The sequence below is a fragment of the Balaenoptera physalus genome (assembly GCF_965194825.1).
Source record: "Balaenoptera physalus genome assembly, chromosome: 7".
Classification (NCBI taxonomy): Eukaryota; Metazoa; Chordata; class Mammalia; order Artiodactyla; family Balaenopteridae; genus Balaenoptera; species Balaenoptera physalus.
This window is the reverse complement of record NC_138886.1, coordinates 98,707,682-98,779,770: the sequence shown is the minus strand read 5'-3', so window position 1 is coordinate 98,779,770 and position 72,089 is coordinate 98,707,682. Positions and strand designations below refer to the sequence as shown.

At 44.9% G+C, this 72,089-nt stretch overlaps 2 protein-coding genes across 7 annotated transcripts; one reads left to right on the top strand and one right to left on the bottom strand.

Annotated features, from left to right (window-relative positions):
• Positions 1-12,420: 12,420 nt before the first annotated feature.
• LOC309665220 (NUT family member 2G-like) lies at positions 12,421-31,218 on the top strand (the record flags this gene model as incomplete). Its single annotated transcript, XM_082471415.1, has 7 exons — positions 12,421-12,466; positions 16,240-16,946; positions 22,566-22,661; positions 23,741-23,986; positions 24,386-24,655; positions 25,069-25,185; positions 30,339-31,218. The coding sequence occupies 7 exons, from the start codon at positions 12,421-12,423 to the stop codon at positions 31,131-31,133; spliced, it is 2,277 nt and encodes a 758-aa protein (XP_082327541.1). The 3' UTR covers positions 31,134-31,218.
• A 12,676-nt stretch (positions 31,219-43,894) lies between these two features.
• LOC309664265 (V-type proton ATPase subunit B-like) lies at positions 43,895-60,897 on the bottom strand. 6 transcript variants are annotated; one of them, XM_082469429.1, is made up of 13 exons: positions 60,168-60,897; positions 55,772-55,870; positions 54,577-54,670; positions 54,368-54,445; positions 53,758-53,897; positions 53,321-53,422; positions 52,845-52,942; positions 52,072-52,195; positions 50,320-50,470; positions 48,474-48,556; positions 47,094-47,198; positions 46,120-46,249; positions 43,895-44,177 (listed from the first exon to the last, which is right to left on the bottom strand). In XM_082469429.1, exons 3-11 carry the CDS (start codon positions 54,581-54,583, stop codon positions 47,157-47,159), a joined length of 825 nt encoding a protein of 274 aa, XP_082325555.1. In that variant the 5' UTR covers positions 54,584-54,670; positions 55,772-55,870; positions 60,168-60,897; the 3' UTR covers positions 43,895-44,177; positions 46,120-46,249; positions 47,094-47,156. The 6 variants fall into 6 exon arrangements, with proteins under 6 accessions (XP_082325555.1, XP_082325556.1, XP_082325558.1 ...); XM_082469430.1 differs by lacking the exon at positions 60,168-60,897 and adding an exon at positions 56,507-57,123; XM_082469432.1 differs by lacking the exon at positions 48,474-48,556.
• Positions 60,898-72,089: the final 11,192 nt, after the last annotated feature.

The window sequence follows — 72,089 nt, the reverse complement described above, 5'->3', positions numbered from 1 at the left end:
CTCCCAAATATTGGTCAAAATCCTGACCAAGAGGAGAGGATCTGAGAAATGGAATATTGCCTGACACATCAGTCATTAGCGATTGCAGCCCTCCAACGTGAGCCGGTGAGCCCTGACGAAACTCAGGATATGAAAATATAGGATACAGGCCCTGGGTAGCTGAGGTACATATCAAATGAATGATTTCAGTGAGCCCAGACTCTTGCATCTTCCCATACATAGAAAACTGCCAAATTCCTTAACTTGAGATGCTGCTTCCCAGGCTTGGAGCTCTCAAAATTCCCGTCAAATAGATCATAACTCTCAACTTTTAGGCTGAGAATATTTTTTTAAGGCTACAGGTGTAAAGGAGACACTTTCCAGAGAGGAACAACAACAACAAAAAAAACAACATTTGGAACACTGGCACCGATGGTGGACACTCCCGGAAAGTTCCATCTGACGAAGCAATTAGAAGGGCCGTCACCCCCTTTTTCCACAAGACTGTGGAATGGACATTGACAGTAGGGAATTGGAACAGGGAGGAGCCAAATCTGACTACACGTTGGATCTGTTTCTTTGACTTTAACCTTTGCCTTCCGCTGCTTTTGTTCACTGAAAGGATACTGTCTGTACGTAATGGCCTGCCTCGGGGAACCCTGTTCCTCTGCCTGAATGTTAAACCAAAGTGCCTTTGTTCAGGGAAACATATGGACTCTGTCCACCTGTGGATGGCTGCAATTAAGAAATTAACACATCCCCTCCCTGAGGCTGGCCATTCCAGGGGATATTCGCAAAACTTATGGCCCTTTTACTTTACCTCCTCATCTCCTCCCCATCTCTGTGCTATAAAACAAACTGGCATCCAAACCCCGATAAGATGGTTATTTTGAGACTTTAGTCCGCCATCTTCTCGGTTTGCTGGCTTTCCGAATAAAGTCATATTCCTTGCCTCAACACCTCATCTCCGATTTATTGGCCTGTCGTGCGGCAAGCACAGCAAGCTTGGACTTGGTAACATCTTTACTCAGGACACGGTGTCACAAAATGGGACATTGTTTTCTGTTTGCTTGTTTTGTTTTTGTGTTTGTTTTTGTTTTGGGCTGTGCCACGTGGCTTGTGGGATCTTAGTTCCTCGACCAGAGATCGAACCCGCGCTCCCTGCAGTGGAAGCTCGGAGTCCTAAGCAATGGCCTACCAGGGAATTCCCATGGGACACTGTTACCTTGCAGTCATGGTCCTCACCTTTGTGAGACAGAGGTAGTAGTGTAGCAGGATTGAGAACGTTGTAAAGTTTAAGATAAAGATTAGGTGGTGAAAGCAGGATTTCACAGGAAGTGAATCTAGTGATACTTGCAGTGAAATGTTGTCAATTCAGAGTTAAGAAGACTGTGGACAATGTGTGGAGTTTGCAAATAAACTTCATTTTCTAGAGTCAAATCTGCCAAGGCTTCCACTAAATTTGCAGTTGTGGCTATAACCTTAAGACAACTGAGATAGGCATAAGCAACTGACTCAAGTTGCATGCTATAATAGGCAAAAGGCCTATGTTTACTACCATGCTCACATAGTTCCGCGGGGCCTGATTATGCCATTCATGCACAAATAAAGTAAAAGGTTCTGAATAACCTAAAGTTAATCTGTTAGGTAGAGATCTGTTTGCTAACTTAAAAGGGCTAATATATTTTGCCTCCAGTGGAGATCTCACCTTAAAGTTTCTGGATCAACCTGAACCTGATCATTTGGGTAACCCTAAGGCAGGCAGCTCTTGCAGTGCTTGTTTTAGCTTTGTAAACGCCTGCTTATGTTTATCTTCCCAAGCAAAGGATTCAGGGACTAAATCTTTAATAAGTTCATAGAGTGGAAGAGGTAACAGAGAAAATTTGGAACCCAGAGCCTGCAATAACAAGCTAAACCTAGAAATCCACAATGCTAGCACTTAGTTGTGAGTCTAGGAAGTTCGTGTATCAGCCTAATTCTCTCTGGAGATAGCTGAATTCCTTCAGTGCTTAGATTATGTCCTAGGTAATGAACAGTGTCTAGAGATAATTGTAATTTTTCCTTTGTGTTCTTTCTCAGCTAACTGTTGCAGCAAATCAATGGAATCTTTTATGCATGCCTTATGGAATCTTTACAGTAGCTGAGTACAGCAGGAGGTTATCTCCATATGGTAAAAAGGTTGATTTCTCAGGGAACTAGAGGGTACTTAAATCTTGGTGAGGTACTTGGGAGAAAAAAGAAGGGGTCCCAGTGAACCCTTGAGGCATAAAAGTGCAGGTATATTGTTGATTGTTCCAAGTAAAGGCAGATAGATATCGGCTGTTGGGTCTCCGGGATGCTGAAGAAAGGTGAACAAAGGTCTCCAACAGTACACCATTCCAAGTCAGTTGAAACTTGTGACAGAAGGGTGGCTAGGTTTGGAACAACAGGAAAACAGGGAATAACTATTTTTATTAACAGCTCCCAAGTCCTGGACAAATCGCCATCCTGCCAGGTTTCCAACCAGGCAAGACTGGCATGCTGCAGGGACGAGTACAGGAATGACTACCTCCCGGGAAATTAAGTTTTCTACAATAGGTGTGAGACCTTGTATGACCGCAGGCTTTAATAGTTGTTGAGGAAACCTAGGGAGAGGTTTAGCTACATCTATCTGAATCTTTATAGGTTTGCATTTTTTTTATTCTTCTGATGTTAACACTGTCAGAAGTAGCCCCCAAATTTGCAGGCATCTCCACCAAATTAGAGAACTTTTGCTGAACTTCCTCTTTTGTGTCCAGGACAGATTGTAAGGAACATAAATAATCAGGTTCAGGTTGATCAGGAAATTTTAAGGTGAGATCTCCACTGGAGGCAAAATGTACTGGCCCTTTTAAGTTAGAAAAGAGATCTCTACCGAATAGATTAACTGGGCCTATATTGCATAGCAAAAAGGAATCTTGGTTGAGATAAAAATTCTCTCTGAACTTTATTAGGTACTCCCACTATGGAAACATCCTCTTGACTCAGAGGGACCTGTTGTTCTTTGAGGGTGGGATTTAGAGTAGAAAGCACAGCTCTGGTTAGGGCTAGGGGTAGGGTGTTAAAGGGTTAGGTAATTATGTTTACAGTTAGGGTTAGGGTTTAATGCAGATTTCAGAGTAAAATATGAGAGTGGGGTTTAAAGTAGAAAGCATAGCTCCAGTATCAACTGAAATTTGGCAGTTTTTCATCAGTTTTCATTCTATTTTCCTCTGGGCTGTTTCAGGTAATTGCTGGTAATAGTTTACCAGAGAACCTCTGGAGTTCTGCCAACTAGGGGAGAGGGTCATGGGGGGGCCCTCCCTTTGAGACAGATACGAGAGCATTTGTGAAGAGTTTGCATAGGACCTTTGAGGACACCTTTTTTTCTAGTGTCCTCACTGATTACAAATGAAACATCAACTTTGGGTCATCGAATTGATCATGGACCCCTAGGAGGTTGTAATGAGGGGAGGCCTAGGTGTTATTTTGTGTCTCTTGCCTTAGAGCTGTTGTAACTGTAAGGCTATGAGCTTGGTGGATTTCCGTTTGTGATCTTGCTCCAAGGTCCTTTCAAAATGCTCAGCTACAGTCAGGAGTTCAGTCAGGCCTACAGCCTCCCAGCCTATTTTCTGCCCTTTTATCAATCCACTAATCTCAGAAGATAATCCATTTACAAAGAGGGCAGTTAAAGTAGGCTGAGTGGCCTTTTTATTGCTTGCAACCCCAAATGCTGTAAAAAGAGAGCCTACAAACTGGCTCTAAAGTCTTCCACAGATTCACCCCTCTTTTGTTTGTATGAGTGAATAACAGGCCAATCATTATTAGGCCAATTAATAATAGACCAAGTGTGAGCAGGGAAGATTTTAGGAATAGCTTATAAAAGGTTAGTTGTTATTCTGCAAGCCTTTTTAGGTTGAGGATCTTGAATATCATCCTAGGGATTATGTCATTTTGCTTCCCGCGTCCATTCTGGGGCTTCCCCCAGTCCTACCAACATGTGTACAAGCGGATAAAGATCTAGCAGTTTGGGGACATAGGCCGTGACAGTGACTCTAAATTCTTCAAAAAATGTTGGGAGTTCCTCCCTAGGTTTAGAGAATTCTTTGACTATAGCTCTCAGTTCAGTCTTTGACCAAGGGGTAAAGGACACCTGAGGGGGCTCACCTGCAACCTCAGCTAGTTTGACTTTAAATGGCAATTGTTAAATATTCTCTTGGGAATAGAAAAGTAATTCAGACAGAAAATGAGTAAAACAAGAGTACTCAGGTGAAAAAGGAAAGGGGGGGGGACAGTAGGAGTTAAATCTGCAGTCACATCCGTCCTATGGTCTTTTGTTTCAGGTACCTTTTGTCTCTGTAATTTTTCATTAGCTTTCTGTTCTAACTCTCTAAACGAAGCTATGTTGGAATCTTGAAACCTTCTGTAAACTTTTACATACCAATTAAAGCAGGCATCTCATTCTCCCTGTCCAATTTGGGAACCCTTGCTCTCCAGTGTTTTCCTCAAATGAACAATCTTGTCTAACTGGAACATTCCCCACAATGACCATTGAAATTCTAGATCAGTATTAGTATAATTTTGCCATCTTTCTAAATATCTACAGCCTCCAGGACCATAGTTCTCAAATATAAAATAAGCAGGTGTGCCAGAAGCTGGCATTCTCAACTCTTTGGTGATAAAGGATCTCATTTCCTTAGCTAGCCTTTGTCAACCCAAAAGAACACACAAAAGAACTGCGCCTTAATATATCAGCAGTAACAAAGAGATGTTACTATGTCCTGGCCAAAAGAAGGCCTGGTATGCACCACCACCAATTCCCAGGGATCCCTGGACTGAGGAAAAAGATCCAACCAGCAAATCCCAAGGAATGGGGACTGCAAACTGATGCCAAACAAAATGGAGAACTATAGCCGCCACCAACAGTTCCAAGCATGGAAACTGAGGGCTGATGCCAAACAGATGGAGAAGTGCAGACTACACTGCCAGCAGTGCCCAATGTGGAATCCAGGGAACAAAATTAGGGGCTAGGGTTTACCACTCAAAAATATACTGGCAATAACCAAGAGATGTTACTGTGTCCTGGGAATTTCCATCTGAAAGGCTAGGGGTTTGGCCTCAGGGAGAATCCTCTACCAGCCAAACTGACCTGCCCTGTAAAGGAAAGCCAATTAGATTGCGAGCACAAACTCAATCAAAGAGAATGGAGCTCAAACCAAGAGGAACTTACCAACAACCTTCAGGAATGGCAAGAAAGACAGTGAACTCAAAGGAGTTGTGGGCACCACACCTGTTTCTCCTTGCCCCAAATGTTATCAGAAATTTGCTTCAGATCCCATCACTGCCACCAATATATTTATGTTTTTCTTTTTAAAAAGATAAGCATTTAATCATAAAATCATCCTGTTAGCAAGAGGAATCATGAGAGTGGATCTTAGAAAAGTGCATATACATATTTTTATACAGAACATTTCTGGAAGGATACATATTCAACTGTTAGTGGCCACCTCTGAATGCCACCAATGTATTAAAAAACAAAATTTAACTGAGTAAATTTGAAGATTTACTTTGAAGTTTGAATAAATTGGCTTTATTAAACGATTCATGAATCAGGCAGCATCTCATCTGATAGAAAGGGAGATACTCCAACGGGTTACACAACATGGAAGGCTTTTTGTTTTTTGGCCATGCCACATGGCATGTGGAAATCTTAGTTCCCCGACCAGGGATCAAACCCATGCCCCATGCATTGGAAGAGCAGAGTCTTAGCCCCTGGACCACCAGGAAAGTCCCAGAAGGCTTTTAAAGTAAAGCGGGTGGGACAAGGAAAGAAAGTCATCATCAAGGGAAAAAATGAAAGTTCACTGGAGGAAAGTGAAACTTCAGGTGACAGTGGCTTCTCATTGGCTAAACTGCGGAATATTCTATTAGCTATTTCTATTTTCTATTTCTTGTTGCTGGCCAGGAAGGAAGTCTTCCCTCCTCCAGCTGGGGTAGTAAAGTGGTTGCACTTCCTGTTTGGGGTCAGTAAATGACCTCTTCCTCTTGGGGTAATTGATGATGAGTGACACGGCATGAGAGCTCCCTCTACGGGCCTTCCAGACTCCAATTCTAGTTGGGGTTTCCTTTTGTTAACATTCACAGCATGTTTTATTGGCAGGAGGATTCACAATGAGGGAGAAAAGGCCACAAGACTCACCATAAAGAAGGCTCAGAAATTCCTGGGTGGGTCCAAGGGAGGCACAAGGTGGCTGTGGGGTCAGCTGGTGGCCACAATGATCACGTGGTTCCATCTGATGGGTTTGCAGCTCGATGTGGAATAGTGAATAAAAGGATCAGTTCATCCTATCAGAGAAACATGAAACTGAGATAAGCTTCCCACTGCTAGAAGCATCTTGAGCCTTCAGAAAAGAACAGAGAACATGTCTAAAGGGTTTGGGAACATCAGAGCCATATCTCCTCAGAGTGGGACTCCCCAGGCTCTCCAGGTCTCAGTCCCCAACTCTCCCTCGGGGACAAAGCCTCCTCACCTCTGTCCTTGTCAGCTCACTGATCCCTAGAGGTCCTGCCTATCCCTGAGGACTTAGGTTTCCATGGAGACAGGTTGGTTGAGACCTAGTGATACAGTTGACCAGCCTGATACGCAACAGTTCCCACCACCCTGGGGCAGTTGGGCTCAGGGAAACGTGGCTCTGGACCCCATGTGGAGGGTGTCCTTGCACGTCAGCTGTGCCCCAGAAGAGCCAGTAACGCCTGTAGCTGTCCAACTGATTCTCAGGGTATTTTCCTGGGAGAGCCTTTGGTCATCTGACCTCGTATCCAGGAAGCCCCGTGACTTTCTGACTGCTGCCTGTCACGCCAACAACACACCTGTGAAGGTTCTGCTCTGCATGGCCATCTGTCCACCAGGCCCCCCCTTCTAGGGACCCAGATGCTAGGACCACACAAATGCTGAAGGAGTGTCCACCTGCCTAAGGTACAGACACCCCTGTATCCATCTGCATGATTTCTACTGGGAATCAACAACATTTATGGGGATTCTTTGGCCCTAAAGAACAGACCAACCTGATAGGAGCAATGCAATGATTCACAATTACCAGGGTCAATGCACATATACAGGGGCCCATAGCCCCAGATGCCCCACTCACAATTCACATGAGTGTCCCATACGTACCCACCGATGCCCAAATATTCTTGCTTCATACATACATACATCCAAACACGCACATCAGTGGTGTGCTGGTAAGTGCTAAAAAAGTCTCCGAGAAAGGTGGGAAAGACTTCACCTCTGCTATCTACGTGGTACAAATATTCCCAGCATGACCAATTTCAAGCTACCCACCTGACATCACTGAACACAGAGCTGGGAAGAGATATGCACCATTGACTATCCCAGGATAGTATGAACCAGTTCCAGCACATCCCGTACCTTTTCCTATGAATTTGTGCACACAATCCACTTACACCCCAAGTAGAACCCTCAACTCCCATCACAGATATATAACCAAAAGGATACCACATACACATATGTGTTTGTACATATACATATATATATATATATATATATATATCCTGAACACACACGTACATTTCTACCCTCACCCTGAATAAATACACAAACGACTACCTCTTACTACCTAAATTTTTACAGACAAAACCTTACTCACCCTGAATATTCACATTCCACTCTCACAACTATATATACACACACAACATGGGCCTGAAAACAAACACGTGCAACCAATATGCCATCCAGATGTACACACTGAGTACCTAAACACACAAGGTCACCAAGTACACAACTGTCTCATGGGCAACCCAAAAAAGACCCATATGCAATCCCACAGACCTAAAATACATATACTCCAGGATTCCTGCACACACACATAACCTACACCGTCTACTGGTTTCCAAACACACAAACTAAACTCTCACATCCCCCAGAATACATACCCCAGAAGCCCCAGGAACACAAAAACACACACAGCCACAAATAACCTATTCTTATCAAATACAGCTGACCCTTGAACAACTTGGGGGTTAGGGCGCCAACCCTCCATGCAGTGGTTCTGCATCCATGGATCGTGTAGTAGTCCTGTAGTATTTACTGGAAAAAAAATCCACTATAAATGGACCCGTGTGGTTCAAACGTGTGGTGTTCAAGGGTCATATATAAGGACTTACATATAAGTCCACCTCACTAATACTGAGAACACACATACAAGCAACACCACTAAATTCTTCAGGCATTACATTTTGAAATAGACACATAGAGGACTCTAAGCCTCCTGATATACTCACAAATCACAAATACACACACCCACCAACTACTCATGAGTATACACCCCAAATGCTCAGACACACTCAAAACAGAAAAACAACAACAACCTCTGCAGTCTTACTAATATACATACACAATTCTCACACACCTATGGACACACACATGCAAATATTCCCAAGCCCTGAACATACAGATCCCCTCCCAAACACTATACATTATGCTACCTCTCCAGAATACAAGCTCCCCACCACTACCCCAACATATAAACTGTATATGTGTGGGGGGTGTTTATATATATATATATATTTCTACCCTCACCCTGAATATATAGACAGACCACCTCTTACTCCTACCAAACACATGTATAAACACCCTAGCATTCTCGAAAGAAATACATTTTGAATACTCCTAACAACTCCATACCTTATGAACAAACTTTGATAATGCATGAACCTGATGATGGACACACACACAGATTAGAATACACAAGTAAGATACATGCAAGTGTCTCCAGCAAACCATTTATGAAACAACTTCCATATATCAAATTATCCCTAGCTATTAGGAGCCAGCTCACACATATGCAAGTACTAACAAATACCCATATCACATATTTCTAATACATAGAAATGCAATTGTCCAACTTCCCTGTAGAAACATAGAGCCCCCACCTCTTTATCAGATACACATATACTCACTTCCCAAAATACATAAGCTTCAGAGGCTCCTACTGAAAATTACAAATGCACAGCCTCAGCAAATATTCCTCCAAGTGGCCATGCCCCTTGAATACACACACAAACTCATTTAACACATAACTCTCCACAAGTCCCAAATAGAACCACAATTACCCAGAACACTACAAATATGCAATAACATCATCCTATATGCCCTTTGTTCCAAATACACATACAGTACCACACTACTGGCATATACATAACCCCACATTCCCAACCTCTCACACAGAATTAACTCTGCCATCTTGCAGAATACAGAATCATACAAACACGACATACCTACATATACAACATCCACCAGTCCCAGAAAATAGTCACAGACTTGCCCTCTACACATCCAAATATACATAGACAGCTCCTGAAAATGCACACACACAAACACCCCATAACCATACAACATGCCCTGAATACACAAATGATCATCCTACATTCCCCAAATATACAAAATAAACAGACTGGACACCCAAAGTAATATACACCACTACTTTTCCTGACATTGCCCTTATGCATATGCAGATAATCCTTCCAAATCCACCATTAGACACACATAAATCCCCAAATTCATGGGTGAAAAAAACACATGTAAACATATTCCCCAAACACCTAATTACAAACACCTAACCACCAACTCCTTGAGTATGCCTGCGTCACATCTCAACACCCTCCAAATACAACACTCACTCTTACACACTCTCACAAAAACACAGGCATGACCTCCCTTCAGACACAAACATCCACAGACAAAACCAACCCACACATTTGACTACATATCAGATTCCCACCAACCAATTAAATATGTACAGACCCCATCTATGCTTGCAAATCAATCATGATTTGACATCAGATTACAAATACATGTTTACTACCACATTCAGCAAAGTTGCTCCCATCACTGACAAAAGAATGCAGTTTGGACATAAGTGTTGATTGATGTTTTTATGACAAGAAGGAAGACACTAGTGAAACCATGAGTGTGTTCCTTCAATCTTCATTCATTTTCCAATCACCTGAGCTACACCTTTGGAACCAGATGAGGGTTTTCAACTCGCAAGAACGTCCCTCTAGCTTTTGTACTCTTCAGAACGCGCAGCCTAGAACGGCACCTGTTTAATAGCTCACACACACTACTTACCCCCCACTGTACGCCCCGCAGTCACTGAACCCTTCATGCAGCCGGCTCCCCAGTGGTGCCAATAACCCTGGGGTAAACCCCTCAAGGGAATCGAGCTCTATGGGGGCGTGAATCCACATTCTGGGGAGTCTCCTTACACGGACAAGGGCACAAATAACCCACAGGGTGAACAACAGCACAGAGCGGTGACACCTGAGGGGTGAAAAGTCCCCGTACCCCTTACCTCAGGGTTCCTGGAATTGACTCCAGAGGCGGCCATGACAAGCCCCGCCCCCGCCGGACGGCCGTTGGGGCCCCAACCTCCGCGCTCGAGCACACGCTCCTGTCTTCTGGAGCCGAGCCAACTGCCCCAACAGACGCCAGGAGCTGTTGGAGGACGGCGGTCCGCGTGCCCGAGAGCCCCCCCCAGTGGGCGTGCGCAGGCGTGCAGGCGCGGGGCACGCGGGGATCTGTTCCAGGAGGTCTCTGCAGGAGAGGAGAGAAATGCAGGGTCAGGCACGCTAGGGAGCATCTCTGGCGACGCTCCTCGCTGGGAACCTTCGTGACAGTCTCTTCTTAAAACCAGCTCTTGTGAGATGTGCACTCCTGATTTTTATATTGCACACGTGAAACCCATGCACTTAGCTACAAAGAGTTCTGGAGAGCTCCGCTCTAAGCACAGTAGCCTCAAATTGGGGCAAGTGCTTTCATGCCCTTTGGACTGCAGTTCCTTGGTTCTTCTTTATGCCTTTCAAAAAACAGTAGGTCCTTTTTCCTAGCAAGCCTGAAGTTTCCTTTAAAGAACAATTCTAGCAAAGAATTCAGACCTGGGAAACACTCTTAAGATACTGTCTCCTGACTCCGTTCCTAGAGTTTTTCCAAACGCATTTACTCTACTAGAATATTTTTTCTCAGTGTATTTAATACATGGAGGTTTTTCAATAAATGTTGATTCACAGGTGTTTCCTTTGTACGTTTTTTTTTTTTTTTAATAACTTTGAGAGAGAGCGGACAATCTGGGTCAATTTCAACACAGCAGGTAGTATGGGAACAATTTCACTTTCCCTCCCTCCTTTTTTGTAATATCTTGCAGACTTTCAGTTGGCATTAAAAACAACAACAACAACAAAAATAGTAGCGGGATCAACTTACTGACCTGACTTTGTAATACTTCCCAAAGAAACTTCAATCATCAGATCCTCTTTCTGGTCAATTGCAAGATTAGAGCATTTCTCACTCAACAGGATGCCTCTGAAGACCCCTCACGTCTAACAGCACTAAGCGCCTCCAAGTGCACAGACTTGAAAACTCCACAAGACACAAACATTGTATCTCTTTGTTTCTTTAACGTTTCCTGATTGAGTGGAAGATGAACTGTCTTCTGAGGCTTGTGATGCATGTCCAGAGTTGTTTTTTCTCAGTAGTCAATGCCTGCCCGCAGCCTCTGTGCAGGAATAGTCAGAGACCATGATCCAAAGGACTTTTAGATACTCCCTTCTGTGACTGCTCTTCCCAAATTACATTTGGGCTAATTTGATTCTCTCTGTCTCTCGGGTGTAGGATTTTGAAGTATTACAAAAGTGATTGCAGAATTGGGACTGGCTAATTTTTGCACAGTGCAATTTTTGTATCAGTGGCCTTGAGAAGAGTCCTTCAAATACTGTATCAGAATTATGAGTGAGAATCTTGTAAATAATTGGTTGAATGACTGAACAAAGGGAGGAAGCAACAAGGAAGCCTGCCTTTCTCGAGTGCCTGGGTACAATATTTTGCCTCACCATCCCTCTAGTATGAAGTTATTGGTTGAAAATCATATGAGTTTTCCTTCATTGTAAAAGCTCCAGTACTGAGCGATATTCCCAAACTGTTTATTTTTTTCAGTCCCCGACAGGAGTTTCTTTAGATATAAAGTTCACCATGATGTTGCTTGAAATATTCTCACCTTATCTTCTCATCTTCTTCTGAGTCAATTTTTCCTGACAAGGGGCAAGGAACTTCTTAAGCACCAACAGGAGTCTTTTTCACACTGTGGAACAGTCCTTCTAAACCTCTGTTTCCTTCCCCAACACCCCACAATCAGTTGGAGTTCTACTGCAGCTACAGCAGTGAGAGAATCTCATCTCGCAAGAGATTTGGTTGCCATCCTCTGAGGTTTTCAGCCTTCATCTCCCTTGACAAGTATCCTAACAGTCCTCTCTTCTCACAACACAAAACACGAATACTCTTTCATATCATTTTGATAGTGGTAAACTGACTGACATGGATTCTCAATATGAAAATAATAATCAAACAAGTTTTGTAAAAGGAATGCTACCATGATTCCCATGCAGATGGGGCCATATGCAGCGATGAGCCTAGATGGTAAAGAGCAAGTGTATGTAATGCAGACAGGAAATTAACAAACTTGTAAGCAGGGCTTGCAGGCTAGGATTTAGATGGAAGTGGGCTTGTCTGAATGGGGATTGGACACTGGTGGATAAACTCTTGGCATTGTGTCAAGGTGCACATTCATCTCATGGGTAGTGGACTTTTAACACCTAGAAAAACCAGGGCTCTAGGATGTTTAGTCCCTTTAACATAAGGAAAGAGAAGATTTTCTGCCTTCTTGTTCCTTACTTCTGTCCTTACCCCTACTAAGCCAAGATGTTCAGTGCTATATGATGGCTCTTCCAAATCCATTTCCTCCAAAGAGCCTGCAGATTTTGTGTATGTTTACAGTTGTGTTTTCTGTTGGGGTCAAGGTGCACACTTGAGTCTCATCACTCCAAGTTCTCTTTCTCATAAGGATGAGTAACTGATAATAGCTTAGTATGTTCTGATTTTTTGGTAGTGTTGCCAGATAAAATACAGATTTCGAGTTAAATGTAAATTTCAGATAAACAGGGAAAGAATTTGCAGTAAAACTATGTCCAAAATGTTGCATGGGACAAAGTTGTACTAAAAATGAATTCATTGTTTATGTGAAATTCAAAAGTCAAATTCAGTTAGGCATTTGTGACTTTTCTTTACTAGATCGAGCCACCCTATTCTTTCAGGTGCTTTGAAATTTAAGAGACTAGAAATTCTTGTTCTAGGAATCTAGTGCAGAAACAGAGGAGCCACGATACCCGTACAAAGACAATCATTGGAAATATCCTCAGATATATTGGAACATATATGAATTTTCAACTAGAAAAAAAATGAAGGCATTTTAAAAACTGAAAACAGATTGCCTTCGTTTTTAGTTGCATGACGTATCTCTGGGAAGATTTTAGTGAAAGAGATAACACTGGTTTCCTCCGGGAAAGAGGATTGGGTTGACAGGGGAAAGAGGTGGGAGGAGGACTCGCCACTGCATATTCCATTTTGCACAATTTAATTTTGAACCATGAGAAGGTGTTGCTCGCTTAAAATATTATACTAAAATCATTTAAAAGGTAAAAAACTAAATGTTTTACAACCATGGAATACTATGAGAAAGACATTTAGTGAATTCTGGTCTTGGACATGGGGGCTGCATGACGGTTTTTTGATGGACGGGGGCTTTCCAGCACAAAGGCTCATTAGTAAGGCTGGTCCTGCTGGATGTTGGTTGGAGCACAAGGACCACTCCCTTAGGAGTGATGTACATACAGCAGTCAAAGACACTGGATCTGCTGAGACAATCCTAATTTCAAATACTCAGTTCCATGTGGCCATAAATACCCAAGTGTTTATCAGACTAACAGTTCTGAATTTTGTTCAGAAAGTCTAGTCTCTGTTGAAGTAAGTCAAGAGCCAGGTAGGAAGCAGAGTGTGTTGAGGGACACAAAACTAGGTTGATGGAAAAAGAAATGAAAGGAAGGGACCGTCAAGTCCAACCTCGGTGCCGTGAATCAAGAAAACAGTCTATAAACTGCGTAAAGAGGCACACGCCAATTGTGTTGCCACTGTGTGAGGTGGAAGGAACTTCCGGTTCTTGCCTACCTGCCAGAGCCCTCGTGGAATGTCTCCCCACCCCCACCCTACCCAGACCCACGTGCCCTCTGCCCCTCCCCCACTGCAGAATGTTTCAGCCACATTCTACTGTTATGACTCAAACCTGCCCCTCCTTCAGTTGGATCCTGAGCGTCGTTGAAGCAGGTCACTCTCTGGGTCCTGGTCTTGACTTTTCTCATTGAGGCTACCAGGCAGCAGTAGTCCGTGCCCAAGCATGCAGGATGGCTTCAGAAGGAGGTAAGCCTATAGGCTGGGGGTGTGTTCTCAGAGACCCTGCCATCCCTCACATATTTCGGGTTCACACGTGATACTTCACAGTGGGCACACAGTTGGACTGAAGTAGAGGGAGAAGAGAGCACTGGACACATGAGGACATTTCACCTGGGGAAACTGGGGAGCCTGAAGAAACCTGAGACTGCACTGGGGAGGAGGGGTCATTGGAGGCGGATCAAGAGGAATTGCCCTGGCTATGGAGAAAGGATGGCAGCAGGCAGGTTAATTCTTTCTAGAAGGGAGACAAGCCACTTGAAACGTGTGTGTAAGGATGTGTGTGATGTCCTGGTGGTGACACAGGGAGGGTCATGAGGAAAGCCTAGACCTGTCTTGTGTTCCTGAGGCACCTGAAGCTTGCCTCACCATATCTTTCTAAGGGATTTGAACAGGAGCACACTGTATCTAAGGGGGCCGTGGGGAGAGATGGTCTTGGTGAGAAAACTATTCAGTGGGGCTGTGTGTGGCCACACCTGCAGTGAAGTGTCCTCTCCGAGAGCTAGGCAGGAGGTTACTCTAACTGCCGCAGCCCACACCTCGTCCACTCCTCCCAGCCCAAAGCTCACTTCTCAGTTCAGACAACTGTTGCTTGGGATTCAACAGGGGATGGGCAACCGTGTAACTTCAGCCAAGAGAGGGCTCAGGTTCCTGAGTTGTTCTGAATTGTTCTTCCTTTTGTGGAATCGCAGTTCTTCAGACTTACTTCATCTCATCCAGTATCTCATGGTGGACCCTCAGGCTGCCTTGAGAGGAAGAGTTTGTTCATATTTCCTGTCACTCCTTCATGGACAGGGGACAGATGTGGAGTGGGGTTGTTTCGGGTGGAATGTGTGTGAAGGCTGCTTCCTCTTTTAAAGGGGGAAGGGGCAGAAAGAAGATCTTCTGTGTTATTATTACACGTCCTATGACACCTGTTCTGATTAATTAGGTGCACCGTTTTGTGTACCTTGTTCTCCTGAACAGGGATGTGTTCCAGACAATTTGATCGCCATGGCAACTGGCTTATGCCTGCTTCTCAGATTTTCTTTCCGTTATTGGGAGCTGGAAGGGGAAGGACCACAGGCGGTCTGTACTCCCATGACCAATGTAACATGACAATTCCCTGGCCCTTGTTTAATCCTCTGCAGCCATCACTGGCTGTGAAATGACAGAATCTAAGGGACACGTGCCTACCTCTCACACACCACCCCCCCCACCCCCGCCTCCTAGGAACAGAACTCCTGAGTGATGACAGTGACTCTGGGCACTGGGGAGGGGGTGGCAGGACGTGGCCCATGTTACGTGTCTGCTGTGGGTTGTTCTGAGATGCAGGTGCATTCTGGGCCAATGTTATGGGTTTGTATCGGGATTCCATTAGAGAGATATTTTCCAGCATTTTGTTTTGTTTTGTGAGGCTAGGAAAGAAAGAGGGGATTTATACTGAGCATCAGGAAAAGGAGGACTGAGGAGGAGGTGGGGCCCTAATATTTTACACAATACCTGTCCACAAAGGGCCTTTGGGTGCCTAGAACTTACCTTGGAGAAGGTCCCTACCTGCTAGTACGCCGGCTGAGGGGCATTTCTCACAGAGCGGATGTCCACCCAGTTCCAGGTCTTAGGAGACAGCCTGTGAGGCTTAGGTGCCAGGGGGTGCCTTAGGGAGGCTCTCCAAGTCAGTGCTTGCTGAGGCGATTTCTTCTCGGCAGACAGGGGTCAGGGACCTTGGTGGATGGGCGTGGGGTCACCAGTGGAATAATTCTCAACTGGAGGTCAGGGCATGAAAATCACTTGAAGACAATTGCACGCTGCACAGTTTCCCTTGCCAAGTGTCCCTCACCTGTGGAGATTTACACTCTGATGCCACAGAAAGCCTCAGTCCCACTTGCCCATTCTCCTCCTCCATTCACTCCTTTCCTTTGCCTCAACAGGATGTCCAGTGCTGGGAAAGGATGTGACCATGAACCCCGGTGCCTCCTTGTCTGCTTTCACGGCAGTGCCCTTCCCTCCACCCATTCCTGGCGCCCAGCACCGGCCACCCTGGCAGCAGCACCTGCCACGTCCCATCACCCCAGCATTCCCTCCTGGCAGCAGCCTGCTGCTGCCAGCTTTCCCCAGGACGCCTATGGTGGCTAATGGTGGCCGTGGCCCCAGTGCCCCTGGGGCTTGCAACCTCACTGTCCAAGTCAGGTCAAAAGGGAGGACAGTGGAGGCCCCCCAGACTCAGACCTTTGTCGTTACTCAGGCCCCCCTCAACTGGAGCGTTCCAGGGGCCCTTAGCAGGAGTGCTGAATGTCCTGCACCCGTATTCATAGCAACCCCTGTGATGGGGACCGTTGTGACTGCTCCAGCTGTTGGAGGAAGTCAGGCTGGCAAGGGAGGCTGGACCCCAGGCTTTCCTCCTCAAGCTCCACCACCAGCTGCCCAGCTGGCCCCTATCATTCGCCCAGTGAACTCTGGGCCATGGCCACATGGCACTTCCAGGGAGGGCCGCCTGGCCACCAACCAGTCCAACGCCTCGCAGGATGGCTCCTCTAACACCCAGAGCGAGTACAGTAACTTCCTACGTAGGCAGCACATCAAGCCCCTGGCCCGGAGACACCTTCGCCTGAGTCCTGATGCAGAAGCTTTTTCCTGCTTTCTCATGTGAGTGAACGCTCAGGGGGTCCTGAGCTTATGGGAGCTTTTAGATAAAGAGGAACTGGGGATGGACTCGCACGTTAGGTTTCTAGGGATACTGGAAGGAAGGTGTGAGGGCGATGTCCATGCTATGAGAGGGCACATTGTCGGTCACATGGGTGGGCCTGCCAGTCCGTGACATCAGGACTGAAATGTGCCACATCTCAACTGGCCCCACCACCCTGTGAGTCTGGCCAGCTTGCTCTTCCATGATTCTCATGGTAATATGGACTGAAGACTTGCAGTCAGAGAGGGTCGTGGTGTAAGGTGAGGAGCCAAGGAGTGGATGCCGCACTCTCCTGTGGTGCCGTGTCCTTCATACAGGACTTGAGTGTACATGGCCAGGGGAGGTCACTTCAGAGGAGGGGGAGGAGCGCGGGGCCCAGGAGAGCGCTTTATGCATGCCTCCACTTCGTTGTGGAGAAGTCCACTAGGAACAGGGTGATGGTAGAGCTCTCCTAAGGGCGTGGGCTCTCTCCCACTAGAGTTGTGAGCCTGGCAGGCATTTCCATCCTAAACCTCCGGTCCCTGGTAAACAGGGGACAATTACACTTCACTCAGAGGACTGTGCCGAAGAGTCCTTGGGCTAATCTATGAAGTGTGAGCAGATTGCTTGGCACATGCCATGCCTCATTGATGATGATGATTTTTTTTATGAAAATGCAGCCTTGAGGAGGAAAAGAGCTCCCCAAGGCACAATGTCCCAGCTCTAGCCTGGGAGTGGATGGTCGTCCTTGAGTGAGTGTGAGGCGGTGACAGCAGTGGCCGGGAAGGCTTGTCTTTGCCCTCCCAGACGCCCGCCTCTCACCCTCCTGTTGCTCAGTCATTCTGGGTTGAGTGATGTGTGGTCCACATGGGCGGGTGGGGTCAGGCAGGTGGGGGCTGGGCTGGGCCGGGAGACTGACCCCGAGGGCTTACAGCTCAGTGCTTCGATCCGTGGACCGTCTGAATCCCACCATGCCGCTGGAGGAGGGACTGCGGAGGGCCGTGCAGGAATGGCGGCGCTTGAGCAACCTTGACCGGATGATCTACTACGACAGGGCGGAAAAGTGAGTCAGCGTCCTGGGCCCAGGGGCTGCGTGGAGGGTGAGGCGAGTGGGTGAGGGCAGGGTCTGGCCGTGGGGGTGCGCATCAGAGAGGACAGAGGAGAAGGGCTGTCACCCAGCACAGGGGCCCCGCAGCCCAGAGGCCCTACTGTCCTCCAGAAACCCCTCCCTCACCTTGAGAGTTTGAGACTTCTGTCCTTCCTCCACCAGGAGCTCTGCCCTCCCCTGATTTTGACCTACCCTTGCCTTGACATGAAGGTCTCAGGACGGGGCAGGGTGAAGCTGTGAGTCCAGTAGGGGTCCAACTCCGGCCATATGAACAGGGCCGGGGAAAGAGCTCCACCCGCCAGCCTGCTGCTTCCTTAGTGGTGGGTGGCTGGCGGCCACTAACATAGATTTGGGACCACCTCTCCTCATGAAAAGTGCCCTGAGTGGGTACCCTGGCATCCCTGAAGAGGCTGGGGAAGCCAGCTGTCGTCGGCCCAAGGGTCTCCGGCCCTTCCAGTGTTTGCTCCATGGTAATCCCCTTGGTTTAAGAAACAAAAGCAAACAAACGAGCGCCTCTCAGAGGAAGGGAAGGCCTCTCCTCTAAGCTCAGCATCCACATCGTCCAGCCTCTCCTGGGCCCTGTCTCCAGGTCTATGTTGCAGGACTCTCAGTCCTAGCCCAGGGTCCTGGATTCGGGCACGGACCCCTGTGGGGAACACATGCCTGTTCCAGCCTCTGGCTGTCAGCCCTTCATGTGGTTCTGGATGGGGACGGGGGCATGAGGAGGGTGCCCCCTGGGTCAGCCATGTGTCCCGTTGACCTGGTTCAATTCAGCGACCTGGGTCTATGCTGTTGAATGCCCTCCAGTGCTGGTGAGGCGGGAAGGGTCCCAGATCTTGTTATCACTTCCAGGAGCAGCTCTCTGCTGTGGACAGCACCTCACAGGGCCTTGACGGCCCGAAGGCACATCCTGTCCCAGTGCCTCATTCTTGGCTGCCTTTGTTGGGCTCCAGAACCGAGGCCTTTTTCTCAGGGTGGCCTGTGACTCCGTCACCCCCCAGGTTCATGGAATTTGCGGCCGAGGAGGAGATGCACATTCAGCATTTGCAGTGCATGCAGTGCGCGCAGGACCTGCCTCCTCCAGCCCCACCGAAGCTGGATCCTCGGGGGCCCCCAGCCCCGAAAGTGCACCTTCAGCCAGGCACCCAGGTTCCCACTGGAGCTGAAGGCACAGGTAACAGGGGCCTAGGGTTGGCCACCGTCCCCATGTGGATCCTTTTCTTTCAAGACAGGGGCATTGGTCTTTCAACCAAAACAGCCACCGAGGCGGGGTGTGGGGGGGTGGGGTCTCAGCTGCCCTTTGTCACTACGGGGTATTGACTTGGTCAGTTTTGTTACTCCTCTCACACCTCCCTGTCAAAGGACCCCACACTAAGTCTGCCTAACAAGTGGGCTTGATGGGGAGACCACTAGAAAATTGGAGGTTCCCCACTTCCTTACTTGTGACTCTCTTAGATGACCCCCTAACCTCCCCTCTCCAACTGTGCATGAGGCTTCAGATGGTCCTGACCCCTCCCACACCCACATCAACGTCCCCCAAACAATGCCCTCACCAACGTGCGCTCGGTGGTCAGGAGGTGGACCGGGAGTCCCTCACCTTCCTTCCCTTCCTCCTGCTCTGCCTCAGCCTGTGCTCCCAGGATGTCCGGCCCCAGGGCCCAGCCCTCGCACCCAAAGCCACACAGATCCCAGCGGACCCCGGAGCCCAAGGCGCCCAAGGAGATTCCCCCTGAGACTGTGAGGGAGTATGTGGACAGGATGGAGGCGCTGGTGGGGACCGTCCACTCAGCCAGAGGCAAGTCACATGCAGAATGTGGAAAGGACGGAAATGAGCTGAAGCAGGAAGAGGACGACACCTACTTGGACCCGTGTCTCTTGAGCTACATTGACGAGCTGCGTTCCCGGGAAGACTCTGTCACCAAGGTAGGCTGGGCCTGGAGCCTGGGGTCTACAAGATGCCAGGGCATGGAACTCTCAGCACCCAAGGTCTGGGTTCTGCTCAGGCCGATGGGACTTAAGCTCAGCTCCTTGTTCCTGAGCCCGGTGTTAGGGGAGGTTTACGCAGATGTATGTGTGTATATGTTTGTGTCTGTGTGTATGCCTTTGTGTGCCTGTGTATGTGCATCTGTATATGTGCTCTTTTGTGTGTGACTGTGTATGTGCATGTGTGAGTGTGTGTGTGTGTGCTGACCATCCCCGCCTTGTGGAGGAGAGTGGGGGTGGGTCTCTGCTTTTCACTTTCCCTCCTGGTCTTCTTGTGTCACAGGCCACTCCTGGCCAAGGATGCTCACAGCCTCTTCTTTCTGTCCGAGGTGGAGGCAGTCATTCACCCTCGATTCCTGGCAGAATTGTTTTCCCCAGACCCACAGCTGGATCTCTTGGCCCTTGCTGAGGAGCTGAAGCAGGAGGAAGGACTCACCCCTGAAGAAGTGAGCCAGGGGAGGGAGAGGGACACTTAGGGAGCCAGGGGACTCCAGGGGAGGGGGGACCCCAGGTGATCCAGGGGACAGGGGAAACCAGGTGGCCCAGGGGAGCCAGGGGACAGGGGAAACCAGGTGGCCCAGGGGAGCCAGAGGAGGGAGGGATCGCAGGTAGAACAGGGGAGACAAGGGACACCCAGGAAGACCAGGGCACGGAGGGACCCCAGTGAGCAGGGGAGAGGTAGGGCCCCAGAACAGGAGGCCCACATGGCTCTGTCCATCCCTTCCCTGCCTCGGAGGCGTGGCATGGGGAAGGGCCCTCTCTGGGGTGGGTGCAGCGCAGGGTGATAGGAAGGAGAGGATGGGGAGCCGGGAGCGGAGGGAAGGACACACAGCTGGGAATAAGGTGCAGGAGGATGGCAGGAATGCCACCGTGTCTGTATTTGGAGTCTAGTCCTGGGGTCCCCCGTCCCCTCCTCCCCCCCAGGGCCATTGTCCCACTGCCCAGTGCTCCTCCTCTCACACGTGCGCGTGGAGCCGTCACGGTCCTCCTCCCTCCTACCAGCTGGTGCAGAAACAACTCCTGGACTTGAAAGAGGACGAAGGTGGGCCGGCAGCCCCGAGCCACAGTGCACCCGGAATGGGCTCAAGTCCATCTGAGTCCCACGCCGGCCAAGATGCCCAGAGGCACGACCAAGACCGCCATCGAGGGGTCAGTGATGAAGCCTGCCCACCAGAGATTGATGTTGAGGCTCTTCATAGGCCCATCCGAACAGACACTGGCCCGTTCGTGCTCAGAGTCTTTGTTCCCTGTCGAGGACGTCAGGCTGGCAAGGGAGGCTGGACCCCAGGCTTTCCTCCTCAAGCTCCACCACCAGCTGCCCAGCTGGCCCCTATCATTCGCCCAGTGAACTCTGGGCCATGGCCACATGGCACTTCCAGGGAGGGCCGCCTGGCCACCAACCAGTCCAACGCCTCGCAGGATGGCTCCTCTAACCCCCAGAGAGAGTACAGTAACTTCCGCCATTGGCAGCGCTTCAAGCCCCTGGCCCGGAGACACTTTCGCCTGAGTCCTGATGCAGAAGCTTTTTCCTGCTTTCTCATGTGAGTGAACGCTCAGGGGGTCCTGAGCTTATGGGAGCTTTTAGATAAAGAGGAACTGGGGATGGACTCGCACGTTAGGTTTCTAGGGATACTGGAAGGAAGGTGTGAGGGCGATGTCCATGCTATGAGAGGGCACATTGTCGGTCACATGGGTGGGCCTGCCAGTCCGTGACATCAGGACTGAAATGTTCCCTATCTCAACGGGCCCCACCACCCTGTGAGTCTGGCCAGCTTGCTCTTCCATGATTCTCATGGTAATATGGACTGAAGACTTGCAGTCAGAGAGGGTCGTGGTGTAAGGTGAGGAGCCAAGGAGTGGATGCCGCACTCTCCTGTGGTGCCGTGTCCTTCATACAGGACTTGAGTGTACATGGCCAGGGGAGGTCACTTCAGAGGAGGGGGAGGAGCACGGGGCCCAGGAGAGCGCTTTATGCATGCCTCCACTTCGTTGTGGAGAAGTCCACTAGGAACAGGGTGATGGTAGAGCTCTCCTAAGGGCGTGGGCTCTCTCCCACTAGAGTTGTGAGCCTGGCAGGCATTTCCATCCTAAACCTCCGGTCCCTGGTAAAAAGGGGACAATTACACTTCACTCAGAGGACTGTGCCGAAGAGTCCCTGGGCTAATCTATGAAGTGTTAGCAGATTGCATGGCACATGCCATGCCTCATTGATGATGGTGATTTTTATGATGAAAATGCAGCCTTGAGGAGGAAAAGAGCTCCCCAAGGCACAATGTCCCAGCTCTAGTCTGGGAGTGGATGGTCGTCCTTGAGTGAGTGTGAGGCGGTGACAGCAGTGGCCGGGAAGGCTTGTCTTTGCCCTCCCAGACGCCCGCCTCTCACCCTCCTGTTGCTCAGTCATTCTGGGTTGAGTGATGTGTGGTCCGCATGGGCGGGTGGGGTCAGGCAGGTGGGGGCTGGGCTGGGCCGGGAGACTGACCCCGAGGGCTTACAGCCCAGTGCTTCGATCCGTGGCCCGCCTGAATCCCACCGTGCTGCTGGAGGAGGGACTGCGGAGGGCCGTGCAGGAATGGCGGCGCTTGAGCAACCTTGACCGGATGATCTACTACGACAGGGCGGAAAAGTGAGTCAGCGTCCTGGGCCCAGGGGCTGCGTGGAGGGTGAGGCGAGTGGGTGAGGGCAGGGTCTGGCCGTGGGGGTGCGCATCAGAGAGGACAGAGGAGAAGGGCTGTCACCCAGCACAGGGGCCCCGCAGCCCAGGGGCCCTGCTGTCCTCCAGAAACCCCTCCCTCACCTTGAGAGTTTGAGACTTCTGTCCTTCCTCCACCAGGAGCTCTGCCCTCCCCTGATTTTGACCTACCCTTGCCTTGACATGAAGGTCTCAGGACGGGGCAGGGTGAAGCTGTGAGTCCAGTAGGGGTCCCACTCCGGCCATATGGGCTGGGCCGGGGAAAGAGCTCCACCCGCCAGCCTGCTGCTTCCTTAGTGGTGGGTGGCTGGCGGCCACTAACATAGATTTGGGACCACCTCTCCTCATGAAAAGTGCCCTGAGTGGGTACCCTGGCATCCCTGAAGAGGCTGGGGAAGCCAGCTGTCGTCGGCCCAAGGGTCTCCGGCCCTTCCAGTGTTTGCTCCATGGTAATCCCCTTGGTTTAAGAAACAAAAGCAAACAAACGAGCGCCTCTCAGAGGAAGGGAAGGCCTCTCCTCTAAGCTCAGCATCCACATCGTCCAGCCTCTCCTGGGCCCTGTCTCCAGGTCTATGTTGCAGGACTCTCAGTCCTAGCTCAGTGTCCTGGATTCGGGCAAGGACCCCTGTGGGGAACACATGCCTGTTCCAGCCTCTGGCTGTCAGCCCTTCATGTGGTTCTGGATGGGGACGGGGGCATGAGGAGGGTGTCCCCTTGGTCAGCCATGTATCCCGTTGACCTGGTTCAATTCAGCGACCTGGGTCTATGCTGTTGAATGCCTTCCAGTGCTGGTGAGGCAGGAAGGGTCCCAGATCTTGTTATCACTTCCAGGAGCAGCTCTCTGCTGTGGACAGCACCTCACAGGGCCTTGACGGCCCCAAGGCACATCCTGTCCCAGTGCCTCATTCTTGGCTGCCTTTGTTGGGCTCCAGAACCGAGGCCTTTTTCTCAGGGTGGCCTGTGCCTCCGTCATCCCCCAGGTTCATGGAATTTGCGGCCGAGGAGGAGATGCACATTCAGCATTTGCAGTGCATGCAGTGCGCGCAGGACCTGCCTCCTCCAGCCCCACCGAAGCTGGATCCTCGGGGGCCCCCAGCCCCAAAAGTGCACCTTCAGCCAGGCACCCAGGTTCCCACTGGAGCTGAAGGCACAGGTAACAGGGGCCTAGGGTTGGCCACCGTCCCCATGTGGATCCTTTTCTTTCAAGACAGGGGCATTGGTCTTTCAACCAAAACAGCCACCGAGGCGGGGTGTGGGGAGGTGGGGTCTCAGCTGCCCTTTGTCACTACGGGGTATTGACTTGGTCAGTTTTGTAACTCCTCTCACACCTCCCTGTCAAAGGACCCCACACGAAGTCTGCCTAAGAAGTGGGCTTGATGGGGAGACCCCTAGAAAATTGGAGGTTCCCCACTTCCTTACTTGTGACTCTCTTAGATGACCCCCTAACCTCCCCTCTCCAACTGTGCATGAGGCTTCAGATGGTCCTGACCCCTCCCACACCCACATCAACGTCCCCCAAACAATGCCCTCACCAACGTGCACTCGGTGGTCAGGAGGTGGACCTGGAGTCCCTCACCTTCCTTCCCTTCCTCCTGCTCTGCCTCAGCCTGTGCTCCCAGGATGTCCGGCCCCAGGGCCCAGCCCTCGCACCCAAAGCCACACAGATCCCAGCGGACCCCGGAGCCCAAGGCGCCCAAGGAGATTCCCCCTGAGACTGTGAGGGAGTATGTGGACAGGATGGAGGCGCTGGTGGAGACCGTCCACTCAGCCAGAGGCAAGTCACATGCAGAATGTGGAAAGGACGGAAATGAGCTGAAGCAGGAAGAGGACGACACCTACTTGGACCCGTGTCTCTTGAGCTACATTGACGAGCTGCGTTCCCGGGAAGACTCTGTCACCAAGGTAGGCTGGGCCTGGAGCCTGGGGTCTACAAGATGCCAGGGCATGGAACTCTCAGCACCCAAGATCTGGGTTCTGCTCAGGCCGATGGGACTTAAGCTCAGCTCCTTGTTCCTGAGCCCGGTGTTAGGGGAGGTTTACGCAGATGTATGTGTGTATATGTTTGTGTCTGTGTGTATGCCTTTGTGTGCCTGTGTATGTGCATCTGTATATGTGCTCTTTTGTGTGTGACTGTGTATGTGCATGTTTGTATGTGTGTGTGTGTGTGTGTGTGTGTGTGTGTGTGTGTGCTGACCATCCCCGCCTTGTGGAGGAGAGTGGGGGTGGGTCTCTGCTTTTCACTTTCCCTCCTGGTCTTCTTGTGTCACAGGCCACTCCTGGCCAAGGATGCTCACAGCCTCTTCTTTCTGTCCGAGGTGGAGGCAGTCATTCACCCTCGATTCCTGGCAGAATTGTTTTCCCCAGACCCACAGCTGGATCTCTTGGCCCTTGCTGAGGAGCTGAAGCAGGAGGAAGGACTCACCCCTGAAGAAGTGAGCCAGGGGAGGGAGAGGGACACTTAGGGAGCCAGGGGACTCCAGGGGAGGCGGGACCCCAGGTGATCCAGGGGACAGGGGAAACCAGGTGGCCCAGGGGAGCCAGAGGAGGGAGGGATCGCAGGTAGAACAGGGGAGACAAGGGACACCAAGGAAGACCAGGGCACGGAGGGACCCCAGTGAGCAGGGGAGAGGTAGGGCCCCAGAACAGGAGGCCCACATGGCTCTGTCCATCCCTTCCCTGCCTCGGAGGCGTGGCATGGGGAAGGGCCCTCTCTGGGGTGGGTGCAGCGCAGGGTGATAGGAAGGAGAGGATGGGGAGCCGGGAGCGGAGGGAAGGACACACAGCTGGGAATAAGGTGCAGGAGGATGGCAGGAATGCCACCGTGTCTGTATTTGGAGTCTAGTCCTGGGGTCCCCCGTCCCCTCCTCCCCCCCAGGGCCATTGTCCCACTGCCCAGTGCTCCTCCTCTCACACGTGCGCGTGGAGCCGTCACGGTCCTCCTCCCTCCTACCAGCTGGTGCAGAAACAACTCCTGGACTTGAAAGAGGACGAAGGTGGGCCGGCAGCCCCGAGCCACAGTGCACCCGGAATGGGCTCAAGTCCATCTGAGTCCCACGCCGGCCAAGATGCCCAGAGGCACGACCAAGACCGCCATCGAGGGGTCAGTGATGAAGCCTGCCCACCAGAGATTGATGTTGAGGCTCTTCATAGGCCCATCCGAACAGACACTGGCCCGTTCGTGCTCAGAGTCTTTGTTCCCTGTCGAGGACGTCAGGCTGGCAAGGGAGGCTGGACCCCAGGCTTTCCTCCTCAAGCTCCACCACCAGCTGCCCAGCTGGCCCCTATCATTCGCCCAGTGAACTCTGGGCCATGGCCACATGGCACTTCCAGGGAGGGCCGCCTGGCCACCAACCAGTCCAACGCCTCGCAGGATGGCTCCTCTAACCCCCAGAGAGAGTACAGTAACTTCCGCCATTGGCAGCGCTTCAAGCCCCTGGCCCGGAGACACTTTCGCCTGAGTCCTGATGCAGAAGCTTTTTCCTGCTTTCTCATGTGAGTGAACGCTCAGGGGGTCCTGAGCTTATGGGAGCTTTTAGATAAAGAGGAACTGGGGATGGACTCGCACGTTAGGTTTCTAGGGATACTGGAAGGAAGGTGTGAGGGCGATGTCCATGCTATGAGAGGGCACATTGTCGGTCACATGGGTGGGCCTGCCAGTCCGTGACATCAGGACTGAAATGTTCCCTATCTCAACGGGCCCCACCACCCTGTGAGTCTGGCCAGCTTGCTCTTCCATGATTCTCATGGTAATATGGACTGAAGACTTGCAGTCAGAGAGGGTCGTGGTGTAAGGTGAGGAGCCAAGGAGTGGATGCCGCACTCTCCTGTGGTGCCGTGTCCTTCATACAGGACTTGAGTGTACATGGCCAGGGGAGGTCACTTCAGAGGAGGGGGAGGAGCACGGGGCCCAGGAGAGCGCTTTATGCATGCCTCCACTTCGTTGTGGAGAATTCCACTAGGAACAGGGTGATGGTAGAGCTCTCCTAAGGGCGTGGGCTCTCTCCCACTAGAGTTGTGAGCCTGGCAGGCATTTCCATCCTAAACCTCCGGTCCCTGGTAAAAAGGGGACAATTACACTTCACTCAGAGGACTGTGCCGAAGAGTCCCTGGGCTAATCTATGAAGTGTGAGCAGATTGCATGGCACATGCCATGCCTCATTGATGATGGTGATTTTTATGATGAAAATGCAGCCTTGAGGAGGAAAAGAGCTCCCCAAGGCACAATGTCCCAGCTCTAGTCTGGGAGTGGATGGTCGTCCTTGAGTGAGTGTGAGGCGGTGACAGCAGTGGCCGGGAAGGCTTGTCTTTGCCCTCCCAGACGCCCGCCTCTCACCCTCCTGTTGCTCAGTCATTCTGGGTTGAGTGATGTGTGGTCCACATGGGCGGGTGGGGTCAGGCAGGTGGGGGCTGGGCTGGGCCGGGAGACTGACCCCGAGGGCTTACAGCCCAGTGCTTCGATCCGTGGCCCGCCTGAATCCCACCGTGCTGCTGGAGGAGGGACTGCGGAGGGCCGTGCAGGAATGGCGGCGCTTGAGCAACCTTGACCGGATGATCTACTACGAGATGGCGGAAAAGTGAGTCAGCGTCCTGGGCCCAGGGGCTGCGTGGAGGGTGAGGCGAGTGGGTGAGGGCAGGGTCTGGCCGTGGGGGTGCGCATCAGAGAGGACAGAGGAGAAGGGCTGTCACCCAGCACAGGGACCCCGCAGCCCAGGGGCCCTACTGTCCTCCAGAAACCCCTCCCTCACCTTGAGAGTTTGAGACTTCTGTCCTTCCTCCACCAGGAGCTCTGCCCTCCCCTGATTTTGACCTACCCTTGCCTTGACATGAAGGTCTCAGGACGGGGCAGGGTGAAGCTGTGAGTCCAGTAGGGGTCCAACTCCGGCCATATGAACATGGCCGGGGAAAGAGCTCCACCCGCCAGCCTGCTGCTTCCTTAGTGGTGGGTGGCTGGCGGCCACTAACATAGATTTGGGACCACCTCTCCTCATGAAAAGTGCCCTGAGTGGGTACCCTGGCATCCCTGAAGAGGCTGGGGAAGCCAGCTGTCGTCGGCCCAAGGGTCTCCGGCCCTTCCAGTGTTTGCTCCATGGTAATCCCCTTGGTTTAAGAAACAAAAGCAAACAAACGAGCGCCTCTCAGAGGAAGGGAAGGCCTCTCCTCTAAGCTCAGCATCCACATCGTCCAGCCTCTCCTGGGCCCTGTCTCCAGGTCTATGTTGCAGGACTCTCAGTCCTAGCTCAGTGTCCTGGATTCGGGCAAAGACCCCTGTGGGGAACACATGCCTGTTCCAGCCTCTGGCTGTCAGCCCATCATGTGGTTCTGGATGGGGACGGGGGCATGAGGAGGTTGCCCCCTGGGTCAGCCATGTGTCCCGTTGACCTGGTTCAATTCAGCGACCTGGGTTTATGCTGTTGAATGCCCTCCAGTGCTGGTGAGGCAGGAAGTGTCCCAGATCTTGTTATCACTTCCAGGAGCAGCTCTCTGCTGTGGACAGCACCTCACAGGGCCTTGACGGCCCCAAGGCACATCCTGTCCCAGTGCCTCATTCTTGGCTGCCTTTGTTGGGCTCCAGAACCGAGGCCTTTTTCTCAGGGTGGCCTGTGCCTCCGTCACCCCCCAGGTTCATGGAATTTGCGGCCGAGGAGGAGATGCACATTCAGCATTTGCAGTGCATGCAGTGCGCGCAGGACCTGCCTCCTCCAGCCCCACCGAAGCTGGATCCTCGGGGGCCCCCAATCCCGAAAGTGCACCTTCAGCCAGGCACCCAGGCTCCCACTGGAGCTGAAGGCACAGGTAACAGGGGCCTAGGGTTGGCCACCGTCCCCATGTGGATCCTTTTCTTTCAAGACAGGGGCATTGGTCTTTCAACCAAAACAGCCACCGAGGCGGGGTGTGGGGAGGTGGGGTCTCAGCTGCCCTTTGTCACTACGGGGTATTGACTTGGTCAGTTTTGTAACTCCTCTCACACCTCCCTGTCAAAGGACCCCACACGAAGTCTGCCTAAGAAGTGGGCTTGATGGGAGACCCCTAGAAAATTGGAGGTTCCCCACTTCCTTACTTGTGACTCTCTTAGATGACCCCCTAACCTCCCCTCTCCAACTGTGCATGAGGCTTCAGATGGTCCTGACGCCTCCCACACCCACATCAACGTCCCCCAAACAATGCCCTCACCAACGTGCGCTCGGTGGTCAGGAGGTGGACCTGGAGTCCCTCACCTTCCTTCCCTTCCTCCTGCTCTGCCTCAGCCTGTGCTCCCAGGATGTCCGGCCCCAGGGCCCAGCCCTCGCACCCAAAGCCACACAGATCCCAGCGGACCCCGGAGCCCAAGGCGCCCAAGGAGATTCCCCCTGAGACTGTGAGGGAGTATGTGGACAGGATGGAGGCGCTGGTGGTGACCGTCCACTCAGCCAGAGGCAAGTCACATGCAGAATGTGGAAAGGACGGAAATGAGCTGAAGCAGGAAGAGGACGACACCTACTTGGACCCGTGTCTCTTGAGCTACATTGACGAGCTGCGTTCCCGGGAAGACTCTGTCACCAAGGTAGGCTGGGCCTGGAGCCTGGGGTCTACAAGATGCCAGGGCATGGAACTCTCAGCACCCAAGATCTGGGTTCTGCTCAGGCCGATGGGACTTAAGCTCAGCTCCTTGTTCCTGAGCCCGGTGTTAGGGAGGTTTACGCAGATGTATGTGTGTATATGTTTGTTTCTGTGTGTATGCCTTTGTGTGCCTGTGTATGTGCATCTGTATATGTGCTCTTTTGTGTGTGACTGTGTATGTGCATGTTTGTGTGTGTGTGTGTGTGTGTGTGTGTGTGTGTGTGCTGACCATCCCCGCCTTGTGGAGGAGAGTGGGGGTGGGTCTCTGCTTTTCACTTTCCCTCCTGGTCTTCTTGTGTCACAGGCCACTCCTGGCCAAGGATGCTCACAGCCTCTTCTTTCTGTCCGAGGTGGAGGCAGTCATTCACCCTCGATTCCTGGCAGAATTGTTTTCCCCAGACCCACAGCTGGATCTCTTGGCCCTTCCTGAGGAGCTGAAGCAGGAGGAAGGACTCACCCCTGAAGAAGTGAGCCAGGGGAGGGAGAGGGACACTTAGAGAGCCAGGGGACTCCAGGGGAGGGGGGACCCCAGGTGATCCAGAGGACAGGGGAAACCAGGTGGCCCAGGGGAGCCAGAGGAGGGAGGGATCGCAGGTAGAACAGGGGAGACAAGGGACACCCAGGAAGACCAGGGCACGGAGGGACCCCAGTGAGCAGGGGAGAGGTAGGTCCCCAGAACAGGAGGCCCACATGGCTCTGTCCATCCCTTCCCTGCCTCGGAGGCCTGGCATGGGGAAGGGCCCTCTCTGGGGTGGGTGCAGCGCAAGGTGATAGGAAGGAGAGGATGGGGAGCCGGGAGCGGAGGGAAGGACACACAGCTGGGAATAAGGTGCAGGAGGATGGCAGGAATGCCACCGTGTCTGTATTTGGAGTCTAGTCCTGGGGTCCCCCGTCCCCTCCTCCCCCCCAGGGCCATTGTCCCACTGCCCAGTGCTCCTCCTCTCACACGTGCGCGTGGAGCCGTCACGGTCCTCCTCCCTCCTACCAGCTGGTGCAGAAACAACTCCTGGACTTGAAAGAGGACGAAGGTGGGCCGGCAGCCCCGAGCCACAGTGCACCCGGAATGGGCTCAAGTCCATCTGAGTCCCACGCCGGCCAAGATGCCCAGAGGCACGACCAAGACCGCCATCGAGGGGTCAGTGATGAAGCCTGCCCACCAGAGATTGATGTTGAGGCTCTTCATAGGCCCATCCGAACAGACACTGGCCCGTTCGGGCCCAAAGTCTTTGTTCCCTCTCGAGAACATCAGGAGGTCTCTCCATTCCGGGCCGGACGGCCCTCCCCTCCCCAGGGTCAAAGGCGCACTGGCCCTCTACTGGGACCCAAGGATGCGTCTGTTCTCAGAGAGGCGTCTCCTGTTCGGGAGGCCCGAGGGCCCAGGGACGTGTCCAGTGAGGACGAGGAGGCGCTCCCCAGCCTGGCCTTCCTCTTTGCCTCTCCGCAGAGCCTGCCGCCTTGCGGGCTGTCCCAGAGTCCTGCCCCTGCCTCAGGCCTGGCCTCCCCTGGAGGTTGGGGGGCCCAGAGTGCTCCCCAGGCCCCCTCCCCTCAGAGAAGAGGCCCCAGCCCAGCTCCACCAGCCCCTCCCAAGTCGAGGAAGCGGGCTCTGTGTGGGCGCCCAGCCGCTGCTGAGAAGCTGCCCATCCCCGGGGCTGGCCACGGGGTCTCTGCGAGGCCAGCCTTGGCTCTGGGGCTGGCTCGCCCCTCACAGCCGAGAAAGAGAAAGCGTGACCCGTTTGTCACAGGGAAGAGGAGGAAGAAGAAGAGGAAGCACTGCAGCCAGTAGGGAACAGCCGGGCCGGCCCTCCAGGGCGAGCCCCCCAGGGCGGCCCCCAGGGGAGCCTAGGGGCTCCTCCTCACCCCAGTGCTGATCCTGGGATTGTGGGGGGTTAGGGAGGTGGGGGAGGTGGGTGTGGGCAGGACCTTCGGAGTGATGTATGAAAATTGTGAATAAAGATAGTTTTGGTGGGAAATGCTCTCAGGCCACTGTCATCTTCTTCGTGTGGAGCTGCTCCACAGAGAGCGATCCTGAGAGGAAGGAAGGGTGAGGGAGGTCACAGGAGCTATGGATCTACAGGTGGCCAAACCTTTCCTCCACATAGACAAGGACTCCTCAGGCTGCCCCTGGGAACGCACAGCTCTCACTTTCCCCAGGGACCCCCTCATCATCCCCTTCTCTAAAGCCTGCTTGGCTAGGGGCCTTCTGGGGCATCTGTAGCATCTTCTGCATCCCTGAACCGTCTGGGGAGGGAGGGCTGCTTTTGTGCCTCTCAGCCCTCTGGACACTAACCAGTTTCTAGGACGGAGCCTGGAGACGGCCCTTGTCTTTATGGAGCTGCTCTCTGCTTCCCTGAAGTGGCCAGGCGATGGCGCTGGGGTGACCCTCCGCTCCTCCAGGGTTTCCTGTGTGGGTGGCCTGACCAGACAGGAAAAGTCTTGGCCATGGGGACAGGACTGTCTGCCTCGTCATAGCGGGAGCGTTCTCTAGTCCCACTGGGATTATTGCAATGTGGAGAGTGGTTGAGGCAGCTACCTCTTAATCCCAGTGAGGATGCAACGAGGGGAATGGGCGTGGGGAAATTCATGGGGCACCTGTTACAGGTGTGTCTAAGGGAAACGACAGTTGGGCCCCTTTGTGGAACTTGTGGGATTTCCGTGCAGCAGCATCTCGTTCAACTGAGGGAGGAGGACCCAGCTGGCTGTGGCTGTGGGGACTGGCCTTAGGGGCCTAGGGGTGTGCAAAGACACCCCAGAACTACTGTCCCTTCCCTTTCCACCCATGGCTGGACATGTGTGTGTATCGGTATCAACACTGATTTGTATTCCCATAGAAAACAGTTCCTCCTGACAAACTATGACCGTGTTTCACAAGAACAGCTTGCTCACAGGGGCAGCAGGGGTGGGGGAGAGGTGTCTGTGGCCCCAGATCTGGGTGGGAGCTGGGATCCATGCTGAGGAGTGTGGAGGCCTCAGTCACCGTCCTGCGGTTGCCGGCAGAGACTTTGAATCATCAGAGCAGGGGAAATGACCCGCTCATAAGGGTGAGACGAGCAAACAATGAGGGGCAGGGAGCAGACCCCTGCTGTCTCCCTGAACTGCCCCCCCTCGCAGCCTGCTTAGCCCCCGTCATGGCCTGTGCTGGCCCACCTCTGAAGCCCCTTCCTCCTAATGCACTCAGATGCTCTGGTCCTTAGTGGACCCGCCCTGGGCCTCACCCCGCCCCCCCCCCCCGCCCTTCCCTGCTGGCCAAAGCCTCTTCTCCCGGTTCTGAGTTCTGATTCCTTCCCCAGGACCCAAGCGGGGGTTGGGACAGCAGAGACTCCCTAATTCTCCCTCCTCCTCCCTGAGATCTTGACAATCACCTTTGTATGTTTCTATGATTTTAACTACTGTAGATACTTCATGTGAGTGTCTATGATATGTCCTTTGATGAGTGGCTTATTTCACTTAGCATAATGTCTTAGAGGTTTATCCATGTTGTAGCATGAGATATGGTTTCCTTTTATTTCAAGGAAGGAAATATTTCCTTGTGTTTATAGACCCCATTATCCCTTCATCTGTTGATGGACATTTGGGTTTCTTCACGTCTTGGGTATTTTGGATAATGCTATGACGAATGCGGGTGTGCAAATATGTCTTTGAGATCCTGCTTTGAATTCTTTTGGATACATACCCAGAAGTGGGACTGCTGGATCACATGGTAGTTATATTTTTAATTTTTTGAGGAAACTTCATATTGTTTTCCGTAAGGGTTGTCCCATTTTACACCTCTCATCAACAATGAGAAAGATAGCCACCATCAAGAACTTGGTATATATCCATCTTATAAAAATGTTTATGCTTTTAGCAGAGCTGTAGATAATCAAAATTATGTATAATAACAATATTTTTGGTTATATATGGTGTCATGTAAATCATATTGCCTTTGGCTTCTTCTTTCAACATTCTTACTTTAAGAAAAATGGATATATTAGATGTTCTTTAATTTTTTAATTATTTATAATTTTGCATTGTATGCATACATTAAAAATAATTTATCAGTTCCCTTGTTGGTGAACTTTTATAAATTATAATGTGACAGGGTAATCAGTTCCAGAGGAAAAGTTTTTCCTTTCAGAACTTTGAGTATTTATTCCATCGAATATGGCTTTTGTTACTGTTTTTTTCAAATTATGCCATCAATACACCCTTTCATGGTGGGTGATCAGTTTCCTTGCTAATTGTTTTTTGGAAGACTGTCTGTTGTCTTTTGTGTTCTCCAGTTTCTTGACGTGTGATTAGTTTCAGGTTAAAAAAATGTATCCTCCATGTGATCTATTTTGCTTCATTCACTGATAATACACATTCTTCATCTCATCTAGAACATAATATTATCTTTTTCATATGTTACTTCTACTCATTCTCTCCTGTCTCTACTTCTAGAACCCTGGATACATGTATATTAGACCATCTTATAGATTCTCTGTGTCTTCATCAGCTTGGACGGCTATAACAAAATGCCATAGACCTGGTGGCTTGAAAAACAGACGGTAATTTCTTAACAGTTCTGAAGGTTGGAAGTCCAAGATCAAGGTGCCATATTCAGTTCCTGGCGAGAGCTCTCTTCCTACTTTTCAGATGGTTGTCTTCTTACTGCGTCCTCACGTGGCAGAGAGAAAGAGGGATCTCTCTTGTGTCTTTTCTTTTAAGGGCACTAAACCCATTATGAAAGCTCCATTCCCATGCCCTAATTACCTCCCAAAGGCCCTATCCCCAAATACATTGAAGGGTAGGGCTTCAACATAAGAATTGGTGGGGGGGATATACGTCCATAGCATTCTGCCCCTGGTACCCAAAATTCGTGTCCTTATTGTATGCAAAATACATTCATTCTATCCCAACAGCCTCAAAAGCCTTAACTCATTCCAACATCAACTGTAAAATTTAAAGTCCAAAGTCTGATCTGAACACCATCTAAATCACATATGGGTGAGACTGGAGGTACTATTCAGGCTGAGGCAAAATTCCTCTGTAGCTGTAAATCTGTGACCCAAACAAGTTAAGTGTTTCCAAATACCATGTTGGGACTGGCATATGATAGACATCCCTACTCCAAAAGGAAGAAATAGGAAAGAAGGAAGGGGTGACAGTTTCCAAGCTAGTCCAAAGCCTAGCAAGGCCAATCCCATTAGATCTTAAGGTACGAGAATAACCCTCTTTAGTTTGATGCTTTGCCCTCCAGGCCTGCTGGGGTGGCAACATCATCCCCACAGCTCGGTGGGGCAGCCCCACTCCTTCAGCTTGGTGGGGTGCCTCCCACACTGCAGCTCTCTGTAGGGCCTCCACCTACACCATGACTCTCTGTGAGGGCGACAATCTCACACTTTGAAACTGAGGCCCCCTGGGCCTGTGGTGGGATTGACAGACCCGATGACCTCGGAATCACCTTTGGGGTCCTTCTTCCCTTTTCGTCAAGAGGAGTACACATTCACAGCCAAATTGCTCTAGTCTCCCATTCTGTAGAATCCAAGAATTCTGACAGCCTTCCTCATTCTGCCTGGCTTTCTCTGTCCCCTTTAGTTCAAACTGGAAGTGTCCCTTCTCTACTCCTGGCCTCTGCTGAGATGACTAATTAAATTAATATCACACCTATGATCTCTTCTTCAAAGGGTTGCTCAGCTGCACCCTTAGAGTTTCTTCAGAACAAGCTTTCTCACTTTCAAATATGGATGGGCTGAGAAGTTTCCAAATCTCTAAGTTCTGATTTCTTTTTGCTTAACAATTCGGTCTTCAATTTATCTTTCTCCTGATGTGTTTTACTAGGAGCGGTGATGAGGAACCAAGCTACTTCTTCCAAACTTTGTTCAGAGATCTCCTCAGATGAATATTCAATTTCATCACTTACAAGGTCTACCTTCCCCAAAACGCTAGAACACAGTTCAGTCAAGTTCTTTGCCACTTTATAATAAGAATTGCCTCTCCTCCAATTTCTAATAATGTGTTCCTCATTTCTGTTGGAGACCTCACCAGAATAGCACCTAACGTCCATATTTCTATCTGTTCATGATTATTTCTGTATTCTCTACAAAGATGGAGACTTTCTCTCCAGTGTGCCTCTTTGCTTTCTGAGCCATCACCAGAATCACTTTTAATAGGTATAGGCTGAAAGTACTTTATGGCGATTTCAGCGCTTTTTTAGCATGCACTTCAAAACTCTTTCAGCCTTTACCTACTATCCAATTCCAAGGCCACTTCCACATATTTAGGTATTTGCTACTTCTTGGTACTAAAATATGTCTTAGCTCAAAGGGCTATAACAAACTACCACAGACTGGGTGGCTTAAACAAAAGACGTATATTTCTCACAGTTCTGGAGGCTGCAAAGTCCAAAATCAAGCCACCAGCAGACTCTAGGTCCATACATTTCTCTTTCATAATTTCTGACCGTTTCTTTTCTGTGCTACATTTTAGCTAATTTTTCACATCTATCATCCATGTCATCCACTTCCTCTTTATCAGTATCTGATCTAACTTTTTCCCACTCCCTTTGATATACAGATGTGTGATGTTTGTATGTTGAATTTCATCATCCACTATAAAATATTCAATTTCAATGGTCAAGATTTACTAACATCAATCATTTTTACTGTTGAAGACAGAACATTCTTAACTGGAACTGGCACTGTTAATACAAGTGTATGATAGTGAATACAAGCCCAGCTAGTACAGTTTGGTGCTACTCCTTGATTTGGGTTAAGATGCCAGCACTTCTGCCACCTTTGCTTTTGCACCATCAGTACCTATGTCAACACAATTGTTCCAGAGTAAATCATGAGATTAAAAAAGTTTCACCAACAGTTTGAATATTACAGCATCATGTTGTTTGTGATCAAGCGTGAAGATCGTCAATATTATCTAGTGCTAGTACTAGACAAAGTCAAGGAAAACGGCAAACCCAGTCACTTTTTGTTTCCTTTTCCATGTGAAAAGCTGTAAGCAACATGTTTTTGCCCTTTAAAGGGCTCATATGTCTCTGTTTAAAATATTCCATTCCTCTCTCTCTTTTTACAAATTCATTAATTGATTTATTTGTTTTTAGCTGCGTTGGGTCTTCGTTGCTGTGCGCAGGCTTTCTCTAGTCGTGGTGAGCAGGCTTCTCATTGCGGTGGCTTCTCTTGTTGCGGAGCACGGGCTCTAGGCGCGCGGGCGTCAGTAGTCGTGGCACACAGGCTCAGTAGTCGTAGTTCGTGGGCTCTAGAGCGCAGGCTCAGTAATTGTGGAGCACGTGCTTAGTTGCTCGGCGGCATGTGAGATCTTCCCAGACCAGGGATCAAACCCATGTCCCCTGCATTGGCAGGCGGATTCCCAACCACTGTGCCACCAGGGAAGTCCCAATTCCTCTCTCTTTAAACATAAAGTGATTGGACTTAAAGCAGTGCTTAAAGTTTACTGGTACTCTAATCCTTGTTCAAAATTGCTCTGTGGCATAAGCCACAGTGCAGTGAATTGTTGACACCTCCAAATCCCAGGGAGGCCCCTGAGTGCTCTCTCAGGAGGAAATTGAGGTCAGGTGTATCTGATGGCCTGTGTGCTCTCTGTGCTCCTGGTGATATGTGGGGGCTTTCAGGTGAGTGCAGTGGGTAGACTCATGGACTCTTAGTCTTGGCTGAGGGAGACAGCACTGTTGGGTTTATGTTTCCACATTTGCCTCCTTTTGTGTTGCCTTTCTCCCAGTTGCATTTAGCCTGATGAGAGGGAAGGAGGAGATGTCGGTAGCTGGGCAGGTGGTTCTCCAGGAGCAAATGTCAGGGACGGTTGCGTGGGCAAGATCCCTAGGCCCCGTCCTGGCAATCTTGCTGTGCACTGAGCAGTCCAGATGAATCGGGTCCTTGACCAGAAGTCCATGAAACTTTTGGCAATCTGGGCAAAATTGGGGATCTGAGGATGGGCTCAGAAATTTCAGCAAGGATTTGGTGGTATCTTACCCTCGGGCTGTTTAAGAGCCCCTGGTTTTGAATGGCATGAAGCACCAGAGAGCCTTTGATCACATTCTATACAGCTGTCCTGTGTGTGGCCCTCCAGCAGCAAACCTTCTCTGCTGTGACCTCAGGGCAGGCCCCATCCCCCCCGGCCCGAGGCTCCTGCCCTGTGAAACATGAGGGTGTAACACAGGCTGCTTGTCAGTGCTTGGCTCCTGGCTTGCCTGACGCAAAGTATGGAGTATCTGTTCACCTTGTGTTGGTGCCTTTCCCAGAATCAATGGGCTCACAGCCCAGACATTTATGCTGAGTCTGGGGGCAGCTGTGCCCTGAGAAGCCATGTCTTGTCACTTGGCCCAGGGAGCACCTCCTCAACGGACCACACTTATCATATGGGCCTCCTGCTCTTGTGCCCTCTTGTTTTGTTCTGAGGCAGGTGGTTGTGATGGCCAGTACTGTGGGGTCTTGTGATCTCAGAGCAGACACTGGAGGCTGACTGACCCCACAGAGGTGGACAAGGATGTGGGCTCAGGCGATGGGTCCTTTCTTGGGTTTCTGCCTCTCCTCCCTGACTCCTGACCCTTGCTCTCAAAAGCTCACCTTTCTGTTGTAGTTGCCTCACCAGGGGGCAGTGACGGGCTTTGCCCCGCTGAACTATACCCTCGGGGTAGGTGGCCACAGCCTGGCTTGTCACACACTGGGGAAATCCTACACTGGGGAAGTCAGGATTGTGCCTTGCTGGGCTTGGAACCCAGGTAGAAAGGTAGATGGTGTGGGTCTGAGGGACTGATGCCCCAGCCCCAGGGCAGGTGACTTCTCCTGGGAGAGGTTGCCCATGGCCCCCTTTGGCCCCTCAACCCTGCAGAGGTGCCGATACACGCCCCCTGCAGGCCACAGCCTCTGTGCATAGGATCTGCCCCAGTATCACATGAGAAGCCGGGCCCAGGAGCCTCGCTCTCTCTGAGAGCAGCTGGTCATCCCACACTGAGGGGCGTCTTCTCGGACACAGGGCACATAGCTGACCTGTAACTGACATATGGACTCTTCCCTGGGCTTCACCCCTTAATTTACCTCCATTCTTGTCTCCTGTCTCACGGCCCCTGCCTTTTCCCCCAGACACCGGAGATCTCCAGGCTTGGGTGGAGTATGGCATGTTGTCAAGCTCAGTGGTGTCCACCTCACCAGCCCACTGGAATCAAGCCCCAGGGAGCCTTTGAGAGAGCAAGACCAAGGACTTTAAGAAGACTACGGTTAATGTTAAGGAGCAGAGATTGTAAGATGAGGAATTTCACTAGTGTTTTTCAATCCGTAAGAAGAAGGAAATAGAAATTGCAGAATTGAAACTTGCACAGACATCAAGAAATAATAGTTTACAGGCCTCAAGAAATAATAGTTTAACAAATGCCCCATTCACAGAATCAAGGAAATGAGCACCATCCACAGGGTGTGCAAAGGAGGTGCCTAATCCCAGGAGCAGCATGGCCACGGCTCGGCTGAGAGCGAGGCATGTGCTGGGCAAGCTTTTGTATGTAATGTTCACCAAAGGGAACCTTGGCCAGTGATACCAGGGAAAGGCTATCATGGTGAAGGCCCACTCATCTCCACCACCCTCAACTTGAATCAAAGTATTGGCTGAAGAAACAGACTTGACAGACACTTTGGCCACCTGGCCTGGGTTCTCCCTACAAAATGTCATGTTCCTCCAAGAACAGGGCAAGGAGTCACAGTTGTCCGAATCACAGACGGCATATCTTAACGGTACAGCTATTACAAATTTGCACCTTTGTTTGAAGGGAATTGTTAAGTGGTGGGTAGGGAGTGATGTGTTCCAGGGAGGATTTGGGCCCTCTGGCTTGCAGGTGACCCTCTTATCAGACAGGGCAATTCTGCCAATAACTCATCACTGCCTTCATTCCTCAGGTGGTAGGGATACAAAGGGATTAAAAGGGGTGCGGGCAGAGGACAGCCCTCACTGACAGCACAGAGCCATCACCTACTGTCTCCTCAACTCCTCTGCCCATATAGCCACCGAGGGTGCCAGCTTCTTGCTTTCACAGCAGCTGTTGATAGCACACCATCATCCAAGGAGTTCTTGAGCACCAACTTTGCACTACTCAGCAGCATAATGGAGAAATCAAGGATGGTCCATGGAAATAGCTAAGGGTCTTGTTTTAGGGCAAATGAGCTTATTCTGCAATATGTGCTTCTTAGTTAATTGGGGTTCGAATGTCCTTTCTTGTATGAAATGATGTTGATAATGTTTGAAAAATAAAAGGTTGGCCACCCCATGAGAAACTATGCTTTTATCTGAGTGGGGTTGGGGAGCAAGAGGGAGTAATGAAAATTTTGGTTGTTGAAGTAGTGACAGGGCAGGGCTAACTTGTTCAAAACTGCCTCCCTGCAGGAGGAAGGCCGGCCTTCCTCAAGACTTCATGGACACTACCCATAGCCAGGGCTTAAGGCTGTCATAGCTGGTGACTCAGCCATGGGCCTACTGAGCAATACAGCTGCAACCGCAGCTTGGCTCAGCCCTGACCAGCAGGAGAGAGGCTGGGCCTCCCTCAGCCTGAGTGCTCGTTCCATGGAGAGGGACTGGACCTGGGTCCTGTGTGCCCCAGTGCTGGTCCTAGTTCCTGCCCACACGGGACCTGGGCTTCCCTGATTCTGCAATATAAACACCAGAGCCCAAAGTTTGGGTCCCTCTCCTGGACCCTGGATCCCTACTGGATCCCTGTGTGCTGGCCCAGAACAAAGTGTGCAGTGGGGACCCACAAACTCCCCACTATTCCTGTGACTGTGAACTGCCCCTGATAAACATGGCTCCAGCAGCCAGGGTTACATATTTTTAGGGAACTCTCTTATGGTTACAAGTGCAAAAGACTGAGAACTACTATGTAAAACTAATATTTGAAAACTTCACTCCAGTGATATTTGAAGAACCTCTATAAAATAACTAAACAAACACAATCGCATTTTATTCCACTGTGTCCACAGTCTAAGCTTTAAATTGTATAAAAATGAGAACAAGAAGTAGAATGCCTCCAAACATTTGGAAATTAAGATGCACACTTCTAAATAATCCATGGTTAAAGAGGAATTTCAAGGAAAAATTTTAACATAAATAGAACTGAGTGAAAATGAAAATACAACACATAAAATGTGGAAGGATCCAGATAAAACACTATTAAGAGGGAAACGAATGGCACTAAATGCTTATAATAGAAAAGAGGGAAGGTCTCAGATCAATAATCTAAGCTTTCACACACGGAAACGGGAAAAAAATTGCACAATAAAATCAACACATGAAGAAGGAAGCAAATAACAATACACTCTGATCAAATGGAGTCTATTCTCGGAACACAAGCTTGGTTTACTATTCAAAAATCATCAGCGTAATTTGCCATATTAATAGATTGAAGAAGAAAATCTACATGGCCACATCAATTAATGAAGAAAAAGCGCATTTGATGAACTTCAACACACATTCATGTCAGAAACTCTCAGAAATCAAGGAATAGAAGGGCTCTACTTCAACCCAGTAAAGAATATCTACAAAAAACCGACAGTGAACATCATACTTAATGGTGAGAGAATGAATGTTTTCCTCCTAAATTCAAAAGAAGGTCAGAATGTCCTCTTTCATCTCTCCTTTTCAACTTAGTACTGTAGGTACTAGCCAGTGCAACATGGCAAGAAAAAGAAAGAAAGACACACAGATTAGAAAGGAAGAAATATTACTGTCCATACTCATGGATAGCATGACTGTCTGCATAGAAAATCCCAAGAAATCTCTAAGAAGCAATTAATAAGTGGCAATTATTTTAACAAAGTCTCAGGATACAAGATCAACACAAAAACATTAGTCATATTTCCAAATATTAACAATGAACAACTGGAAACCAAAACTAAAAACACAATGCCGGGGCTTCCCTGGTGGCGCAGTGGTTGAGAATCTGCCTGCCAATGCAGGGGACACGGGTTTGAGCCCTGGTCTGGGAAGATCCCACATGCCGTGGAGCGACTAGGCCCGTGAGCCACAACTACTGAGCCTGTGCGTCTGGAGCCTGTGCTCTGCAACAAGAGAGGCCGCGACAGTGAGAGGCCCGCACACCGCGATGAAGAGTGGCCCCCACTCGCCACAACTAGAGAAAGCCGTCGCACAGAAACGAAGACCCAACACAGACAAAAATAAAAAAAGAAAAATTAAAAAAAAAAAACAACACAATGCCATACACAATGCTTCCAAAACATGAAATATTTGATTATAAATATTTTAATAGAGGATCTGTATGATACAACCAAACAAGACCTAAATCAATGGAGAGACATATCGCATTCATGGATTGGAAGACTCAACATAATAAAAGGTCAACTTCCAACAGAATTTTTTTGTCAACATGGACAAGCTTATTCTAAAATGTATGAACAAAAGGTAAAGGCAAAGGAACCAGAATAAGTAAAACAATTTTGAGAAAGCAGAATATAGTTAGAGGATATTAAGACCTACTGTAAAGCTATAAGTAAGACAGTGTGGTATTGGTGGAAGGATAGATACATAGTTCAATGAATAGGATAGAGAATACAGAAATAGACACATGCCAATACAACAAACTGTTTTTTTTTTTACATAAGTTAAAAAGTGATATAAAAAGCAAAATCTCTAGTCCTTATAAAAACCCTAAAAGGAACACAAATCTGTTAAATGACTAAGCAAGACCATACAGTTAGTGGCAGCACCAGAATCAGAACACAGGTCTACCTACTCTTGCTATGACTGAGCCTCTTCTATTAAATGTCACTCTGAGTTGAAGAGGGGAAAGAAATGGGAGACCACCGTGATGCCACATCCCTGTGCTTTAACCAGTATGTTTTCTTTATATACTGGACCATCTATTTCAGGTTTTATTTGAAGCAAGTTTTGGCTTGCTTCAGTATGTATTTCATTTTCCATTTATTACCCTCTTTCATTCATGGCAGACAGGCTCTAGAGGTCCTGAGAATGTCTGAAACAAAGAGTGCTATAAAACACCTTAGTAACTCTCGAAAATGCTAAGTGGACCCTGAATCAAAACTTCAAGTTTCAGAGAACTTACAGCCACTAGCGATCTGCAAAACAAACAAATAAACAAACAAACAACCCCACACCCTAGCAACTCTCAACCTTGGATCAAACTATAATATGTTGGAAGAGGTATTACTGAAAAGAGCTTGAAAGGGCAGCCTAAAAGGCAGAGAGTACAGAACATGGGCCATGTCCCTGTAAAGGTGACATGGTTCATAATATTGTGAATCAAGGGGCTGGTTCACAATACTGGTTATGATGTTCAAAACTGTCAATCAAAGAGAGGTGCATTATTATATATTTGCTTGTTGCTATTGCTTTTCTGATTAGAAGATACAGAGTCACTTTAGGTAACTTCCATTTAATTTAATATTTATCTTCATTTTATATCCAGGTCACATTTTCTACATCAAAATATAATCATGCTGACTCCCCCCACCCCCTACACCCTCAGAGAAAAAAAGTGAAGAACTTTACACAACTTGAAAGAAAGATGGAATGCACAGAGAAGTTGCTACTGCACCCAAGTAACAAAGAACACAGAGAGACCAAACAGTAGACATGTCAGAAGTGCACAGAAGACAGCTCAGGGCGCGCAGCAGGAAGGAGGAGGAATTAAAAGACTAAAGCTTTTAAATGCTATCACTTGTGCCACAAGATTACCCTGAAAAGGCAGATAGGTCAGAAAGCAGGACCAAATAGGGGATTTTCCAAAGGCTGCTATCTAACAGAGTTTCAAATATCCATAGATTATATATATATATATAAAAGATTCCATACACAGAAGAGCTTTCTCTTCCCCACCTTGCCTTTAGCATCTGGTCAACACTTTAGAAACTTAAAACCACTGTTAGCATATCCGAATGTAGAACCGATATAGGTTTTTTCTTTCTTAAAAAATTGTATCCCAACTCTTTCCAACCAAGAATTCTATTAATTATTTTCATTATGATTCCTCTGCATGGAAACCCAGTAAGGGATCATCAAGACAGGGCATCTCACTACTATCAGATCAATGCCAGTTGGGCAAAAGCTGCATGATTCTGTGTTACTCAGAGGGAGGGAGAAAAGTAAGACACAGGAGTTGAAACGTATCCGCACCAAAGAGGAAAAGGAAACTCCTTTTCTAACCTATTCATTAAATAGGAAACAGCAGGTGGACAGGAAAAGCCATCTGCTTAGAGCAGACCCAGAGGCACACCAAAGTCTAAAAACAAGCTCTCAGGAAAGCGTCTCGGCTCGGAGAGGAAGCGTCTTTCAGACCCTATCTTGTCCCTAGTTTGGAGATCAAAGCATTGTAACTTCAGATAGTGATACTCTGGAGGGGGTGGACAGGGAAGGTCTGAGAGACCCAAATAATGAGGACACTAGGCAGCTAACTACACCACTACGTACAAATACACACATCAGTAAGAAAACCTCACCTCCAACCCTCAGCTACTTTAAACAAAGCACTGCAGTTCCAGGTTTTCGGAACAGGGGATATTTTAAAGTCTGTTAGCAGTTTAAAACATTGCAACACTGGCACAATATGTTACCTATTCTTTGTTTTTAATTACAGGGTAACACAGTAAACTCCAACACAAAGGTGGGGATGGGGGAGTGCAAAAGGAATAAAGAAAACAGAACCAGTATTTCACAAGAGCATCGAGCCAGTGATGAAGTAGCAGCTAATGCTTTGCAGAGTCTCGAGGGTAGAATTCGCTCAAGGTGCTCTGAGGGATTCTCTTCAGCATTTCTTTGGGGAAGATTCGGAGCAGTTGCCAGCCAATGTCCAAAGTCTCATAGACAGTGCGGTTTTCGTAAGGACCTTACAAAAAATTGAGATTAGATGAATAAAGGCCAAGTACTTCCAACTTATCAGCGTTATTCAAAATTTATTGTTATGGGTCTAGCACTGTGAGCATGAAGTATAAAAAAGAGATACAAAGCAGTCAGGTCTCCCAGGACTGGATGTGACCAAATGTGGAAATGAGGGTCTAGACAGTAAGTACCCCTGGGAATCAGAGAAAAGGGAGAAAGCCCGCAGGCGAGACGTTGGGCGCGTGCGTGCGTGCGTGCGTGTGTGTGTTTAACAACGGGTGGGATCTAAAAACACTCCACGGAATAATGGAAAGTAGACCCAGAGTTTTGTCCAGAGAGTAGTGAGAAAAGCAGTTTCCCAGCAACACAGGCTGACCTGAAGGAGGCTAGTACAGATACTTAGAAGGCCTTAAATGCCAATGAAGCACCTGAATAGGTCCACGTGAAAGTTTTCAAACTTGCTATTGCTATTATTATTTTTAATAGCAGAATCATTCTTATCCTGCAAATAAATCTCATTTTTTAACTAAGGAGTTAGAGTGGCTAGAGTTCTGCATTCTTTTCTCGACCAGAATAATTTTTATCTTTTTAAGATATTAAGGTTCTGCATAAATTTTTTTTTTTTTTTTTTTTTTTTAGAAAACCCAACAATCATATGTTCTGGGGATTTTAATGGTACTTAAAAAATGTATCACACAAATAGAAAAGTGCACAAATCCTAAGTGTGCAGCTGATGCATTATTCCAAAATAAACACATCGTTTGTAAGTATCACTGAGGTCAAAAATAGAATTTACCAGCATTAGCAGGGGTGGTAGGGAAGAGAACAAACAAAACAGCTTGAAAGCCCTACACATGCTATGTAATAAAAACCATTATAGACTTTTTAACAGAAGGACAATCAATAAAATTAATACTAAATTTACCCCGGCAATGGCACATAGAGAGTCAGGGAGACTGGTGAAGATGCTGGCACTAACGGCCAAGGATGATGGGACAAAGGTCTGGACTAGGTCTTGGGACACAAAGAGTGGTCAGAGATCAGCAGCTTCAACATCGCCCAGGAACTTGTCAAAATACAGGCTCTCTGGCCCCACCCACACCTACCGAATCACAATCTGCACTTCAACAAGATCCCTGGTAGATTCAAAAGCATATTCAACTTTGAGAAACACTGGCCTAAGTTTTTTTAATAGGAATGAAAAGAGAACAGGATAAGATGTTTCAAAGGAGAACAATGGAAATTAGCAAATATTTGATGACTGGAGAATAAATGAAGAGGGTTAAGAATGCCCAATTCCTGAGCTTGGGCTAACTAGGGTAATGGTCATGCCAGAGGTAGACAGAAATTGAAAAGGGAATTGCTAGGCAGGTGGTCAGTTGGGAAAAGACTTTGGTTCTCACCACGCTGAGCCAGAGAGGATGGTGGCATAAACACAGGCTTCCTAGCTGGAGATGTGGGATTAGAGCTTCAGAAAGAGGGTCAAGGCTCATACATAGCAAGTTAGTCATCAGCATAGGGGAAAAAAACACAGAAAGAACAGGTAATTAAGCCTTTGGGAACATTAACAATTAAGAAGCAGGAAGATAAGAAATCAGGAGGATGAAAACAGAGGGACTGGGAAAGTCCAAAACCCCCAAAGCCAGAGGAGAGCATTGCAGAGAGGTTAAGAGCGAGGAGAAGTGGCAATGGAGGTAGGAGAGCAGAAGGCCGGTTGTAAGGAAGATAAAAAATAAGACAGAAGCTAAATAAATGGATAAAGAAATTGAAGGTAGAGGGGAAGGAACCAGAGGGCTAAGAACGAAGACATGGCAGGCGGCTGGAAGAACCTCTTCTCTAATCAGAAGGAAAATTGTATGGAGACCAATGTAAATTCTCTCAGACTAGGAAAGAAGTCCTCAAAACTACATATGATGCTGTTTCTATTCATAGGAAAATAGTAATCTTACCCTGAGCAATGAAGTTCCTCCCAAACTTCTGCAGAAATTCCAAGTAAAGCACATCATCTGAGGTAAGGGCTTCTTCTCCAACTACGGCTTTCATGGCCTGCACATCCTTACCAATAGCATAGCATGCATACTAAAGAGAAAAAAGGTTTACACGAACCTTTATAAATGGTAACGGTACTCTGGGCATTGTAAGTGTATTGCTGTAGCTATCTTCACAGTATTTCACATTATTTCCAAACATAATTCACATATGCAAGTATTGGAAAGACTTTATTATACAGCAGTCTCACTAAGGAAGGAGTCTTCAGGCATGCAATACATAGACATTACTAACACTCTACAAAAAATACACTCCCTCAATATATCAATGAGCTTCCATTTTGTAGGGCATTTAAAAATCACAACTTACACAATAGGAGAAATCCATCTCTAAATTCTATTCAAAAAAAAAATATCTGTGTTATCAGTAGGTTTATTTGTCATTTCTACTTTAAGGTCAAATGTATTTTTCTTTAATTATGCTTGGTATACAATCTCAGGACTATAGAAACCAAGGATTTCATAGAATATACACAGCTGTATCCCTTAGCGTTCTGGTGATTGCCTAATATGTTAAACAAAAAATTAGTTAGAATAGTCTTTCAGAAATACTCTATAATAAAGGTTACTAATAAAAATTTAATCGTCTTATGCCTTTTTTATTTAAAAACTACCTCATACAGCATTAGAGGTGGGTTTCAAGCATGTGATCTTTAATCTTTGTCATGAGCAGTTATCCTTATGAAAAAGACTGTTTGGCTCTAATGAATGTTTCTGTATTCCAGTATTCTATATTATATATTCTATATTAAAATTCTACTTTGATGGGGGGAGAAGAAAAGTGATATGGAAGAAAGACAAGAGGTATAAGACAGCAGCATGAACTGAGAAAGTATTCATTTCTTTAAACACAATCCTGGAGAAAACATACGTACCAGCTGGTTAGATACATCGGCGTGATCCTTTCTGGTCATACCTTCTCCAGTAGCAGACTTCATTCACTGAGACAACGAGGGCAGCACATTAATAGGCGGGTAAATCTTGGGTAAAAGGGGAAGGGGGAAAATATTATATTTAAGTACAAAATTCAAGCTTTACTGGTAGTAAAGGAGGATTTTGAAACTCATTTTTATTGCTTAAATTGCATAAAACTGCTACATTTGTTTCCTAGGTGATTCCTAATATCTCTTCCTGGTAAGAAAAGGAAGTCAGAAACATTTTACAGGTTAAGATTTCTTTTTGAGAATCAAATCCAAAAAGTAAAATCTACAAAACAGTACAAGAGTCTATTAAAAAACTGAATTTTCAACATCTGCCTACAATAGCAAATCCAAATGGTCTTCTGAACTCTGACTCATAAAATCACACATAAAAAGATTAACAAGAATTTCACCTAAAAGCTGGTATCAGAAGCTGGCATCTACTAAAGAACCGATAAAAAATCTGTTTTTGATTATTCAGTCATAAAAAAGAATGAAATCTTGCTGTTTGCAACATCATGGATGGACCTTTAGGGCACTATGCTAAGTGAAATAAGCCAGACAGAAAAAGATAAATACCATATAATCTCACATATATGGGACCTTAAAAAACAAACAAAAAAATGTCAAGCTCACGGATAGAGAACAGACTGGTGGCTGCCTGAGGCAGGGGATGAGTGAGCCAAATGTGTGAGGGAGGTTAAAAGGTACAAACTTCCAGTTATCAAATGAGTAAGTCATGGGGATGGAACTTTCACAGCATGGTGACTATGTACGTTAATAATACTGTATTGCATACTTAAAGGTAGCTAGAAGAGTGGCTCTTCAAAATTCTCATCACAAGAAAAAAAGTGTTGCAACTATGTGAGGTGGTGGATGTTAAGTGGACTTATTGTGGTGATCACTCTGCAACATATACAAACATCAAATCATGACATTGTACACCTGCGACCAATGTAATGTTACGTCAATTATACCTCAATTAAAAACATTTTAACAATAAAAGACAAAGAAGAAACTGAAAAATCTGTTCTTGTATTAATAACAAAAGTGGTAGATTATACCGTTATGGAACAGAAGACCCAAAAAAGTTCTTTGAACAACTCACTCCATTTTAAGGCATAATAAAGAAAGTGGAAATTTAATTCTTAATTCTGGCACTCTTTTCCACACCAGGATTTTAGTATTACAGAAATGACAATTTTATAGCCATATTAAAAACAATTCAATTTGATATTTTCTAAATAAATAATTCCTAAGAGTAAAGTCAGAGTCACTAAAGAATAACTGAAGAATAGATCTGTAGGCTTAGAGCATCATTCAACTCTCAAATACCTGTCTGTTGTGTAGCTGTCTGTCCACATAGATCTGCCCCTCTGTAATATATCCAGTCAAGTCAGGGATGGGGTGAGTGATATCTACCAGAGAAAGACACCTGATGTTAGTTAAAGTGTCCATCTCATATAAACAAAACCACAGGAAGTCAATCTGCACTACTTAAAACAGTGCTATAGAAAATAGTTTCCTGTGATGATGGAAAAGTGCTTTATCTGTGCTGTCCAATATGGCAGCCACTGGTCAAATGTGGCTACTGAACATGTGAAATGTGGCTAATGTGACTGAAAAACTTTATTTCAAGCTTTATCTGATTTTAATAAACTTTAGAACTTAAACAGCCAAATGTGGCTAGAGGTTACCGTATTGGCCAGTCTCACTTATTTGGTTGCAGCACAGTTAGACATGTGTTGGCACAAGTTAAATTAGCTATCTTCATAAAAAGTACTATTTCTCCTAGTTATGCTCTCTCTCCCCCAAATATAAAGTTCCATTTTAAACACAAAGTTCATTTGGAGAGATTTGCCAATTTGATGTACACTGAGAGAACATTCTCAGTCCATAAGCTATCCCAGAGGGATACACAACATTTCAACATGGAAAATACGGAGAGGCTCAACAAGTTAAGCAACACTACACAGGCAGCACCACGCAGGTCCTACAGAGCAAGACATCTCTAAGTCTGTTAAATTACAGAGAGTAATTTTGTAGCTACTTCCTTGGAACAAATCATTTTCATATCAGAGGTAGTATTCAGACTGCCTGGGTTTTTTTGTTTTGTTTTTTTTTTAATTTATTAATTTATTTACTTTTGGCTGTGTTGGGTCTTCGTTGCTGCACAACGGCTTTCACTTGTTGCGGTGAGTGGGCTTCTTGTGGTGGCTTCTCTTGTTGTGGAGCACAGGCTCTAGGCATGCGGGCTTCAGTAGTTGTGGCGCACGGGCTCAGTAGTTGTGGCGCACAGGCTTAGTTGCTCTGCAGCATGTGGGATCTTCCCGGACCAGGGCTGGAACCCGTGTCCCCTGCATTGGCAGGCGGATTCTTAACCACTGTGCCACCAGGGAAGCCCCTGCCTGGGTTCTAAAGCCGCCACTTCCTAACTGTGACACTGTACCTCCCTGTGCCTCACACGAGAGCATCTAAAAAGTCGCTATGAAGATCAAATGAGTCAAAACTTACAAAACACTTAGAACAGTGCTCAGTTATAATGAGTTATTACTGTTTCTGAAAATAGTTTGAAAAAGTGTTTTTAAAAGACTGAGATAAAGACAAAAAGACACTAACATAAGGGGAATGCTGCAAGTCTCACCCGGGAGCTGCTGGGCATACCTCCAGGCAGGCACTGCACTGTGCACTTACACACACATGATAAAACCAAGTAATTTTTAGCAAGTCTTTGATGATCGTTCTATCTCTAGAGTCTCGTGGCATTTACCATTTGTGCTCCGTATCTGGCACTTTGGCTACCTTAAATTACTGATGCACAGACATTTAAAAAATATCCAACTAGAATGAGAGGCTTACATTAAGTAGAGCCCATACATTTTTTTTAAAAATTCGTTTCTTTCATCTAGACCAGTGTCCTGCAAATAGTAGACACTAAATACTAGCTAATAAATAAAAATTAAAAATTAAAATTACAAGAAAATTTTTCTACAAAAGAATAATAATTATGGGTAGTTTTGAAATGAAAAATTTTATTAGAAACAAATCACTAGGTAAGGTAAACTTCTGGAGGATAAACTCTCAAAAGAATTTCAACTCAAAAAGATAGATGGTCTTCTCTCTTCAAATCAAAGTCCTTACAACGATTAGGGATGCTATAATCCAAAGACCCAAAATTTACCATCGTTAGGCATGGTGAGAATAGGAATTTGAGTAATAGAGCCATTTCTACCTTCCACTCTACCAGCGCGTTCATATAGTGTGGCTAAATCTGTATACATGTAACCTGGGAAACCTCGTCGACCAGGAACCTCTTCCCTGGCTGCTGAAACCTGACAGTGAGTCAAGGAGAACTGTATCACATACCAGAAAATGAAAATTAAAGCTTGGTTAGAAAACATTTGTTTGAACATGCCAAATTACAAAGTTGGAAATATCATCTTATTCGTTTTAAATATCACCTCTAGAAACGATTTAGAAAAATCTAGCGACATAAATTCAGATTATTCTGCAACAAAAATGTTGACAATTGGGGACCAGAAGTTTTTTTGCTAAAATCATACTGCCATAACACAAATCTTCAAGTAGCTGGCTAGAAGAAAATCTGCTTGCAATTTTATAAATCAAAGGTAGTACATTTTAAAACTAAGAGAACAGTCTCAGTTCACAAGGTTTCCTTCATGTTATGGATCTTGCCAGATTTACATAAGCTAATCCTGTAAAGATCAAAAGGGAAGGAAATACATATATCAGAAATCATCTGATGCACTTTACATACATTATTTAATTTAATCCTCACAACAACCCTATGAGGAAGTTAATGTTATTAACCCCAACTTACAACCGCAATCAAGGGCCAGATGATTTCCCTGGATCACCGCACAAGACAAGAATAGTAATAAATGGTCTTTCTCTTAGAGACATGCACACTAGAATATATGCATACATTTTAATCTACAGCCGACAAGAACTGTGAGTCATTAAGCCCAACTTCTAACCGCTACTTTGGTTCCTCCAAGAGTATGCTCCAGCAGTGCTACTCAAAGCGTGGCCTGCCTGCAGACCAGCTTTTATCAACGTGAAAGGAGATAATGCAGAAAGCAAGATAAACATATAGAAAACTTTAGTGGCAATTTGATAGAATAATTGTCTGTCGAATCTAATAATACTAATAAAAGGGTTTGTAAATTGTTTTTTTTTTTAATTTTCACTTTTCTAATACTTATTTTTACTGCCTTTTAGAAAAGTATCTGTGATGGATGGGAGAAAAGAAGTCCTTCGATGAAAAAGCACTGTAGCCGAGTGAGATATGATGATGGATCTTAGGGAATCTTAAGCTAGATATTTATAAAGCCTGTCTCTTCAAAAGTCTTCTTCCCTTTTTTGCACACTTAAAAGAGCAAGTCACGCAAAATTTCAGTAACTTGCATTAGAACAAACACCCCACACTTCTGGATGGTAACTGCTAGAATCTTATATTGTTTCTAAATAATCACTGAGTTTTCTAAAGGAAAAAAAAGTTCTGAAGAGGGTTCTGCCACAGTATAGTCTTTACTTATGTAAATAAATAAAAACTTACATCATTAAAAATGGAATTCTTGAAAAGGGCTAAAAACTGACAGTCTGGACAGAGACAGAACTACCTGGGAGAGTAACTGATTAAATAGCTTGCATCATTTACTCTCTCTAAGAATCCAGTCTTAACCAATGGAGACAGTGAGAGTATGATAAATAGGCTAATAATTTAAATCTCGTCCTCTAATCATTTCAACTAGGTTGACAAAAGTAATATTTTCTTTTCTGATTAATTAAGGTATTCTACTAATATATGAGCAATGCATTTTAAAAAACATGATTTAAAAAAAAATGAAAACTTGCAGAGGGACAAGATAACCCTGACAAGATAATCCATTTTAATTAAGAAAAAAATTACCTCTCGAAGTGCTTCAGCATAAGAACTCATGTCTGTTAGGATAACCAATACATGTTTCTCACACTGATAGGCCAGGGAGTCGGCCGTGGTTAGAGCCAAGCGAGGAGTGATAATTCGCTCAATACTGAAATGAAACATTAAGTCCTACGTCACTCAAACAAAAAGGCCAAAAAAAACACAAAATGATTCCAGAAATAATAGTACAGTCTCCCTTTTAAAGTTTCACATAAATTGAGGAAGGTTAAGCAATTATTACTTTAAAAGTTCTTAAGTAAGGCAGAGTTCTTTTATGCATTTACATAATAAGAATTACTTAGTGCTACACAGCTAAATTGATTTATTTGATAAATGCCCCATAATTTCTCAGAACTATATAGTTCTCAAAACTGAGCAAGAAAGGAAGAGAGAGAGAAGGAGAAAGGGATGAAAGAAGTAGGGGCCAGATTTTGCAGGTAAGAGGAAAAGGTCATTTATTGAGTATGGACTGTGTGCTAGGTAACGTACACTATTATCTCATTTCATATGCACAACAACTCTGTGAGACAAGTATTATTTATCACATTTTATGAAAGAAGACACTGAGCTTCACAGCCTAAGTGACTTACCCAAAACCAAATAACTTGCAAGAAGCAGAGCTGGAATTTAAATACGGTTATCTCATACCTAGGCCTGTGCAGCTTTCACTCTAATGTTCTACCTCCTTAGTGTAAGGTGACATTTTTGACCAGAAGGCTGCATGAATAGGGGGAAAACAGCTCTATTTGTTTACTTACGTTGGGTCGTTAGCCAAGTTCAAAAAGAGGCAGACGTTGTCCATTGAGCCATTTTCTTCAAAGTCAGGTTTGAAGAACTGGGCAGTTTCCATGTTTACCTAAATGGCAATGACTTCATCAGTGCTGGGAGAAGAAAAATTCTCAATATTTCTTTCTTTCTTCCCCCCCCCCCCCAATATTTATTTCTGATGAAGGCCAAGCTATAGATCTGCACTGCTCCTTCTTTTAAAGGTTCAAGTACCCCCAAAACGTTCACAAAAGCCAACAGAGTAAACAGCTTGCTTTGGGCACAAAGGGAATTATTTTTACATTCCACAGTCAAATGCTAAATACTAATCCATGGTTTGCCCAAAATGCCAACTTGCAACTTCTCTGCCTAGAGATAAATCGAATAATATATGTGTAGTTTTCTACATTGTTCTAAGAACACAAGCACTTTTACATTTCATACTAAAACAGAAAAAGATAATACTTACACCCATAGCAGCAAATACAATCGCAAAATTTTCCTCACTGTAGTCCACTACATCTTTGGATTTTTTTACCAAACCAGCCTGGCGACAGATTTGAGCTGCAATCTGATGAGGAGTACAAAAGAACCAAGTTAAAATCTAAAATAATAGTTCTACAACAAAATAACTTTTACCCTAAACTTTGGGGAACTGTAATCATGAATGAAACTGGGTTGTCTTAAAGGGCTTTACCCAATGAAACTATTTTGTAATTTTTGCAGATTCCTAAGAGTAAGCAAGAAGTCAGATATGTGTAGATAAAGAGTCAATGTAATTGGATTATATAAACAGTAACATTGGGCATTTACCTTGAAAATCCTATATTTGGTTTCTCACTAAGAGTGAAGCACTCGGAAATTCTTTCTCCTTAAATTTCATACCAAACAGATTCTAGGTCTCACCGCATTGTGCGGTAAGCCAGCAGCAGAGAAGATAGGAATTTTCTGCCCCCTAGCAATACTGTTCATGCCATCTATGGCCGAAATGCCGGTCTGAATCATCTCCTCTGGATAGATCCGACACTGAGGATTGATTGGCTGGCCTAATGCATTTCCAAAAGGGAAAATTTTAATATGTCTCTACATTAAGACTACAACCATATAAAGCATATAAAGCATTTCTTTCTACTCTTAAAAAATCAGTTATTTTTGAAATCTGAAACTGTTTAAATATTCTTTTCCATTAATCTTTTGTAGATTCACAAATTATATGGTAGTAAAGTGAAATGTAATGTATAGCAAATAAGAGAGAAATCCTAATTTCAAAGCCAGTATGGCTTTTACATCTCAGATATATCCTGGTGATATTTTACAATAAATAAAATATAAAAATTTAAGATAACCTCAAGGAAAAATAAATTTATTAAATAATAAACAAAACATAATTAATCAAACATGGAGTATGTTGGTTATCTACTTAAAGTATCATAAAAATCACCCTTTCTCTGACAAAGGTATAAGATAGGTAGATGCTATTTTCCCCAAAACACAGAAACCCATTTTCTGTCCCTACCCATGATATCAAGGAAGTCTTCAGCCAGTACAACAGGACCTCTGTCGATGGGTTTTCCTGAGCCACTGAATACCCGACCTGGTAAACAGTAACGAGACAGTACAGAGTGGACAATGACTCAAATCTTCACAATCTTTAAAAAGACTTCCTGCAAAGACGTTAAAAAGGAAGCAGATCTCTGCTCAGCATGAATAATAATATCCGTTTACCAAGCATATCCTCAGACACTGGCGTTCGGAGAATATCCCCAGTAAACTCACAGGATGTCTTCTTGGCATCTATACCTGAAGTCCCTTCAAATACCTATCAAGAGAGAAAAGTAAACAGAAGGGTAAAGGAAATTTAGATCATAAGCGCTTAAGATTTATTTGTCAGCCCTTATAAAGTAAAATACATCAACGTATATACTACTTGTAGCCTCATGACTGAAGACGTGTTCATGGTGGACGACGAACCAAACTGTCAACCTCTGACCCAGAGTCATGCCTGCAGCCAAATCCATCAAGCAAGCTAAGAATGGTTTTTACATTTTTAAAGGGTTGTTTTTTAAAAAAAAAGGAAAAGAAAGCATAAGAACATGCATCAGAGACCTTAGGCACAACCCTCACAAAGTCTAAAAAATTTACTATCTGGCCCCTTACAGAAATTCTGCTGACCTCTGCTCTAGATTACTTTTTAGGGCAATATGTTATTTGAGAAAACTGGCACTTCCTATAATCAGTAACATTAAAAACTAGGAATTATCAGAGACAATTTAAAGGAGTAGACTCAGATCTCATTTTGGTTTCAGCCCATAAGCTCTGAATTCTACTTTTCATCTCTCCCCTTCTATGTGACTGTTTCATTTTATCCATTAAAAAAATTTTTTTAAAAAGCCATTTTACCAGTGGAGCTATTGGGCTAGAATGGATATTGGTGGCTGGCATTTAGCAAGAAAACATGAAAAAATACTTTTCTTCTCTCACAGCCAGTAAACAGTCGGGTCCCTGGCTTAAGATTTTTCACCTTCATGATGGTGCAAAAGCAATACACATCTGGTAGAAACCGTACTTCAGAAAAATCACATGAGAAAAAAAAAAATCACATGAGATATTTAACATTTTATTATAAAATAGGCTTTGTGTTATATGGTTTTGTGCAATCGTATGCTAATATAAGTGTTCTGGGCACCTTTAATGTAATCTAAGCTAAGCTATGATGTTCGGTAGTTTCTGTGTACTAAATGCATTTTCAACTTACGATATTTTCAGCTTATGATGGGTTTATCAAGATGTCACCCCACCTATAAGTTGATGAAGATCTGTATACTTATGTGATAATTACTAAAAAGGACTATTGGTGTTTCTTATGTTTGTTGTGATCAGAAAAACGTTCAACTGGCCAGGTTTTGAAAGCGATGCTTACCTGAACCACTGCTTTGGAACCACTAACTTCTAGAACTTGCCCACTCCTCTTCGTGCCATCAGGTAGTGTTAAGTGCACAATCTCAGCATATCTGGGAAACTAAATAGGAAAAAAATAAAGGCTCAATAACCAACATTTTAAAAGCTCCTCAAAATACTCTATATGCTCTCTGTCTTTCACAGCACGTATGCACATGCAGACCCCACACCTCCCCGAAGCACACAGGTATACATCCGGAGTTTAGAATATCCTCAGGTAGTGTAAGTCCTTAGAACACTGATCACTGGCACATATACTGGCAAACACAGCATAAGGTACAGAGAGAAGGATCTTAAATCTATGAAACCACGGCAATTAAATTCTTTCCTTCTGTGTGTATGTTTTTAAGCTTTGAGACTACAGAAAGTTAAAAAACTATGTTCCCACTACTCAGAAATGATGTTTTCTTCTGGGCTGTGTAGTCATCTTGTGCCTTGGGAGGACAGGAATAAAATGCAACTGAACAATAAAATAATTACTATTATAATAAATAATGCTAATATTCCCTCCTCAATCTAATTCTCCTAACCAGAAATGTATTCCTCTAATCCATTTTTAATATTTTAAATTGCATGTTTCCAAAAATATACTGTAGTGTTTCACTTACCTAAATGGCAACATACTAAATGTATCATCCTGCAACTCGTTTTTTTCCCACTTCACCGTATGTTTTGGATCTGTCATAGTCATATTTACCTTATTTGATTAACAGAATCTTTTGAAAAATGCATCACTACGTTGTGTGATGTGAAGGAAAACATCTGCCAATGCATCTGTGAATCAACACTGACCGTAGGACACTTGATTCTGGAGATGCTAATATGAATAAATGGGCATCTAGAACCAATGTTAGAACAGATATAGCTAAAATAAAATCAAGTGACACTACATTTTATTCAGCTGTTCTACCACTGGTGTTCAAGGCTGTTCCAAATTTAAACTACTACAAACATGCTGCAATGAACATTCTCACATGTGGGCCCAAGTTTCCCTAAGGTAGCTGGTTCCGTAGTGGTGGGCTATAGGCTGTGTCCATTGTTATGTGAAATTACTCTGCAAAGGAACCTTTTACTTTACAAACTCCCTAGTAGGATAGGAAAGTATCTTTTCCCTACATCTTTGCCAATCTTACATTATTAAACTTTAATTTTTACCATTTTGATAAAATAAAAAATAGTATCTTTCAATTTGCATTTTCCTGATTCTACTAATATTGAGCATCTTTTCATGTTTACTGACAATTCAGACTTCATTTCCTATAATGGCCTTATTAATAATATCTTTTCCTCGCTTTTCAACTACATCTGCTTCTTCTTATTCACTTTTAGGTAAGTTTCATAGATTCTGGATATCAATCCTTTTGTGAACATCTGCTCCCAGTCTTCCTTGTCTTTTAATTTTGTTTATGGTATCCTATCATACAGAAGTTTTTGCAATAAAATGACTTGTTTTCCTTTATGATTTGTGTCTTTTGTGTAGGAAAACCTTCCAATCTGAAGTCATAAAAATGGCCTTCTATACTGTCTTCTAATAGGTTTTTCATGTTTTGGTCTTTAATCCATCTGGATTTATTTTTGGTATGTAATTTTATTTTTCTCATTTTTATCTTTATTTTTCATACAGGAAGCCAAATACCCCAACAATATTTACGGAGTAGCACAAATGTAATTTGTGCTACAAGTAGCACGACTTGTAATGTAGCCTTTATCATTTACCAAGTCAAATTCTCAGGTGTGAGGAGAGTTGGTTTTAAGAATTTTAACTTTGCTCCACTGAACTATCTGCTTACTCCCTCACCAAATCTTTATTCTTACTGTATTTCTAACTGATTTTGTTACCTGGAGAGAATCAACATCTTTTCTATTCTGAGTCTTTCCATTCATGAATGTGGAATCTCCAGTTATTTGAAGTCTTCTTTTATGTCTTTCAACAAAGTTTCACAGTTTTTTGTAAAAAGTTCCTAATTAGTCTAGTAGTTACTTCTGGCATACAAAACACTACTGATTTCTATAGACATCCTCTGTATCCGGCAACACTGTTTTACACCATTGTTTCTAATAGTTTGTCCACTGAATGACTTGTGTTTTCTGTTTAGTTAATCATACCGCCGAGAAATGCTGACAGCTGTGCCTCTTCCTTGTGATCCCTTCTCCCCGCAGCACTGATCAGGGGCCAAGCGCAGAGACAGAACACAGACGGACAGCGGTGCTGACAACAGCGGTCCTCACCTTGGTCCTGATTTAAATGGGAAGGTTGCTAGGGGCTCTCCTTAAGTACGCTGTTTGCTGTAGGTTATGGTGGAGATCCTTAAAGAGGTTTTAAACGTTTGTTCTAGCCCATATTTCTAAGACCACCTTCTTCTTTTGTTTTGTTTTGTTTTTTAGAAACAAGTAATTTTATCAGGTACATACTCCGTATTTACTGAGAAGAGCATAAGCTTTTCTAGCTTAATCTATGAATGACCTGAATTATACTGACATTCGCTAATATCAGATCATCTTTGTATTACTGGGATAAATTCTACTTTGTCATAATTCTGTTGAGTTTTTAAAGTGTATTTTTGCTAATATCCAATACATGAGAACATTTTTATTAAGAATTTTGGAATCTGTGCTTGTAAATGAGACTAGCTACATTGTTTCTTTTCTGATACTAGCCTTTGTCTGGTTTGGGAATCAAAGATGTGCTACCTTCAGAAAATGAGTTGGACAGCAGTCTCCATCATCATCTATTCTGATACAATTTGTATAAAATTATCTATTTCTTGATCCTATGTGTATGTTTTAAGTTAAAAACAGGAGCCAAAAACTAAAAACAAACAAAAAACACTCTAAATCTGGTGGTATAAAGCCATTCTTACAACTACATAAACTTTATTTACCAGTTTTTCCTCAGCTGGAGTTATACCCCAAACAAACATTCAATAAAACTTTTTCAGCTTTCTTAAAATTACTTCCCCCAAGATGTTTTCTAAGTCCTTCCCATTATTGACTCTCATAGCATCCTGCACTCACCCTTCATAGCACTTACCAATTAGACACTTACGTATTTGTATTGTGTATTTTTGGTGCTGAGTTCAGCGCTTAACATAGTTGAAGCATGAATATTTTTAACTGTTTTTGAAAACATATTTACTAATATAAAAGCTCCATATTTTTAAAATATGAGTCAACAATTTTATCCAATAAAAAGTATATAAAAAAGAAGAAATAAAGGATAAAAAAGCAAATAATGCTTTCAATACTTCCCACAAAAATAAAAGTGTATGCTTCATCCTTTCACAAAATATTAACGGGCTCCTGCCTAAACCCTGTACAACTTGTATACTGAGGCTTTGAATCAAACTGCAGACTAGTATGAAACTGTGGCCAGGAGTAAGCTATATGCTTAATCTTGCAATTAATTTGTATAGGTACCTTGTCATGCACAAAAATATCTTAGAGATAAAGCTGAAGAGACAGTGCACTTTGCCCTTTCCTTTAAGAAATGGTTTTCATTTTATTTTCTGCTTCCAGAGGGGCCACATGCCAAACATACTTCTGCCATTACTTCTCTCCACAAACTCATAACTGTGTACCTTTCCCCCTCATCCACTCCCAACAACAACCAATGCAGAATTACTGTTCTACAGAGCATATTATACAAATTATCTCCTCTGAAGATATTTTAATCACTGAACTCAGGCAGGCGGCTTCACCCAGGGTGAAGTCTATTCAATTATAGACTATATTCTATGCCTCTTTTTCTAAGATAATTCTTATGTATAGGTGTGGCTAAAAAAAAACCCATGTAACTAAAGAGTCTTTCAACAAACTGAATAAGTAAAAACTATTCTCTGCTTTATGGTTTTAGTCACTGTTGAGATAATCTGTTGTTTATTCATTACTTGAATACCAGTGTCAGGCCCTGAAAGACAAAAGTAACATTGTTTACTCACTCAAAGACCTTAAAATTTAGTAGAGAAGACAAAAATGTAACAAGTAGTTAGAACACACAGTAGTCTATGACAAGAGCCACAAGATACAGTATATCTAAATAATATCCTACAAGTCATAAAACACACAAATATTACTGTTGTTTTCCTAATAAACCTGTGAGGTATGATTAACAAACAAATAAAATTTTAAATTTTACAGACAAGGGACTCAAAGCCACAAACAGAATCCACAACAGATCCAGTACTAGAATCCCATCTTCTGACTTCGGACCTAAAATTCTTGTCTCCATATAGCACTGACATTCCGACCAAGGAATGGCTTAAAAGAATCATAACAAAAAACTTAAAGTGTACTAAACAGTACTTAATACTATGCTTTTAACTTCTTAAATGGTTAGGCGATAATGATAGTGGTATTACCTTAACATGATCTAAGATCACTAGTAGACCATTAACTCCCGATACTGTCTTGTATGCTGGAAAGAAACACAAAAAAGTCAGTTCTTGTCAAACAGGACAACAGTCTAAATGACCTCTCTGGTACTACCAAAAAGAACCTCTCTCTACTTTATCGTATCTATTATTATATGGAACACTCAAAAAGTATGAAATTTTTCATTGAATTGATAAAATATGCCTGCATCTGTACAACTTCTCATAATCCCCTTCATCAAACCAAAAACATGTTTAATTCTTACTATAAGTCACATTGTTTCAAGGACCCAGAATACAAAAACAAAGGTAAAGAGGGAGAGTTCCCACAAGAGTTCACAATTTTATATGGAGAAGGGGGAGGTAAGGGCTCTACCAGAGGTGTGCTGAGGGTCTGTGGGAGCACAGGAAAGACCCTGCAATGGTTCTCACTTAGAAGAGAAAAGAAAAAGCTTTACAGAAAAGGTAGCACTTAGCAAAGTAGATAGAGAAGGAGAAGGGAATCCTTAACTTTAAGCAGAAGTGACAAAACTCACAAAAGAAATCTGACAAAATGTAGTCTGTTAAGATAAAATGCCATGATTAAATAGTATCATAAAAACTATGAAAAAAAAAGGAGTTTATGAAGGGGGATGGAATGAAAGGTCAGAGATCATATAAGTATCCTTTAAAAAAAAAAAAAGTCAAACGTTACTGTCATTGTAGAAGCTTTTATTTTCTACTGCATATTATGCCCTAGCAACAAACTACCCAAATCTCTCATTTTAGAAAGGAGGTAGCTGTCATTGAATTGTATCACACCTACATACATGCCGAATATAATGAATGGTAATCAGGTATAAATCAGAACAGTCAGGAAAGTAATTCTAACAATGTCAGAATTAACTAAATTTCATGATCAGAAAAGCTGAAAAAACAAATGAAGTGTTTACAAGACCTAAAATAATGTATAAGAAGCTGTCAACCAACTGGGAATTTTTCACTTGCTTGATTTCTTATGATGTCTTAGACAGAAATTTCTGGCATGAATGTAGACTCCCAAGAATGAGGAAACCATTTAATAACCAGTCTTCAGAATAAACCGGGCTTCAGAATTTAAAAACATAACTTCTTTAGCCAGGAAGCAAGTGCCCTGGTAGAAACACTGAGACAGGGCAGGCGAGCACTGTCACGAACCCTAGTCTTTCATACTGAGGACCTTTAAATCCTCACACTAAATATTTGCTTGAAGACATTTGTAATTGTAATGATCAACAGAGGCTCCTAATTACTTCTTTTTTTTTCAACCTTAGATAAAAAGCAAGTCACAAATTTTAAATGTTAAGTTACTTAAATGGATGGCAATGTAAACAAGTTAATCATGCCTCCAAGATTATTAGAAATATCCCAGTTGTTGGGGCTTCCCTGGTGGCGCAGTGGTTGAGAATCTGCCTGCTAATGCAGGGGACACAGGTTCGAGCCCTGGTCTGGGAAGATCCCACATACCGCGGAGCAACTAGGCCCGTGAGCCACAACTACTGAGGCTGCACGTCTGGAGCCTGTGCTCCGCAACAAGAGAGGCCACGACAGTGAGAGGCCCACGCACCGCGATGAAGAGGGGCCCCGGCTCGCCGCAACTAGAATAAGCCCTCGCACAGAAACGAAGACCCAACACAGCCCAAAAAATAAATAATTAATTAATTACAAATAAATATCCCAGTTGTCATATATTCTGCTACTTTTATGTTAATCCTCCCCATTGTTTTAAAATAATCTAATACTCTTAAAAATAAGTCCTACCCCTAAAACAATTTCTTCATTGTTCTCTTTTATTTTATTTTTATTTTTGGCCTCGCCACACGGTTTGCAGGATCTCAGCTTCCCGACTGGGGATTAAACCCACGCCATGGCAGTGAAAGGGCCAGGCGAGTCCTAACCACTGGACCTCCAGGGAATTCCCTCATTGTTCTCATTTTTAAATAATCCAAATATTTTTTCAATTACTTTCTAAAATTGCTATGTGGATATGCAAAGTGAACTACATTAGAAACATGTTTTCTTTAATTTTTGCCACTTTGATTACTATGTGTCTCGGCATGTTTCTCCTTGGGTTTATCCTGTATGGGACTCTCTGCGCTTCCTGGACTTGGGTGGCTATTTCCTTTCCCATGTTAGGGAAGTTTTCAACTATAATCTCTTCAAATATCTTCTCTGGTCCTTCCTCTCTCTCTTCTCCTTCTGGGACCCCTATAATGCGAATGTTGTTGCGTTTAATGTTGTCCCAGAGGTCTCTTAGGCTGTCTTCATTTCTTTCCATTCTTTTTTCTTTAGTCTGTTCCGCAGCAGTGAATTCCACCATTCTGTCTTCCAGGTCACTTATCCGTTCTTCTGCCTCAGTTATTCTGCTACTGATTCCTTCTAGTGTAGTTTTCATTTCAGTTATTGTATCGGTCATCTCTGTTTGTTTGTTCTTTAATTCTTCTCGGTCTTTGTTAATCATTTCTTGCATCTTCTCAATCTTTGCCTCCATTCTTATTCCGAGGTCCTGGATCATCTTCACTATCATTATTCTGAATTCTTTTTCTGGAAGGTTGCCTATCTCCACTTCATTTAGTTGTTTTTCTGGGGTCTTTTCTTGTTCCTTCATCTGGTATATAGCCCTCTGCCTTTTCATCTTGTCTGTCTTTCTGTAAATGTGGTTTTTGTTCCACTGGCTGTAGGACTGTAGTTTTTCTTGCTTCTGCTGTCTGCCCTCTGGTGGTTGAGGCTATCTAAAGAGGCTTGATGGGAGGCTCTGGTGGTGGGTAGAGCTGACTGTTGCTGTGGCAGACAGAGCTCCGTAAAACTTTAATCCACTTGACTGTTGATGGGTGGGGCTGGGTTCCCTCCTTGTTGGTTGTTTTGCCTGAGGCAACCCAACACTGGAGCCTACCTGGGCTCTTTGGTGGGGCTAATGGCAGACTCTGGGAGGGCCCACGCCAAGGAGTACTTCCCAGAACCTCCTCTGCCAGTGTCCTTGTCCCCACGGTGAAACAGAGCCAGCCCCCACCCCTGCAGGAGACCCTCCAACACTAGCAGGTAGGTCTGGTTCAGTCTCCCCCAGGGTCACTGCTCCTTCCCCTGGGTCCCAATGCGCACACTATTCTGTGTGCGCCCTCCAAGAGTGGGGTCTCTGTTTCCCCCAGTCCTGTCAAAGTCCTGCAATCAATTCCCACTAGGCTTCAAAGTCTGATTCTCTATGAATAACTCCTCCCGTTGCCGGACCCCCAGTTTGGGAAGCCCGACGTGGGGCTCAGAACCTTCACTCCAGTGGGTGGACTTCTGTGGTATAAGTGTTCACCAGTCTGTGAGTCACCCACCCAGCAGTTATGGGATTTGATTGTACTCTGATTGCACCCCTCCTACCGTCTCACTGTGGCTTCTCCTCTGTCCTTGGACATGGGGTATCCTCCTTGGTGAAGTCCAGTGTCTTCCTGTCGATGATTCTCCAGCAGCCAGTTGTGATTCTGGTGTTCTCGCAAGAGGGAGTGAGAGCACGTCCTTCTACTCCGCCATCTTGGTTAATCAATATATATACATATACATACATACCACATCTTTATCCATTCATCTGTCGATGGGCATTTAGGTCGCTCCCATGTCTCGGCTATTGTAAATAGTACTGGTATGAACATTGAGGTGCATGCATCTTTTCGAATTAGAGTTTTTTCTGTATATATGCCCAAGAATGGGATTGCTGGATCATATGGTAACTCTATTTTTAGTATTTTAAGGAACCTCCATATTGTTTTACATAGTGGCTGTACCAATTTACATTCCCACCAGCAGTGTAGGAGGTTTCCCTTTTCTTCAAAACCTTTCCAGCATTTATATTGGTAGACTTTTTAATGATGGCTATTCTGACTGGTGTGAGGTGATTGTAGTTTTGATTTGCATTTCTCTAATAATTCATGATGTTGAGTATCTTTTCATGTGCCTGCTGGCCATCTGTATGTCTTCTTTGGAGAAATATCTAGTTAGATCTGCTGCCCAGTTTTTGATTGGGTTGCTTGTTTTTTTGTTATTGAGTTGTAGGAGCCATTTGTGGATTTTGGAAATTAAGCCCTTGTCAGTCTCATCATTTGCAAATATTTTCTCCCAGTCCATAGCTTGTCTTTTTTGTTCTGTTTATGTTTTCCTTTGCTGTGCAAAAACTTTTAAGTTTGTTTTGTTGTGTTTTAACTTGCACAAGTTCCATCCTCCACTCTCCAGATCCATGGTAGCTTTGAAAACTAACAGCCCCCAATCACAGTGAAAAGCAGCAGCCTGCCAGCCACTGGAAGGATCAGAACAAGTTTGGAGATTTTTCAAAGCTCCATTACCAGAGAATTATCATGACTTGATCTGACCAGTGGTTCCCTGGGAACCCTGCTTTGAGGACTAACTTTATTTGACCTTAGAGCTCAGTGTGAAAAGCCTTCTTTGGGGGTGTTTGTCAAGAACAATTACAGGCAATTGTTTACATTTGCAGTGACCTGAGGCAGTGAATAATAGTGGGGGCAAACAATAGACCAGCCAAATAGTGTAAAAGGAAAAACTGGGTAATGAGATGTTCATAAGGGTTTGAAAAGTTGCTAGGAAGCTAAAAGTCCCCTAATGCCTAAGAATAAAAAGAGGAAAATAAAAACTTCTCCCAGTTTTCTCAGATTGATTCCGTGTTTAGGCACTCCTTTATTGCATAGCCAGGCCAATTACAACTCTGCCTTCACCTTCACTTCCTGTTTGTGCTGAGCCTAGAGATCAGCCAGAGATGAAAGCTCAGAATCTTCTCAGGTCTTTTCTGAGCATGTGCCACGCCTAGGTTATATGCATGTCTTTCCAAATTACCCACTATACACAGGCACTTTTGAAAGCCCTAATGTCCCAAAGGAAGTCTTTCCCTAGCTTTTCTTCCCAGGCTTTTGCGTATTTATTATTTTCCTCAACTGTAATCCTTTGCCCTGGGCTGAAGAAGTTTGTTCATTTGCCTTACAATGTTTCTGAGGAATGCCATCTGTGTAGTCAATTTTTTGGCCTGAGAGAATTCCAAATTAGATGAAACAGACAGGCACCTTCTACCAGTCTTTCAGGTAGTATCCAAGACAGGTCAAAGCAGACAAACACAATTCTTTGCAAATAAGGGCTTCTCTGCTCCCTCTAGAACCAGGGACCAGGGTCCCATGCTGGGAATGAAAGCTTCTTTTCTCAAGACCACTGCCAAGCTGATGAAGGGTGTAGGTCAAGTACAAGTAAAAATGTTGCAATGCTTTCCTACCATTTTAAAGTTGACTTTCTCTTGAGTCAGCCTTCTCTTGGTTGCTATAAACCTGTTTTCAACAATTCTGACTAAGTTGATTCTTATCACTTTTACTCGGTTTTTCAGTGTTTCTATTGAGGGGTAGGCCCCTGGAACTATCTACTCTGACATTTTTGCTAATGTCACCCCTTTAGTGAGGTAGGTCTGTTACCAATGAATTCTTTGTTTTTGTATAGCTCAAAATATGTTAATTTTTCTTCATCTTTGAAGGATAGTTTTGTTGGATATAGAATACTTCATTTGACAAGCTTTCTTTCCTCTCAGCACTTGAATATATCCTCATACTGAGACAAGATGGAAGGAGGCAGGGCACAACCATTAAAAGAATGACATAGCCATTGAGAAGAATGGGATATGACAAAACATGGTTAGAACTGATTAGGTCCAAGATGGCAAAAGGTTCAACTTCCAGTAGACCTTGAGCCTCATTATATGCTCATTGTAATACATTAGCATGCTAAGTGACACACCCACAGGTGCCATGACAGTTCCAAGACTGACCATAAAAGGCCAAAAAGTGGGCAGTGGCCCATGTCATGGAAATCCCTGCCTCTTCCCCAAAACAGTTGGAATAATCTTCCCACTTGTTAGTCTATGAAATTACCCAGCCCATAAAACTAACAATCCCATACCTCGGGGCCACTCTCACTTTCTTAGATGGCCTGCGTTCTGTCTGTTGAAGGTGTATCACTTTAGATAAACTCACTTTCACTTTACGATGGCTTGCTCTTGAATTCTTTCCTGCGTGAAGCCAGGGACCCTTTCTTGGCAGCCCATCCCAGGAACTCACCTGAGACCCGACCATCCTCTTATGCCCCATTTTCCTGCAATACTACTGCATCTGGCCTCCATGGTTTCCGATGAGAAATCAGCTGTTAATATTATTGAGGATGAAAAAATTGAACTTCATCAAAATTAAAAACTTTTGTGCACCAAATGAGATTATCAAAAGGTGAAAAGAGCACTGTGATGAAGAGTGGCCCCCACTTGCCGCAACTAGTGAAAACCCTCACACAGAAACGAAGACCCAACACAGCCTAAATAAATAAATTAATTAATATTAAAAAAAAATGGAGTATCATTAATAATAACTAAGTATTAAATGCTTATTCTTGGAAAAAAAAAGGTGAAAAGATAACCTTATAGAATAGAAGAAAATATTTGCAAATCACATACCTGATAAGTATTTGGTATCCAGAATATATAAATAACTTTCATAACTCAACAACAAAAAGCAACTCTATTAAAAAGTGGGCAAAAGACTTGAATAGACATTTCTCCAACATGAAAACTGTTCAACATCATTAGTCATTAGGAAAATGGAAATGAAAACCACAGTGAGATACCACTTCACACCCGCTAGGATGGCTAAAATTTTTTAAAAAAGAAAGAAAAAAATAACAAGTGTTGGTAAGGATGTGCAGAAATTGGAACCTTTGTACATTGCTGTAGGGAGTATAAAATGGTTCAGTCATTGTGTAAAAACAGTTTGACAGTTCCTTGAAAAGTTAAAAACAGAACTCCATACAACCCAGCAATTCCATTCCTAACTATAGACTCCAACTAATCGTAGACAGGGGTTCAAACAAAAACCTGAGCACAGATCTTTACAGCAGTATTATTTGTAATAGCCAAAAGATGGAAACAACCCAAATGTCCATCAACAGATAAGTGGATAAACAAATTGTAATATATACATACAATGAAATGTTATTCAGCCATAAAAAGGAATGAAGTACTCATAAATGCTACAATGTGGGTGAATAGTTAAAAGCTAGCTAGGGCCTTCCCTGGTGGTGCAGCGGTTAAGAATCCACCTGCCGATGCAGGGACACGGGTTCGAGCCCTGGTGCAGGAAGATCCCACATGCCATGGATGCAACTAAGCCTGTGCACCACAACTACTGAAGCCTGCATGCCTAGAGCCCATGCTCCACAACAAGAGAAGCCACCACAATGAGAAGCCCCTGCATTGCAACAAAGAGTAGCCCCCACTCGCCACAACTGGAGAAAAGCCCATGCACAACAACAAAGACCCAATGCAGCCAAAAATAAAAATAAACAAAATAAATCAATAAATAAAAATAAAAGCTATGCTAAATGAAAGAAGTCATACACAAAAGATGATGTAGTTTACAATTCCATTTATATGAAATATCCATAGGTAAACATATAGACACAGAAGACGGATGGTTATGAGGAGTTAGAATAGGGGAGAATGGAAGTGACTGTGCAGTGGGTATGTGGTGTTTTTTGAGGTGATGAAAATGTTTTGGAACTTATAGGTACTGGTTGCACAATATTGTGAATGTACTAAAGGAAACTGACACATGAGACCACACAGACTTAATTGATATTTATAGAGCATTCCATCCAAAAGCAGCAGGATACACATTCTTTTCAAGTGCACATGAAACATTCTCCAGGATAGATCACATGCTGGGCCACCAAGCAAGCCTTGGTAAATTTAAGAAAACTGAAATCATATCAAGCATCTTTACTGACCACAACACTATGAGGCTAGAAATCAACTATAAGCAAAGAAACTGCAAAAAACACAAACATGTGAAGGCTAAATGACATGCTAATAAACAACCAATGGATCACTGAAGAAATCAAAGAGGAAGTCAAAAAATACCTAGAGACAAATGAAAATGAAAACATGATGATCCAAAACCTATGGGACACAGCAAAAGCAGTTCTAAGAGGGAAGCTTATACTGATACAAACTTACCTCAGCAAACAAGAAAAATGTCAAATAAACAACCTTATGTTACAACTAAAGCAACTAGAGAAAGAACAAACAAAATCCAAAGTTAGTACAAAGAAAGAAATCATAAAGGTCAGAGCAGATATAAATGAGACTAAAAAAACAATAGAAAAGATTAATAAAACTAAAAGCTGGTTCTTTGAAAAGTTAAACACACTGACAAATCTTTAGCCAGACCTATCAGGAAAAAAAAGGGAGAGGGCCCAAATCAATAAAATTAGAAATGAAAAATACACAGAAGTACAAAGGACCATAAGACACTACTACAGGCAACTATTCAATATATGCCAATAAAATGGACAACCTAGAAGAAATGGACACATTCTTAGAAAGGTACAATCTCCCAAGACTGAACCAGGAAGAAATAGAAAATATGAACAGAGCAATCACCAGTAATAAAATTAAATCAGTAATTTAAAAACTCCCACCAAGCAAAAGTCCAGGACTAGATGGCTTCACAGGTGAATTTTACCAAACATTTAGCGAAGACTTCACAGATATCCTTCTGAAACTATTCCAAAAAATTGCAGAGGAAGAAACCCTTCCCAACTCATTCTATGAGGCTACCATCGCCCTGATAGCAAAAACCAGACAACGATGTCACAAAAAAAGAAAATTACAAGCCCATATCACTGATGAACATAGATGCAAAAATCCTCAATGGAATACTAGCAAACCAACTCCAACAATACATTAAAATGATCATACATCATGATCAAGTGGGATTTATCCCAGAGATTCAAAGATTTTTCAATATCCACAAATCAATCAATGTGACACACCACATTAACAAATTCAAGAATAAAACCCATATGATCATCTCAAAAGATGCAGAAAAAAATTGACAAAATTCAACAACCACTTATGATAAAAAACTCTTCAGAAAGTGGGCATAGAGGGAATATACCTCAACATAATAAAGGTCGTATATGACAAACCCACAGCTAACATCATACTCAACAGTGAAAAACTGAAAGCATTCCCTCTAACTTCAGGAACAAGACAAGGATGCCCACTCTCGCCAATTTTATTCAATATAGTATTGGAAGTCCTAGTCACAGCAATCAGAGAAGAAAAAGAAATAAAAGGAATCCAAATTGGAAAAGAAGAAGTCAAACTGTCGCTGTCTGCAGATGACATGATGCTATACATAAAAAATCCTAAAGGCACCGCCAGAAAACTCCTAGACCTCAGCGGTAAAGTGCTGGATACAAAATTAATATACAAAAATCTGTTGCATTCCTATACACTAACAATAAAATACCAGAAAGAGAAATTAAGGAAACAATCCCATTTACTATTGCATCAAAAAGAATAAAATACCTAGGAATAAACCTACCTAAGGAGGCAAAAGACCTGTACTCCAAAAACTATAAGATGCTGATGAAAGAAATTGAAGATGACACAAACAAATGGAAAGATCTACTGTTCTTGGATTGGAAGAATCAATATTGTTAAAATGACCATACTACCCAAGGAAAGCTACAGATTCAATGCAATCCCTATCACATTACCAATGGCATTTTTTACACAACTAGAACAAAAAAAATTTTAACATCTATGGAAACACAAAAGATCCTGAATAGCCAAAGCAATCTTGAGAAAGAAGAACAGAGCTGGAGGAATGACACTACCTGACTTCAGAAAAGCTACAGCAATCAAAACAGTATGGTACTGGCACAAAAAACAGACATATAGATCAATGGAACAGGATAGAAAGCCCGGAAATAAACCCATGCACTTATGATCAATTAATCTATGACATGGGAGGCAAGAATATACAGTGGAGAAAAGGCAGTCTGTTCAACAAGAGGTGCTGGGAAAACTGGACAGCTACATGTAAAAGAATGAAATTAGAACATTCTCTAACACCATATACAAAAACAAGCTCAAAACAGATCAAAAACCTAAACATAAGACTGGATACTATAAAAGTCCTAGAGGAAAACATAGGCAGAACACTCTTTGACATAAATCACAGCTATATTTTTTTAGATCCCTCTCCTAGAGGAATGGAAATAAAAGCACAAAGAAATAAATGGGACCTAATTAAACTTAAAAGTTTTGCACAGCAAAGGAAACCATTAAATAAGTTCAGTGAAGTTGCAGGATAAAAAATCAACACAAAAATCAGATTTCTCTACACTAACAATGAACAATTTGAGAGATAATTGAGAAACAATTCCACTTACAATAAATAGCACCAAAAATACTAAAATATTTAGAAATACACCTAATTAAGGAGGTGAAGGACTAGTACACTGAAAACTATAAAATATTGATGAAAGAAATTAAAGAAGACACAAATAAATGGAAAGACACGCTATGTTCATGAATTGAAAATTTTAATGTTGTTAATAGGTAAATGCTTGCCAAAGAGATCTATAGATTTTATGCAATCCCTGTCAAAAACCCAACAGAGGTTTTTGCAGAAATAAAATTCATATGAAATCTCAAGGGACCCTAAATAGCCAAAAAAATCTTGAAAAAGAAGACCAAAACTAGAGAAATCACCATCCCTGATTTCAAAATATACTAAAAAGTTACAATAATCAAAACAGTGTGGTACTGGCATAAAGATATATATATATATATATATATATATATGGAACAGAATAGACAACCCAGAAATAAGCCCTCACATATAGGATCAATTGATTTTTGACAAGAGTGCTGAGACCATTCAGAGAGGTAGGGCCAGTCTCAAGGACCCAAAAAGTTGGAGGACTCCACATTACCACATTTCAAAATATACCATAAAGCTACAGTAATGAAGATTCTGTGGTATTGGCATAAGAATAGACATAGAGATAAATGAAATAGAATTAAGTGTCCAGAAAAAATTCATACATTTATGGTCAATTGGTTTTCAACAAGGGTGCCAAGAAAATTCAATGGGCAAATAGTGCTAAGAACAATTGAATAGCCACATGCAAAAGAATGAAGTTGGACCCTTATCTCATGGCATACACACAAATTAATAGATCATAGGCATAAATGTAAGAAGTAAAACTATAAAGCTTTGAGAAAACAGATGTAAATCTTCAGATTGGGCAATGTTTTCTTAAATAGGACAACTAAAGCACAAGCAACCAAAGAAAAAAATTGATAAATTGTACTTCATCAAACAAAAGTAAAAGTTTTGGGTTTCAAAAGACACTATCAAGAAAGATAAAAGGAAATGCACACAATAGGAATTTTTTTCAAATCCTGTATCTTAGGGATGTGTATCTGGAATATATAAAGAACTCTCTTACAAATCAATAACAAATAAATAATCCAATTTAAAATGGGCTAAGGATCTGAGTAGACATTTCTCCAAAGAAGGTATACAAATGGCCAATAAGCACATGAAAAGATTCTCAACCACAGCAGACATTACGGAAATACAAATTTTATTCACATATTATTTAATTTTGGCTGCATTGGGTCTTCGTTGCTGTGTGCAGGCTTTCTCTAGTTGCGGCGAGCGGGGGCTACACTTCGCTGAGGTGCACAGGCTTCTCATTGTGGTGGCTTATCGTTGCAGAGCACAGGCTCTAGGCACGCAGGCTTCAGTAGTTGTGGCACGCAGGCTCAGTAGTTGTGGCTCACAGGCTCCAGAGTGCAGGTTCACTAGTTGTGATGCACAGGCTTAGTTGCTCTGCGGCATGTGGGATCTTCCCAGACCAGGGCTCGAACCCACGTCCCCTGCATTGGCAGGCAGATTCTTAACCACTGTGTCACCAGGGAAGTCCCAAGGAAATAAATAATTTAAAAACCAATATGACACTGATGAACATAGATGCAAAAATCCTCAACAGAATACTAGCAAACAGGGCTTCCAT

Coding starts and splice junctions, on each gene's coding strand:
- LOC309664265 (XM_082469429.1), bottom strand. Junction 52,943..53,320: donor TTGTATTTGCTGCTATGGGT/GTAAGTATTATC, acceptor ATTGCCATTTAG/GTAAACATGGAAACTGCCCA. Junction 52,196..52,844: donor AACTTGGCTAACGACCCAAC/GTAAGTAAACAA, acceptor GTTTCATTTCAG/TATTGAGCGAATTATCACTC.